Source organism: Argiope bruennichi, chromosome X1 (genome assembly GCF_947563725.1).
Source record: "Argiope bruennichi chromosome X1, qqArgBrue1.1, whole genome shotgun sequence".
In the NCBI taxonomy this organism is placed as follows: domain Eukaryota; kingdom Metazoa; phylum Arthropoda; class Arachnida; order Araneae; family Araneidae; genus Argiope; species Argiope bruennichi.
This window is the reverse complement of record NC_079162.1, coordinates 49946130-50018218: the sequence shown is the minus strand read 5'-3', so window position 1 is coordinate 50018218 and position 72089 is coordinate 49946130. Positions and strand designations below refer to the sequence as shown.

The 72089-nt window shown below is 28.4% G+C and overlaps 1 protein-coding gene and 1 long non-coding RNA gene across 2 annotated transcripts in view; one reads left to right on the top strand and one right to left on the bottom strand.

Annotated features, from left to right (window-relative positions):
• Positions 1-17724: 17724 nt before the first annotated feature.
• Positions 17725-68363, bottom strand: LOC129959458 (uncharacterized). The gene is made up of 4 exons (XR_008783434.1): positions 68086-68363; positions 57614-57677; positions 21410-21602; positions 17725-20006 (listed from the first exon to the last, which is right to left on the bottom strand). It is a non-coding gene; the product is annotated as an uncharacterized LOC129959458 (long non-coding RNA).
• A 3708-nt stretch (positions 68364-72071) lies between these two features.
• LOC129958659 (uncharacterized) overlaps positions 72072-72089 on the top strand; it is a 17951-nt gene continuing 17933 nt past the window's right edge. Inside the window, exon 1 of the mRNA XM_056071279.1 lies at positions 72072-72089. This exon is cut by the window's right edge and continues 63 nt beyond it. The gene's annotated coding sequence lies outside the window, so the exon portion shown is untranslated.

Genomic DNA, 72089 nt, shown 5'->3' with positions numbered 1-72089 from the left:
TTTACCTTGAAGTTATTCAAACAAGATGCATTAAATTCAATTTTTCTACAAAATAATAAACATTATTTTTAAAATTAGACAGTATTCATATTAATAATATTAAAAATAGGAGAGCTGTTTGATTCTTAAATATATATATATATATATATATATATATATATATATATATATATATATATATATATATATATATATATATATAAAATGTATTTTTAATGAGAAAATAGTAAAAATCACTGAAGTTCGTTCCAATCTTTATAGTAGAAAAAAAATGAATTTCTTTTTATTCTAAGTAGAAAAATAGTCCTGAAACTATCATTCCAAGTAGTTACCTTCTTATCATAAGCCAAAACATTATGATTTTTTTTTACTTCAATTGATTATAATAATTTTATTCAAGTACAAACACTTTAAAAATAAGGTTAGATGAATAATTTGGATTTTTTGAAAAGTTGCTGAAATTAGACCTCAGATATTATGAATTTGATAACTAAATCAAATATATTATATAATATTATGCTGCTTGAAAAGTAGCTATAAAAACAAAAATTCCTTAAAAATTTGAATTGAAACAAGTTAGAGCAAAAAGAAATAATAAAGAAATATTAAAGGCATCAAAATAATGATTCAAATAGAATAAAAATTAAGACTGTGCGTTTTTGTATCTTATGTAAGGAACAAGCGAATAAATTTTAATAAATAACATTTTTAAAAGGTCAAACTTGAATTTAAATGTTATATGAACTTGAAAAACCAGAGAATATTTTACTTTATTGAGCTTAAAAAAATTGGTGATGTAATTTGAGGAACCATTTTCTTTTATTGAACTGATCACATAATTTTAATAAGCTGTGTTTCCTTCTACATTTTCAGTATTTTTCAAAATATGTATTCAGTTTTTAAAAATAAATGAACTATAAAAAATTGTACTGCTACTTTATTACTAAAGTTGTTATTATTATTACTCTACTTCACTACAAATTATTATTCTATTTCATTAAAGAATGTTTAGGCGATTTAAATGGGCAAATTTTCCTTATTTCTGCTGTTTGAAAAACATACTTTTTAAATCCCGCATTTCTAAAACAATAAATTATTTTTCCAGAAGAATCTAGAATGCTTCTTAAGGTACAAAATTGTGAAAGAAACGATGCCTTATTGAATGACAATTGTGAGTAAAGCGGTAATCATTCTATTTAGTGACAGTTAAGATTTTTTTATTCCAGGATTTAAGGCCAGAACACATGTGCTGCCATGTCGCAAAAACTCAGTATTTTTCTTAAAATTCTGTATTCTATCTTACACATATTCAAATTTCATACGTGAAAAGGTGCTCTTTATACATCTTTTCTTTAATTCTCTGCGATTTTTTTTTTCATAAAATATAGATTATGAATAAAAAAAAAGATATTTTTTGGTGTAACAGCACTATTGATTATTTGTTTAGAATTCGTAAGATTTAAAGTATTTGTTTTAAAAAATATTCTGCATAAAAATATGATAAAATAGACAGTATTTTTTTAGGTCAAAGTCATGCATGACATAAAAAAGTGTAGAATCTTAAAAATCTATTATTAAGCTGTTACATATATATATATAACATCAATCATACATGATTCTTCATAACATAAAAAAATTATATTTTGAAAAAAAATAATTGAGTTTATTTTGTCTCTTACTATTATTACTACTATTAATTTAAATATCAAAATGTTTAACTTTCTATATAATTGAGTTTCTGGCTGTTTTTCTTTGAAGTAACGAGAAAAAAATTTAATTTTTAATAATTTAAAAGTAATGTTCAGCAGAGTCCCTTTTCGAAGAAATTTACTTCGGCATAATTTTTTTAATTCAATCTTTTTTACATTATCAGATAAATATTAATTTAGGTAAATGTTAAGGCAATTTTACTCTGTTAAAATGACGAATTAGAAGCGATTAAGATTTTGGTCTTTTTATATCACAATTATAAATATTTGTTTTTCCAAAATTTGATATATCCACAATTTTTAGTGCCTATATTTCCAATATTGTTTTACATACTTTTTTGATTGTATTTCAATCAGGAAAGTAATAAAATGATATTTTTCAGCATATTTTGTAACTTACAATCTTGCATGCTATAAAGTCCAAACAGACCAAGTAGTACTGAAGGAAAAAGTATATTTACATCAAAGACAATACATCGATAAAAATCTTGATAAAAGAATATTTACTTCAAAATGAAAATCCATTTTTTTTAATATAATGACTAATTAAAAAAAGTAGATATGCATATAATAATAAGATATTTGAAGCAATATAATTAAAACTTCGCATTTAGCATATTTTTGAAATGTTGTCTATCATATATTTGTAATATATGGATGATAAGAGGAAAAACAATTTAGTCATTTTATTTTATTAGAAATTACTTCCTTTAAAAATAAGTGTGCATTTAAAGCAAATACTCACAAACCAGTAGGAGTTAAATAATTTTATGTTATTTTCTTAGCAGATAACCATCTACTCTTCTTTTTCTTTGAATGTAAATTTTTAATTATCTATATAAATTTTCCTTTTGCATGAAATATCTGATTTTAAATTATATCTATGCAATATTAAATCAGATTTCTTTCTTCCAATGTGCAATACATTTGGTACTGTTAGTATAAACTATCAATAATATTTATTTATTTATTTTACTAAAAAATTCTCAATATTGATGATAATTTAACATTGCTTGTCTTACATTTAGAAATATAAAAGTTGTTCCATTTTCAGTTGAAGACAGTATTTTTGAAATTATATATACAAAAAAATTATACAATTATTCAATCTATATTATGATTTCTATATTGGAAGCATTTTCTACAATCGAAATATTTATTGATATCTTAAGATAGGTATTAAAAAAGATGAATGGTGTTTGAATTTATAATGTGCGAGGATTCATATCTGTCAAAAATTCATATTCACCTTGAAAAAGCGGAGACATTTCCTCTTGATAAATTTTTGAGACGGATTCATTAGACTCACAAATTCTCCTTGAAATTTTTGCTATATTTTTCTTTGCTATATGTCAATCTTAGCTTCATCCGTTTTACAAAAATGAGGTATTTTGAACAGAATACTGTTGTATCTTGTTTTCAAATGTTCTTTACACTTTTAAGATTTTTCTTTAAAGCAGCGGCATTTAATAAAATTCTTAAAACTATTAAGATAATGTCGATATTGATATCTATTATTCGCAGATAATGGCTTTATTTTTGATATTTCGAAAATTTCAACGGTATTGCTAAAATTTAAGGTCATGTCAAAGCAATGCAGAGAGAAAAAGCAGACACACACAGAACACCAAATCAAGAGGGAAAATTTCTAAGATGTTTTGCGCGTTCTTAAATGGGTTTCATCTGTTTTACCGTGGGAAAAAAGTGTTTATTCCATGAGAAATAACCCTCAACCATCAATCAACTCTTATGAGAACGAGAAATAGGCGTTTTCTATAATTTATTTAAATTCACGCCAAGTTTTCCTGCCAAAGGTAATTAAGTTCTAGTAAACCTACAAAGTGAGCGCAAATAGCACTAGCTAATGAGTAAGCTCAAATAACACTAGTTAATGAGTGAGTGCAAATTACACTAGTTAATGAGTGAGTGCAAATAACACTAGTTAATGAGTGAGCGTAAACGGGACTGAATGCAAGTTCCATTTTCCCAACAGGAGGACACCGCTTAACTGATGGCTATTAAAGAGGGCTTCCCAGTAAAACTGAAAATTGCTTGAAAGGTTCTTTTTTACAATCTGGTTTTTGAATTTATTTCATTAAGAGGAGTGCACATCCCTTTATGATGTTTTTTCCGGAACTTACGGTGAGATATTGCAAGTTCCAAGCATGTTACTGAAAATCGGTAATAATGAATATAGTATTTCTATATTTGCGAAATTAATAAAGTCCAAATAGAACAGAAAATTCAAGAACATAAGTTACCATTCCTAAAAATATATCATTGTATTTTACGCAAAATTATTGCAAAGTTACGTTTTATTTAATTCTCCTTCAAAGCTACAGAATTTCCATAAATTAATATAGTCGTTAGATCTTTTAACAATGAAATTTTAAGTACAAAAAAATTAGAAGGATTTGAATGGAATTGACTATTATGTGTAGTCTATCATAATGACAGAAAAAATTGATGTGCTTAAATGTAGAATATAAATTGTTCCTGCAATGCGCAGTGTTTTAGAAAACAGTTTTTCCATGGTAATTAAAACATTTAAAAGTGGGAGATTTTTTTAAATTCTTACATTTATTTATTTTAAAAACTGACAAGTGGAAAAAATAAATGTTTTGAAAAAAATATAAATTTAATTTGTAAGAAAAAAAATTGAAGAAAAAAAAAATGTTTTCAAAAAGCTATTCATATAGCGTATTTTCAAAGTTCGAATTAATGAATCTGAAACTAAAAATTTCCTTTTCTTTTTCTTATTGATTTTAAATAAATATTAATTTCATGACAACCATATTTCTTTCTGTTTCTTAAAATATATTTGTGTATTTAATTGAATTTTGTTTTTTAATATAAGAATACAGAAATATAAGAGTACAGAATGTATTCATGTGAATCAATTTTTTCCCCCCAAAATGTTGCTTTAATTGAGACAGTAGTCTTAATTTCAGAATAGAACATTTAATTTGTTTAATATAAAATAACTAGTGCCATCTAAAATATTAATTATTTTTTAACATTGTGGAAAGTTTATATTTTATTCTGTTTTACTACTCCACTGTAAAGAGAGAATCAGCTAGAGGCCGAGATCAGTTAATTTTAAATTAATCTCTGAAAATGGCACAAGAATATATCAGTAATATATGTTTAGATATTTAGGGTTACTCTATGTCTAATCGGGTAAAGACTGTTTTAGCTTACAGGGGTGGCAGCTGTTTCTATTAATTTCGGACCCCTGTAACCCCCCAATCTGCTTACAAATTTAATCATTTTATCTACATGCCATACTGTTTACGAACAATAAATATCTTTTTGTATTTGCTTTTCTTCATGGGGTTGCAATTTTAATGGCCAGCAGTGTATAAAGTTAAGCTTCTGTCTATAATATAAAATATAAGGCGAAGAAAAATGCATTTAACTTCATAGACAGAAGGTATAATGTTAAACGCGTAGATTGGGAATGAAAAGTGAAATTTGAAAGTGACTCAGGGTCTGAACAATAAGATGGACCACATTTCCCCCCCCCCCATATTTCTATATCTCTGTTTACCATAAATTTATAAAAATTAACTATTTATGTACATGTTTATTGTACATCATGTTTTTTATCTGCATGTTCTTTAATTTCTTAAGAGTAATATTTTATTTTATCAAAATTTGTATGTAACTTCATATTGCATATTCTTTCCAATGGAAGAAAAAAAATAAGTGAATACTTCAATATTCAGTTTTAGTCCTCATCATTACCTTCTAGCATCATTTTGTCGATGAATTACAATTAGCAAGATCTTAATAAATATTAACTCAATCAATTTTCTTTATTTAAGGTAACAAATTGCGAAAATACGTTCCAAAACTAACACAATAAAACTTTTATTTAATGTGCGATTGGGTAGACTTAAGCTTCTATGTGCCGTCGAATGGATGGTTTCAGTAAAATTTTTATTTCCTCCTTAAAACAACAACGATCTTAAATAGGATGAGTGAGTATGGGTTTTATATCTCTATATACAGATTTATTCCATCGAAATATATATTTTAAGTGTTAAAACAAAATTCTTTTAGAATATTTCATATACACTTAGAAACTTTGGAATAGTTTTTAATTCTACTATGTGTATAAAATATATCTTAAAGCACAATGATCGATAATATGAAAATATCGATACCTATAAATATATAAAGGTCAATGTAAAAAATCTCCATTTTTGTAAAAATTCTAAATCTTTCCTTAAATTTTGTTTCGCATTAGCATCGCATATCTACATATGATATGTTGACATAAGAGTGTAATGAGGTAAATTTCTACTTAACCTGAATGTCGCTGACAAAAACAACATATTGAAGAATTCTATGAATATCTTATCTATAAATATATATAAATAGAACATCTTCAAGTATATGAAATATGTCTTAAGACATAAATATATAAAGTGAATAAGTTCTATATCTCTAAATATACATAAGCGATAAATCTTAATTTATAAATGTCTATTTCAATTGAGAAATGAAACCTATCAATAAATTTTTAATCTATCTTTACAATCCATTTCACCTTAAGATTTCCTTTCTGGGTTACTTAATTGCTGCCATGATGTATTGTGGAGTTTTCTTCACAATCTTGAGTTGTCACTGACAATAGCACCTTTTTGAAGAATTATATTGTCATAGAAGAAAACGCTGTAAAGCTAGTCTAACTCACAAGTTCATATCTATTTCTGAAAATAAGAATTTTTATTTATGATTTTGTAAAATTATTCGTAACATTTTCAATTGACTTTAGCTGTGAGTTTTGTTTTTGATACTATGATGCATGCCTTCATATGTAAGAAGAAAGAATATATATTTGAAGAATATATAATAATTTATGTCCCTAAAAATGATTGAAGTTTTCGAAACGAATCTAATTATCATATTTCATTTGCTATCCACAAAAATAAAAAACCTGCTAGGGGAGTATCGCGGTAAAACTAAGCAGAACTTCTGTTATAAAACATATGGGAAAGAAGTTTCAAATTTAGAATAACAGTTAGAGGCTAAATTAACGACAACAGTAAAAACAAATCCTTTGGAGATTTATAATTGATTACTAAGTAAACATTGAAGATTCAAATAACTACTAAATTTAAAGCTCAGTATTAAAAATATCGTAAATTGAGCAAACTTACCTGTGGAAGCAAGCTCTGAAACACTATGGCGCGGAAGGAATTCCTCACAGCAGGAAAATGAATAAGAATGGAACTTGAAGCAATTATATAGATCATTTAATACGGAAATTACCAAATCATATGTCAAATAAAAAATAATTCGAGAAAAATAATTGTTTACTTTCCATTAGTGAGTTTTTAAATCTATAATGACATTAAAAAATTCATTGAACAATGCAAGGATTGAAAGAACAAAAGTGCGAAAGTCTCAGATGCGGGTTTTCCCATGAAACAATGGAACAAACGCTAAGAAATTCGAAATTCACAAGATTACTCTAATTTACAGCTTTTCAAACAATAGCAAATGTGAAACGTTTGTAGCATGTTTCATTAAAAATGTAATATAAATTTTCATGCATGAATATCTTTATTGAATTTTATTGAATACGTTGTGTCGTAAAATTAAACTGAAACAGTAGACATATGATGACATGAAATTTATCTAACTAGAACGATTCATAAATAAAAATATTTGTTTATAATTTTTTACTTTATGTCCAATGAACAAAAATAAATTCGAATTATGTAGCTTTGATATAACGAATTATACTTGGAAATTAATTACGCCACTGAGAAAGTTTGAAATAAAAAGTCCGAATAAGCTGAATTTTGGATATTATAATTTTCTTTATTTTAAATTCTTTACTATTTATAATTATTTATAATCAATTTTTATTATTCTTTAATATTTATAAGCAAACACAGTTTAGAAACTTTCTTGGTCTCAAAAAATTTCATTGACACTTTTTTTGTCTTTATTATGTTTTATGTTTACCTCATTTGAACTGAGCTACCTCTTAAAAGTTCCAGTGATTTATAGTTATTATAATCAATTTAATAAAAACGCTTACGATCCTATTTATAATATTTTCTTTTCAAACATTTTGATGTAATTTGGTTTGCTTCATGTTTGTTAAGACGGAGTTTACAAATAGCGTTTTCACGAACTTTCTAATTTGATAGTTAGATATTTAATAATATTCATATTTATGTGTTCTCGATGACAATATAGAGCTTTTTTTTATGTTTTGTAATAATCGTGTCAATTTGTCGTCAGACAGACAGAGCTCCTTTGAAGGCATTTCTCATAAAATAAATCTATAAATTTGGTGTAAAAAACATACCTAATTTCATCCGTCTAGCTCAAGAAGTGTTTGAGCTAACGCGTTTACAGATATAATTCCAAAAATTGGTTTTAGTGAAGTTTGAAACATCAAAACCTGGAGGTGTAATTTTTAGAAACTGGGAAAAAATGCTGTCATGCATTACATTTGATTTCATAAAATTAAGAAATGAAAATTCAGTCGTAAAATGAGAGGTTTTACTGTTTTTTCGGACCAATTCACGACAATTAAAAATGAACTATATTACTATATACTTCTATGTTTTCATATTAAAAATGCTTTTTTACTGCTTACAATGTATTTTGTTGTTCATGTGAGATTTTCTTTTTGCCTCATCTATTTAAACAGTTTCCCAAAATTTATTCCGCAGTTCTTTCTAATGTCTTGAAAAGTGTAAAAGAGAGTTAATTGTATATTCTCTTTCAAATTTATAAACACAGCGATAACATATAAAGATTTCTCATGCGTTTGTGGATTTCAAATAAAAAAAAATCAGAGAAATTTAATCTAAACAATCAATCTTCGATTTCAAGAAAAGAAATCAAATTGTTAGGATGAAAATCCTGATTATCCTTCGAATAACTGCTCACGTGAACTTTCATGATCCAGTCCATTCACTTCATTTTTATTGTTAACCTATTTTATTTAGCTTATCTCTTAAAGTGTGCTCTAAGGTAAGATGAACTGATGATTTCTTTTTCGGAAACTGAAAAAGAAAACGGATGAGATCACATTTTTAACACTGAGCTATTGTTTCGAGCTATTTATATATTTTATCTCCTTTTATATTTTCCTGAGTGTATTTATTGAACTTTCAACAAAATTATCTCATAAGCACCAAACCTCATAAAACCAAAGTAGGTCAAATCGGAATTAAAACGACCATTCCTAATGTCCAGTCATGCACAATAAGATTTACAGAAATTAATACTCACTAGGAATAAGTGCAGTTTTCTAACTTTGTGAGACGTCAATCAGTTTGAAATATTACTTCATTACGAACTGGCTATTAAGGTAAACTAACTTATTTCATATAAACAGGGTGGTTAGAATTAAAGTTCCACTTTGAAATGGTCATAAGAGGAAAACTACTGCATCAAATGTTATCAAATTTGGCAATAGTTTAAAGAAGGTCATGGCAATTTCTTTTCTGTCAAAAAAAAGTTCAAAAACTCACCACCAGAGGGAAAGTAGCGCTGTAAGCAATATTGTTAAGCAAAATACGACATGAAGACATCGGTTTCAAATGTGTTTAATCGTTTCTGAAATGTGTTACAAAGCATATTCAGTGTGTGTTATCTCAAAAGCACTGTTTATGGTGATAATCCAAACAATTTGACGAAGTTGAAGGATGCGGTACACCGACATGTGCTTAACAATTCTCCTGATATGCTAAGAGATACTGTTGAGAATGCTGTAATGCGATTTAACTTGATTTCAAAAAATGTTGGACGCCACATTGAATATGCTTTGTAACACGTTTCAGAAGCGGTTAAGCACATTTTTATGTCCTGTTTTGCTTAACAATATTGCATACAGTGCCATTTCTCCCCTGGTAATGAGTTTTCTAACTTTTTTTTTGGCGGAAAAGAAATTCCCATGACCTTCTTTAAACCATTACTATGCTTGCTAACATTTGGTCCAATAGTTTTTTTAGTTTTTTTTTAAATTATATATATTTTTATTGAGACTTCTATCAGCTTGTAAAGTTATTTCAATACGAACAAACTATTCGTGTGAACTAACATTTCATATTGACATAAGATTTTGTATAATTAAAAGTTGAATCAAACTATCTTCTCTTATATCTTTAATTGTGGTTATGTATTGTATTTTTTTTATTATTAAATTGATACATTTTAACCTCGTATACGAAGAATAGGAAGAAAAAATATTAGAAATGTCAAAGAAAAAAAAATGCGAACTTCAGATTTAGACAACTTCCAAATTTCAGATCTCCTACAGCACAGATACCACATTTTTGAAATTATGCATGTTTGTCTGCATGTCTCTAAACACGATAATAAAGAAATTCTTTAAAACATAGATGAAATTTGTTGTCTAGCATTTACACCAAATTTATAGATATTATTAAATTTTGAATGTAAATTATTTTTAGGAAGTTAGTCTATGAAATGTTCGTGCAGTTGTATGCTATAACTACAAAATTTAAAGATCAGGTAAATAAAATGTGATATACAATTTTTAGCCTCTAAAGTGCATATCGCACACAAATTTTGAATGAAATCAGTCAAAAATTTGACCATCTGTCGGTTTATACATTCACATGCACGGGATGAAACATGAACGCAATAATTTACAGAAATGAAATTTAGTACTTGATTTTGTTACTGACATTGCAGTTTAATATCCACATATCGGATTCATAGATCGAAAAAGGGGTTCCAAGCACAAACTCCATTTTTTACTTTATTCTCTGTAATACATAGTGCTCACATTTTGGAAAATTGAGCACTAATAGCATTTCACTGCCCATAAATTTTAAGATGAGGGGGGAGGGGAGGATAGCATCTTATGGAATATGAGAGGCAGCTTCAGGAAGACGACTCCTTCTAGTGAATAATATGTAACATATTTTGATTGAAGTAGAATGCAGGTTCGAAACAATGAAGAGACTTGATATTTTTAATTACGTTTTATTCTATTCCGAGTGGCAGGCATGATTATATACAAGAAAACGCAGCGTCGCACAAAACACAAATAAGAAGAGCGAAAAAAAGGGACGAACAGATGATGACTTGCCTTATATAACATAGGATTTCCGGCCACGCGCCGAGGGAATGACCTTTGACACCTGTTCAAGGGTACCGATGTATCACTCTCATTTGAAACGCAGTTCTTGATGGCGCATTATTTTTACAAATGGATTAATTAAACCGAAAGTGGAATTGGATCACGAAACAAGAGAACATTTTAGAATGAAGCCAGAAAGGGCTAAACTAAGGTAAAGTTTTGGAAATTAATTTGGATTAAATCAAGAGTTTACAATATCATTACATATATATATATATATTTATATATACACACAGATATCAAAATTTAAAGTTTAAGATCGATTTGCTGTGGAAATAATTGAAATTTTCATCAACCATTAATTGAACTAAAAAGTATCTAATGGGGGCAATCCAAGGTAAAAGGGAATACCGGAAATGCGTTCATCGTTCCGTGTCTCACCCCTTAATGAGATGGAATCTTTGAAATGTGGTCGTCTCAGAATCCGTTGACGAATAGTATTTCGTTTTTTAAATGCATTCCCCTTCTTTTACAATTCTTTCATGTATGTTATACTTAAAACTTGATCTTTTACTGTTCTACATTCTTGCTACTGGTCAGTGTAAACGCAGCTTTCCTCATTTTTCGATAGTAAAATATTTCAGTCAACATTGTTTTGCTGGTTCCACACCAGTTAAGACGCATTTCTCTATTTCAAAAAATAAATAAATAAAAAATTTATTGCTATTAAATATTTATTATTTGATCGATAGGTCTTGGATCTTATAAAGACTTCAAAGAATAAGGATTCTGCTATATTCGATGGTTATCAGTACCAATTACATCGAACCAACACACAAAACATTAATAGTTGGTTGTGAATAAAAGAAAGATCGTCAAATTGTCAAGGCACTCTGAAATCAAAAGATGGAAAAGTTCTGCATGTTTCTACTCAAAACTGCAAACCAGATATAGCAGCGACAGAAATAGCGAAAAAATTATGCACAGTCAAAAAACGCGTTCGGGAGGAAAGAAGTTCTATTTCGAAAATTTACATATAAGAAATGGGTCATTTATTTAAACGAGGTCACGATTATAGAGGAACTATACCAACCATGTCTGCAATTAGGAGACAACAGAATCGCATCAGGCAAAAAGAACAGGGAAGCAGCACTAGAACCAAAAAATTTACAAGACATTATTTTGGATGATGATATCATCATGGACGAAGTGTCGAGTTTTTTGCTAGCCGATGTCAATTCAGACAACAGAATTTTAATTTTTACCAGCTCAAAAGGAAGAAATACGCTGAAAAATAGTAAAAATTTCTTCATGGATGGTACCTTCAAAAGTTGTTGCATGCAATTTTAACAAGAAGTAATCAGGAAGATCGAACAATTGTACTAATAATTTTTTCTCTGCTTTCCAGAAAGAATAGTGAAACTTATTTAAAGCTCTTTACTATTTTAAAAGATGCAGGATGGAATCCTCATTCCATTACTATGGATTTTGAAGTAGCTGTTATAAAAGAACTAAAAAGGCTTTTTCCGTCAGTTAAAATATCTGGATGTAACTTTAACTTCAACCAATGTTTATGGAGACAAATTCAGAGTCTTTGATTAGTTCAAGAATATAAAGAAAATGACGAGATTCGCCTTCATGTGCGCAGCTTTAGCACATCTACCAGAAAATGATATTGAACACAGTTGGCTGTACATTCAAGAAACATCTCCATTGCATCCAAAATTGCAACGTGATTATTTTGTTAAGAATGGTTGGACAACTCAGTAATATCTACAAGTATGTGGAATTGCTATAAACAGCAATATCGAACAAATAATGCAATTGAAGACTGGCACAATAAGTTCCAGACTATCCTTAATAAACCACATCCAAAGTTTAAAATTCTTGCTTTGGCTTTAAAAGATGAGTCAAGATATAGTGATTTTTTAATTAGCCGAACAGAAATGAATTTGAGGCAAAAAAATGAAATAAAAAGTATATCCAATTAGATCAAAGAATTTCCAGAATCATTAATGAATATGATGAAACAAAAGATATCACAAAGTGTCTGACTTCTTTAGCTTACATATCAAAAGTGGAATGATAACAATATTAATGGATTTTATACAATATAAAGAAAGAATCTGATGAAAAAAATATGTAATTTTGTAATTATAGCAATACTAATTTGAAAACTAACTTAACAATACTAATTAAAATATATAGCTATAATAGTTTTCATTTCATTAATAAATTGATAAAAAAAGTTGATATGATTTATTAAGTTGAATTATTTAATGTGTAATAAAAATATTTAAATTTTAAATTAATAAATAAATTATAAAAATATGCAACAAATCACAAGTTGTTATTTGTAATATTGATAGATTTCTTATGCATTATACATATTAACAATCAATATTTATATTTCTAATATTTATGTAAATATTTTGTTACAACTATTTATAGAAATATGTATTATTCGTATACAAAAATGCGATAATTCTTTCAATTCTGTTTCGGTTCCAATGGAATGTCTCAATTTTGTTTTTAGGTGGCACCGTTTCAATGTTGCCAGCATTTGTATTTTTAATTGTATTTATTTATAAAGTTGAAAAACTAATGTTATGCAATAAACATCTGAAAACTGAAAAGGAAAATTTCATTTAATTCTTTCTCTGTCTTTTAATTTAACCTCATTAGCAATCACAGCTCAATGTCAAAAATTGTTTTTTTTTTTCAAATTCAAAGAACTGTTGATTAACGTTTTATTTGAGAACAAAATAGCTGTATTTTTATTTGCACAAAAGTTGTTTTTAGGTTAAGAAATATATATATATATTTCTTATGAAAGAAAGAAAGAAAAAAGTTAATTTTCTAGAAAAACGTATTTTAGAGTTAACAGCTCCATCTGAAATTTTATTTGTAAACTCTTCCAGTACGAACAAATTAGATTCATGTAATTTTCTAGAGTAATTTAGTATAACAACTAAACGTGAGTTTTCTGTATGCAATAAAATTGTCTCTGCATTGTAGAAAGCCTATAAAATCAATAAAAGGTTATTCAAAAGCGATGAAGTTTTTGTGAAATATTGTGAAAGCAGAATTAGTTAAGACTTTTTTTCTTTTTTTTTTTTTTTTCCGAATATGTTAATAGATCTGCGATTGTTATGAACAAACTTTTAAAAGTCTTAAATGTATATCTTAGTGAAAATAATATACACTTACATACAAATTAAAATGATTTCTCAAGTATATATTATGCAAATTAAAATTCGCTGATATACCATATGTTTCATGAACTATCAACATTGAATAAAAGATTATTCGATATTAAAAGAAATACATTAAATACTAAATAATCTTTATGCATAATTGCTACTACATATGCTACAAACTGGGTTTATTTTGCTTTTCTTCATTAATATCCCTTCAAATTGTATTTTGTTGTTTGCATTAGGAGAAAAAGGAAAGCATTTCTTTGCGTAAATGATATTTAATATTAGTCATATATAAATTTCATAATAAATGAATGCTGAACAATGGTAAGAATGTTTTTATACTTTAAGTATTTAGAACATTTCTTTTAAGACGCTATTTTAATAGTAATTTTAAAATATAAATGTGATCTAAGAAATAATTTTTTTTTTGGATAGTAGCATTAAAGAATTAATGTTCTGTTAAATATTACTTCAAATCTAATACAAAATCATCGAACCTTAAGTCTATGTTGAGAAAAAAATTATAGCTGTTACATAAGTATTATAATGCAATTTTTTTTATTTAACAATATATTAATAGGAAATGATTAATTTTATTTTAATAACACGATTGCACATTTCTATAACGGAAGTATACAGGAGATTTAATCAAGGTTTCATGTTTTATGATTGAAAGTAAATTACAGAAATAGAAGTGAATGTTCTCTTATATAATTATGAAGAAATAAAACATCTCTTTAAAAACTGCTTTAATGTTACAGCAAGAATTTCTCCTGCAATGCAATAACAGAAGTCTGACTTTATTTCTTTTAATAAAGAAACTAATGTTCTAAATTCATGTACTCTTGAAATCTTATATTGATCTCGACAGGACTTTTGCAAACTATGGGTTCATTGCGAAATAACCATACTTTTTCCATAGCAAAATATCTGCAGCATGCGCATTGTTTTCACGGGAAAAAAAATTGCGTTAGGACGTCCGAATCAATGTGTACATCGAAACGAGCCCTTAAAGTCATTTCTAATGCATATAATTAAATTCCCAAGATATTTGAATCTATAATAAGGGAGCAGTAATGTTAACAGTCCAAAGAGATTATTTAAATAATTCTAATAAAGGGGGAGAAAAAGGACAGGATTATTCAATAAGCAAAGTTGGCTACTACCAAGAAACTCCTCAGCTCTTGAAAAATTTTAGCAATTTTAGAAAGTTGTTTAGTTTTATACTTTCATTTAATGGCAGAGAGCCATGCAATCAAATTTATTCAAGTCAAAATTAAGTATTGATTACATTAATTTTGAAACTTTATTCTAGTAATATTCCTAATTACCATTTACAAGTTATTCTTTGTGCTATTTTATAATTATAAAATATTTGGATCTAATCAGGTTTAAAAAATTGTCCCCTCCTTTTACAATATTATTTAGAATGTTTTAAAGAAAGTTGTCTTTTGTTTTTAATATTTTACTTAAAGTTAATTTTACATTTTAACTGTGCACTTTTTTTATATGTGAAATATTGAAATGGATTTTTTAGAAATGGACTTGCGATTGCAGTTTTTCAAAATTTGCTACTTAAAACTGCGAATAAGAATTAAATTAAAATTGATAAAGAATTTGGAGGGAAAAAGGGTTTTCGAGATTTGCATTACCTCAGGGCCCCTGGAAAGTTTAAAATGGTTCTGAATTCTTCTGAAATAGGAGAATGTAAATTGAAGTAAAAATTTTAATAAGTATGTAGATGTATATTGTTGAACAGTGTGTTTCCAGAACTTCATTCATCACTTTTTTTCATCATCTGAAAATATTGAAACTCTCAATCTCACGCCAACAGGGCGGTAATTGACCCCTTGCTTTTGTCGGCCCTCAACATCAGATAAGTCAAATCACTTCGTTCTGCAATTTCAGCCTCTAAACCACTCCTTCAAGCTTCATTTTGTCGATTAATTACAACAGTTAGATTTAAATAAATATCAACTTCATCAGCTCCAAAGCTGATGAAACTTCCAGCTTCAGCAGGAGAATAGCTTCAAAATTAGAATATCATTTGGTGTCAGAGAACTAATGACTAAGTATGCATAATCAGAAAAATCAAGACTTTTAAAAAAATCAATTCAAGCTTTTAAAACATTCACATGTGTATTAAAATTTTTATATGGCAATTTTCTCTTTTTACCGCATGGTATTTAGAGGTCTGAATTATGGAAGAATTTGAACATCGCAGATTTAACTCCTATATTGACAAAAACACTCAATAAGGATCAAGAATATATTCTCAGTATTTCAGTTGCTTTAAAATCTGTGAATTGTATCGACGAATTGACTGTCCGTAAACTTTGGAAATTGTTACATTTAAGGTGGTTAACAGCAGCAAATGATGTTCTGAAATAAAGTAAAAAATCTTTTGAAAGTACCATTTCTCAATTCTTAAATATATAAACAAAGAGATACACTCAAGAGTCTGAAAAATGAGTTTATAATAGTTGAAACAAATTGTTAGTTTTTTGAACACTTGTTTCAAATAGTCTCACATATGAACGAAATAAAATGCATTGTCTTTATGTATGCTGAAAATATGATGCTATTTAACATACTGAATAATAAAAAACGTTTCAGAGAATTTTGTAATAGACAAATTTTAAATGTTAATAAATTCATTGAAAAGAAAAACTATCAGAAATTTCAAACTATTAACTATCTGGAGATTTTCCAATTGTGAATAATGTTGAATCCTATCCATTATTTTTTTTTTCTTTTAACAAGAGTTTTAATGACTTAAAGTAAGTTTAATATGTAGTCATCTCAAACTGGAAGCCAGGTTCATATCGTTAGTTTGAAGATACGCTGAAATTTATTTTGACTATATATAGGCATGTTGATTATATCTGTCTTTTCCAAATCAGGGACAGACGAATAAATTACAAGAATTGATAGATTTCATGTGTATATCACAAATAAAAGCTATTACAAGATTTTTTTAGGAACGATCCTTGCAATTCCTATAGCAAATGACTATGGTATCACCTGAATCGCCACTCCCTTTCAAAACTTCCAAACAAAACCAGAGGGAGGGAGAAGACTTGCGTCGAAGTTAGTTTTGTGAATTCATGTGACGATGAAATGGGTCAATGGATTTTCGGTAGGACAGATAAATTTAAATCTTACCGATTAATTGATTTGATAAGTGTTCCTAATTGAAGCTACTACAGTACCTTTTGGATGTCGCAATTTCTATGATCAAGTAACTATGACATCACCTGAGTCATGACTCCCTCTTAAAGCTTCCATGCCAAAGCAGCAAGAAAAAATTTGCATCTGATTAGACATCGCTGATTAATATTACCAGTTCGGAGTATAAGTCGAATTTTCTGCAGAATCGGTTCATATCCAACACCACCACTCCCCGATCTCGAAGCAAAGATGGCCATCAGGATATCATGGCACAACTAAATTTTAAAGCAATATATTTAATAGTACACCATTGAAACAGATACCTAGATTAAATAAAGATTTAGTAGTCCCGACGCTTAAAAAGATCTCATGTCGTAAAATTACAGTTCGGTTCATGTAAATTTAATTACTACTCCACATAAATGATTTTTTTCCCTGATAACTTACAAGTAACTTACATTTTACAATTGTCTTTATATTTTTAGTATATTTGTGAAGATAAAGGAAAATATCGGATAAAGAGAGCAATGAATATCATGCATTTTGATAGTGAAGACAATTTATTTAATGCGTGAAAATACATATGCAAGTACTGAACAAACATTCAAAAAGTTCTGAGTGCTAAGATACATATATTCAAATGGATACTTATTTCTATTCATTTTCCTAAAGAATAAAGCAAGATACTGCCGAATCAATGCATTAAAAGCTAAAAAATTAAACTATTTTTAAAATTATCAAATGATAGTAAAATTAAAAGTACTAGAATCGAAGAAAAATCTTCGAAGTTTTTATGGTATCATAAAATTATGTTGAATTACAAAACAATAAAATTATTCGAAATATTAAGTATCTTTAAAATATAAACAAATAATAGCAATTAAATTTGCACAAAAATTATACATTTCCAATGGGATAGTTTTATAAAATTCGATGAATTACACAATCTTGATAATATTTAAATTTTAAATATTTCAAATAATTACGTTCGTTTAACGAGATTTACTTTAAATTTCCTTAGATTATAGAAAAGAATTACGTTAATAAAGAAGAAAAATAGAGGAACGAAAGCTCAAAGAGTTATTAAAAAAACAAAATGAATAATCACAATGAATTAAAGAGTTCTCTTAACATGAGAACTATGTATGTATATTAGCTGTGACAGCTGAGTATATTAGCTGTGACATAAGTGAACAACACACAAGCTAGCAAGTACTTTCTTCTCAAATGTATATATAAAACAGCAAATAAAAAATATAACACCCACAAATATATAAAATACTTAAAAGCATGGATGAAAATATTGATCAAATTAAATCGCATTTTTCCAAACTGAAAGAAATAACTTACAAAATATAGAAGCAGAATTTTTAAATCACGAACATGCAATAATATTTAAATTTTCACAGAATTTAAACACACAATTACATTAATACAATACTAGAGTACTACACGAAATGTTCTATTAATTTTCACCAACCGTGAAAAAAGAGACAACTAGAAAGTTTCCAGTTTCATCACTTTTTCTTTCATCCTTTAATGCAGGATGTTTGCATTCAAAAAAATGTAATCAAGTCATATACTGAATGTCATGTTAAACAGTATTCTACTACTTGAGAATTTTCCATTTAATCAAAAGAATTTGACAGTTACTGAGTGATGAATAAAGCAAGAAAGTTCACTGCGTCATTACATTTGAACAGATGTATAATTTCTTATTTAATTATGGAAATAATCCGCAGCATATACATCGGAATAGTCTATTCCAGTATCCTGACGTGCATGCTGTTTTAAAAATGTAATTAAGTCATTTACCGAATGTCTTGTTAAGTAGCAGTCCGCTGCTTTGAGATGATCTTTTATTCGTGTTTCACATTCGATGAGTAGTGAGACAAGCAAGAAAGTTTTCAGCCCCATTATATTTGTGCTATCATATAATTTCTTGCTTAATTATAGAAAATATCCACAACATCTACTCAAATTTCTCTATAATTTCGATAGTTTCGTCAAGAGTCTATGTGTTGGTGGAATGGCAACGTTATTCTATTATAAAAATGTTATTAAGTCTTTCGATGAATATCATTTTTATAATTTTTAGTTGCGAATATATTAGTTTACAATTTTTAGTTGTGGAATCAAAAATGAAACTCAATTTATTACTGGACTGCTTAAACTAGCAGTAAAAAACGAAACTGACAAGAGTGTGCCCATCTTTATCTTTTGCTTTTCAGAGAACATGATTCCCACAGCAATACTTCTAACAGCCATAACAAAAACTAAATCCTCCCAAAAATCGCAGGTGCAACCACTTCATTCCATATCGCTATAAGTTCCTCTACGGAATAATATTGGCAGGCGCTGGCAAATCTTATTCTGGTACTCAGATTAGTTTCCCTTATGATACGTTGGTGACTCCTATAATGATTTATCGATCCATCGGAGTTAAAGACAATGAAATCCTTCAGGCTCGCAGCTTCCTGCATAAGGTCAAAGTTTATGATATAGAAGTTGAAGATTTCGGAAGAAATTTTGTAAACACATTCGGCAAGTTCTTTTTTAAGTGTTTCGGGGATGCAGATATCCCTTAGTGCATCTTCCGCCTCGTATTTAAATGCTTCTGTAACAGTTGGATAAGTTATCCTTCTCGAATGAGTTCCAGGATTTGCAATTTCGAAATTCATGTGTCTGTGTAAGTCTTCAACCATATGCTTAATTTTATCCCAGTCTGTTAATAAAATTGCCCCAGAAACAAGTGTGATTTCTCTCAGTGATGCAACATTCCTGATTGAGCAAACTGGAGGGATATTCATTTTTTTTTTTTTTTTACTTTTTTGGAATCTGCAATAAAAAATAAATAAATAAATAAAACATATTTTTAACTTATTTCGCACATACTAGACATAATATTAGTTATCTTTTATAATTAATATGTAAAGGAACAGAATAGTAGAATAATAAAGAGTAGCATAAGTTTGAACAGAAATCTAGCGAAGCAAGTAGAGATAAACAGAAAGAATTAAGAAATAACGGATTGAGTAATAAAAAAAAAATATTCAGTTTTCTATCAATATTTTCTAATCAAAACAGAGCTGTTATGAAATATTTTATGCCAAATCAGACTGAATCCATTGAGTTGTAATATTTTATTACATTGTACGACTTTTCAATCAATATTTTATCTCATACGTATGTTTCAATTAAGCATCAGTTAACTTTATTTTCAAGATTAGATTTTTCATGCCGTATGTATTAAGCTTGGTAAATTATTTAAGAATTTTCATAACTTGAAAAGCTATATATATTCTAACTATGCCTACACTCTATTTGTCATATACGATTAATCAAACAACTTATGTATAATCATGTAATATTCTTTAACTCCATAATTAATATGAATATAAAAAAATTAACATGTTTTGAATTAATCAAGTTTAGTGTCGAATACTTGGGGTAGTTATTCGTGCAATATATTAACTCCTTGTCTGTATTTAATTTCAAAATGATATCTTTGAATTTAAAAAAAATGAAATCAGGTAATTATTTTTATAGTAAATTTTTAATCAGTATTCTGTTCTTATATATTTTATAATTTCAATGATTATGATATCGAATACCGAGTTATTTTCTTAAATTTAACTCGATGAAAAACAATATTAAGAAAATTTGAAGTGTTTTTCTTTGAAAACAATGACCCTTTTAAAAGAAAGGGAGCGAAACATCCTCATTTTTGCCAATTGAGCATTTTATTAGAGTTTAGGAAAAGAGAAAATTATGTCTTCCTTGCAAATATTTGTACTTTTATTTTTGAGTTAAAGTAGACATACTCTTGTTTGAAAAATATATGGCAAAAGAAAGACATAGATATTAAGGATATAATTTCACACATATATATTTTACCTTTCACTCATCTAAAAGTAGAACTGAAACTAGTTTTCACTTTGTGCTTCTACACACTACTCCTAACCTTATAGAATTGTTTCCTAATACCCATAATGTAAGGACAGTGTGTCGAAAATCTATCGATCAAATTTCTTTTATCAACAAAGTAATTCATACTGCCGAAACAATTTTTCTTGCACATAAAAATGAAATCAAACATAGCATGAAAAAGAGAAAAGGAGTAATAATAATAAATAGCAAAAAAAAAAGTCTTATTCAATTCATAAAATCAATGCGAATAATGTTAATGCAGAAACTTATATAATAAAAAAATTACTGGATGTCTCATCAAAAAATATTACCTGCGTGAAAGAGTTCCTTTAGAAGGTGAAATGTCTTTGAGTGAAGCTGGAGTGAGGATGAACACTTGAAAAACTTCTATTCAGTTGGAGAAATTTGCTTCGGATTTTATTACCCTAGGTGCTACCAAACTTTTACAGCAAAAGAGAGAGTTTGATTTTTCAGGGAAAGCTGCATCTTGTCCTGGTCTGTTACCTGAAAATGTAGGGTTGCATTTAAAATGCTTGGAAATTGTGAGAGAGTTTGAATCGTTGTTCAAGATGAGTATTATAATTTGGGCATAGAAAAATAAATACTAATATTTGTAAAATATATTTTGAAAAAAATTATCCAAAATTGAAAATATAGACACATAGCGTGTTTAAATCTTCTAGCATATACTTGAATAAGAATTTACTGTCCAGATAAAATTTAAAAAAATTTAAAGTGAATTCTGAACAATTTTATATAAAAAAATAATAGTAGCAATAGAATTATAACAAGCTAAAATTCACCAGAAAGCCTCAAGAAAAGGAAAATTCATTGAAATGTACATTCCAGATTTAGACCAACCTACGCCCTGTGAGCAAGATGTCATTTACTTAGAGGTTCTTTACTGCATTTTGCAAATTATCAAATAATAATATAATAATTTAAAATAACAGTATAATCAGTACACTTCCGTTTCGAACTGGATTTTGAAGAGATTCTAAAAGTGCAGTTGTAGCTTCGTACTGTACACTACATGGATATCTACAAATAATTTAAAATATAGAGAGAAATTGAGTCTTTATTGTTTTAATAATAAAGCAGCTCTTTTGTCGACCATCTGGTTCATCGAAAAAATTAAGTGAAATTAATTTCAATTAAATGTTTTATGCATAGTCTCATGATTATGATACCCTCAACAACCTATTTCCAGGAATAAAAAAATAAACATAAAAGTCGTGTTATATTAATAATTAAATTCCTCTTCTGTTTTTAATGTGCATTAACTTTTCCAATGAAAAAGAGCTCTAAAACATTATAGTAGTTTCAGTAGCAACTTAAATGCCTGGATAATTTATATTCAATTCCACGTTGTGTTTCGTGGTACTGTGAATTCATATTTTAATTCCTGTTGCTAACTGCACAGATAATAAGTAGAATATTTTCTCTGTAGTTTTCAACAATGGAAATAAATTATTCGATGAAATATTTGATGGAAACTTCTGCATTTCTTCTCAACAATTATATATATCGTGCAAAATCTGGGAAAAAAAAACCCTGTAAAAATTCAGGAAAAATGTTCACGGCAAAGAAAATGATACCATAAGAAGGCCAATTTATTACATTTTGAAATGAGGCAAAACCAATTTTTGTGCAATATTATTTTCTGAATAAGCCAAGGAAAAATGCAAAAATCTCACTTCAATTCTTATTAAAATTTCAGGGGAAAAAAACAGATATAAGGTGCACATCTCAGCCCCCCCCCGAAATATATTTCTGCAAAATATGTTAGCTCTTGATCAAATAATCTGTAATATAGATTACAAGCATATGCACACTCATTTTTATTTTTAATAAAAGTAGCATGAAGTCTGAAGTAGAAAGATTCTGAAAAAACCATTTATGTGCGAATATTTAACACGAGTAACAAGATAATAGTTTCAAGTATCGAATACTAGACTTTCATATTTATTGCATCAGGTTCAGGAAAGGGGATATTCTAATTGTTGGTTTCTAGAAAAGAAATGAAATCACACGAAAATTTATAGTGTAAATAGATGATTATAAAACGTACATTTAATATAAATAATCCTTGATTATTTTCCAGAAAGGGTTTTTTTAAAACCCATTATGACTAAAAAATAAGTTCACTTACTAAGCAATGTCATGATAGCAACAAGAAGAGATATAATAAGAAATGAAAGTATTCCCTTGAAACAGAAAGCAATTATTTTCTGTCATTATTATTATTATTTTGCAATCTGACAAAATTATATCGAATGATTTAGAACTAGAAATGATAATTCAATGATGAAATATATATATATGATTACAAACAAACCTTATAGCAAATTTCTGGGGTTCAACATTCATTCAGAAGTTTAATTTTATTATAAGTTTGAATTCTGTTATTTTTTGTTTGTTAAAACAGACTTGAAACCTAGCTATAAATTCTAAAACGGACGTAGCATATTGGTAACATTCAATCCGAGCAAATTATTTTTGCATAAATTTATTTTATTCCGCTATATAAAATATATGCATAAAACATAAATTTTAAAATAACAGAAATTAAGTCTTTAGATTGTTACACAAATGTTAAAAACAGAGATCTATAAAAAGGAAAGACTATGTAAATATCTTAACGCTGTAGAGCTAAGAGGTATCAATTTCAATATACGAATCCATGAAACTAAGAATCTTGAACTGAGGCTGCTGCAGAGATAATTGTCTGGAAAGTGAAAAACTTTGATTCTTAAAAAAGAGTAGTCAACTTTTTTTTTTTTTTTTTTTTTTAAATATTTGTAAGGCCGATGACCGAATTTCATCATCGCAATATATCGTCAAAGATAAATCGATATTTCTGGATATATTACGATTTTATTTATATATAATAATAAATAGCCTCTCTTATCATATTAACACATCAGAACTTCTCGAAATAAGAGAAATTATATGATACTTTGCCAAATTTAATTAGCATAATAAAATATATTTTTTCCTTCTAATAAAAAAATTAAAATATAGCATTATTAAAATAATTTCAATAGAAATTGTTTCAATAACATTTTGCATTTTATTATGTTTGTATCTCTCAATATATCATGCTATTTTATTCAACAATAAAGAAATTTATAATGTTGCCTTCTTTAATGCTTATTTAAAAAATTTCAGTTCCTCATATATTTCACACGCACACACAAACACAAAACTTTTAATTTTTTTACACTCTAAACTAAGTAATCGTGACAGATCGCGAATTCGAGATATAAAGTCTAATTTCATGAAAAATTAATTCAGTATGCGAAAGATAAATATTTATTTAAAGAGTATTAGTAAAGATTTATTTTAAATATGCAATTAAAATTTGATATCAGTTTGTAGATAAAATGATTACAACTAAAGAAGCTTGAGCATAAAATTTCAGAAATTAAAAATAATAGTTCCGAAATGCGTTATTATGGTCTTTAAAGGCATTTATGACTATGAACAAATTATAAATATTGCAATATGTTATAAGTTTTAGAAAGGGCATTCAATTCCGAGGCAATTAAAATGGTCAAATAAAAGAAAATGCTCAGATTTATATCAACATCAATATAAATTTATCAAAACATAACCACCATCAAGCAAAACGCGTGTTTATGAATATTAATAGCATTTCCCGTTAATCTATCAAAATTTAGGTATATTGTGACAATTGAAATATAAAACTGAAAATTATAATATTAAAAAGTGTTACATATATGAAAAATTAACCTTAAAAGTAATCTGCATTATAAAAATAAAATACGATATGCAACGAAAACTCGATCAAGTCCGATCGAGCAATCAAACTAGTTTTGAAAGGCGTTCAGCAAGCAATTCAGCTGCCAGGCGAAAGCGGAGGTATAACGGCACTTTTTTATGCGAGTAGGCTTGAATGTGAAAAAGCGAGCTGCGAATAAAATTGTGGATTTAATATGAATTAATCCCTTTTGCTTTTATTTCTGAAGATGAATATTTAGCAATTAAGCAAAAGGACAGTCAACAACCTTCTGATAACCACAATTATTTTTCCATGATGATATCATTCAATTAGGGAACAGAAAACAGTTTATTGAATAATGACATGCTTAAAACAATTATTTTTATACATTAGAATAAGACAGTATTTATAGAAACATTAACAAAAATTATGTATGAAAGTCAATAAGAATGAAGAGTAACAAAAATAAACGATAGTCAAAGCGAAATCGAAAACTCACATTAATTGTAAATATCGATTTATTGTATCGCGATTCATTCTGAATCATTATTAATGGTAATGATTTCGATTCATCGATATTTTTCGAAAACTGGCACCAAAAAATCGATTTTTCAAAAATATCGATTTTTTTCGATAAATCGAAAATTAGCACAGACCTATTTGTAAGTAAGAACAGCTAAAGTAAAGCTGTTTGACAAAATATTCATAATTATTAGTATTTTCTAATTTTGAGATTATAGATAGACATATACAAATGGAAAAATGAATTAAATTAGTTAAAGAATAAAATTTTATGGCAATTGAGTCAATAAGTGTACTTTAGAACAATTACGGTGTCTATATAATTATAAATCCCCGCGGTCCTAATAGTTATCTTCAGAAATCTCAATTTTTAAATTGAAAAATATTCCAGAATGTTGCGGCTAAAACTGATCTAATTTTGAATCTTCGAAAATCTTTACTTTAGAAAATTTTAGATCGTTCCAACTGTCACCTCGAGAAAAACAGCCTACCAAACATGGCTTTCCGTCATTGATTTATTTAGCATAATAAAATGAAAAGTGCTATAACATGGTATTGTTTGGTCTTCTTGGTAAGTATAATTTTTGTGTGAAAAGTTTGTAAGTTTATATTATTTTACTACATATGACTCATCTGATTGGAAGATTACAAAAGAAAAGAAAAGAAAGAGAGGAGAAAAAAAAATCAGACATTTTAAATCTCTAGCAACATAAAAAAAATTATTTAAATGAATTAATCTATTTTTTTTTTTTTTCAACTACAAGTAAAAGCATAGGAGTTACTATTATTGGGTCAAGATAAAAGTGGATATCCTATATAATCAAGCTTTGGGCCGCATCAAAAATTATCACATTTTGCTTTCTCAATGCGGCCACTAATTGTTCTAAGCTATTGAAATTCAAAGCTTCATAATTCGGTCATTTTCGGTAGCAAAACGATATAGCGGTTTTTTGTTTTTTTTCTTTTGAAAATGTTAGGATTTTAGATTATTTTACCAAATATATCTGGCACGTTTTTGGTTATTGTATAATGATTTAGAATTCCCAATTTTTCCATCATTCAGTACATTTCCAGCCCCAAGAAATATAAAAAACAATTTTTTTCTTAAATTTGTCTTATTTTTTAATTGTAAGTAAGAGTTTAGATATTATAATTGGGTCATGATTAAAATTGACATCCTGTACATATCAAGTTTTGATCAATGTAAAGGATGTTAGTTGAAAATATATCAAACGTTGTTCTCCACTCAAATAAGGGGGTTGATCTGTATTATACTTGGTGATACATCAAGAATCTCATCAGTAATCTAAAAATAAATACATATGGAGAGTGGAAGCATCTGAAGAGGCCTTACTTTACAGAATAACAAAGACATCGAAATATTTTTCATTTGTCTTTTTGTAGAAAATCTGAATTTTAATTCCTAAAGTAAATGAATATTTTTCTTTCACAGCAATTAATTGATTTACCGAAGTTTAAAATATGAACAAAATTTTATTTCCATGAAACTGAAATTGAGGAAAAAATTATGCCGGCATTTTACTTATGTTACAATTTTATTAAAAGTTGTAAATCCTGATAATTTCGTCTTAAATTTTGTAACAGATAAAACTGAGAGTAAGTAGAAAGCTATTAGCGACCGTACCACAGGTTTGTGGTTAATACATATTCCTACCCATTTTAATCACGAAGGAAAAAACAAGTGAAATAAAAAAAAACTTTTAATTTAAATATACTTTCTCATTCCTCAAGGTATCGTTTATTAATGTTTAAAATTTAATTCTCTTTTAATCCTCTTTCTATATATATTCACATACAAATTCTTTACCCATTTATAAAAAATTAATTGTAACTTCAGCAGACTCTAACTGCAAAAAATATTATTACTTTTTGGCTCTAAAGATATAAAATTTAAATATGCATAAATATACAAACTGCAAAATTTTCTTATGTATAAATATTTACATTCATAAATATATCTAATTTTTTTAATTTACTGATGTTTATCTATAAACAATAAATCCATCTATTAATTCCTCTTCGAAATAGGATAATATTTTTAGATTATTTAACATGCCACTCGGTCACATTGTGTAACTTTCCTTACAGTGAGATAATTTATTTCTAAAATTAGTGTTTCGAAATGAAAAGAGTCAGAACTCTCTTTGAGGAAAGAAAATGCAAACTCATCTTAGACATGTATTCATTTTTTTTTTAATTCCGAATTTTTACCTTATGATTTCATAAAAAAATATATGTATCTTTTTCAAGTAATACACATCATAATTTTTGCTTAAAATATCATAATATCACTCATCAAAACCAGTCGTTCTTTGAATATATAACAGTTCCTTGGTCGCTAATAAAATAACAAATTTGATAAAGAACGGAAAATCTTTCGTACTATCCTTTCAATTCAGCAAAGGACAAAAAAATAATTTAAAATCTTTTCTACGGTTACTCTAATTATCTGTTCCGCTGTCATATTTACTCATTCGAAAGCACAGCAGAGAAGCAAATAACTCTAAACGAACCGTTTCCGCCAAATAAATAAAATTGGGAAGAGCGAAAGTCTCTAAGAAAAGCTTAGGATTAAAACAAATTCTATTAAGTAAAAACTAAAGTTTCGAACAAACGTCTAGTTTATAAGGCAATAACCACAAGTACAGAAAACAAAACGTACTCACCTGTGGAATGAAGATTGGTAAATGGAACGGACAGCCGGTCCCTAGAAAATTTAGATCCCGCAGAAACTATTTATAAATTGATGCGCAGATTGAGAAAGCATTGAAATGATTTGAGCAATTCCAGTCTCTTCGTTGCCATGGGTTACTCCCTCCGAAAAAAATATTTTTAAAAACGCCGTGATTGAGAATAGAAGTGATTTTGTAATTCTATGGATCAATAAATACCAGTGCGATCGTGTAAAATGAAAAGGTTGCGAGAATAGGTGAATTATTATTTTCGGTTAATAAAAAGATTTTTTAGAGAAAATCTGATGAAATTGAATAGAAGGATTTATCATTAACATATTACAGTAGAAAAAAAGAGATGAAATCCACGAAAGTAGGGTACGATATATTCATAAAAAAATTAAATTCACAAATGGTAGGAATTTTTCGACATTTTTCTTGGGTATTAAAAACTTTGTTAAATCTGTTTGGAAAAATAAAAATGAACAGAAAAAAAAAATGTCGACATTCAGTCTTAATGAAAATAATGATTGTATATATATCGTCGGCAGACAGCAAAAAATTGTCCAATCAAAAGAAAGTTAAATATGAGTTAATGAATTCTTGTTACTTTATAACATCTTCTCAGCCGCATAATAAAAACAGTGCATATTATAACATTAATATGCTACGATATATGGCGCATAAACTGAAATACACGATTTTTCTGTTACAGTGATAGCATTTTAAAAAACAAAGAAAATATTGATTCATTTTCCTTTTGACTTGGTCACTTAAATGTATATTGACGTTAGAAGAATTTTCGCAGATTTCTTTTCTTTTTTCTTTCTTCTTTGAAAAGAGTTAGCCGAATACTCAAAAGCAATCGACAAAATTTTAAATGAAATCCTTTTATAGGAAACCTGTTTGTCATTAAAAATCGTTTGCGTAAGGCATGATAACAGAAAAACGAAAAGAGCTAGATTTATTAAATTATTCATATGGGTTTGTTACAACAGTTGTTAATCTGTATCATATTTTGAAATTATAACTAAAAAATGCAAAACCTTAGATAAATGTAATTTGCTATGCGTTTAATTTACACTGAAATTTTTTTATATAACCGTTAAGTTTCTTAATCTCTCTTTTTATATAACCTTCATTTCTTTCTACCTACTTCACAACTTTAGTTTACAACAAAACCTTAGATAGAAAGAGGATTTTCCGATCTAACCCATTTCCTCCGTCGGCCCAATTAAACATGGGACTTCAGCAGAAAGATTAAAAACTTTTTTTTAAAGAAAAGTATAAATTTCCAAGATATTATTTGAGGGTTTTTTTTAAATAATTTAATCTTAAATTAAATAAATAATATGCCTTTTTTCAGTTTTTCGTAGGTTATTGAAATTAAGCTCCGAAAACAATTTTTAAAATAATTTATAGCCGAGAAAAATATTTCTTCTCTGATACTACTTTTATATCAATTAAAAATTTATTAAAATTGAGGACCAATTTTTAAAGAAATTTATTTTTGTTAAAATAATTTGCAACCATGCATTCTAATACTACAGGATGCAATATTTTCATTATTTCAGCGACTTCTCTCGTCAATGCAGTTCCTTCCGAGCGAGTTTCACCCTTACAGTTTAGGGCTCCCATTTCATCAATCATTTTCATACAAATTTCAGTTTTAACAACATTTGCAGTGATATTTCATGTAAGACATCTTATTCCTTATTACAATTAATTTTTGATTTTTTTTTCAATTTCGATTACACGAATGTAAATAAAACGTCTATAGATTTTGGTAAATCTACTCGATTTGAAGAACAAAAATTGCATAAAGTATGAATTAAACAACATACAGAAACCACAGAAACTGATAATTTATTAATACCAAGCAAGCCTTTCATAGAGACAGTTATAGTGGTAAAAGTGGACCGAAGTAAAGTATAGGGTTTATGTTCTACGCAGTCACATTTCCTACGACATAATCTAACGCAAAATGCAGAGTTAGTGCTCCTAAAAGAATTTAGTTACAAAATTTTAGAACATCATCGATTTAGTTAGGAGCGGTCTTCTGCAGAGGTGGAAACGGTTGCCTCGTGCCCATAAATCTATAGGAGTCCCAAAATCAATTTTGAAGCATATTGTTGTGCTAAGCCGATGGAAAATTTTCTTGTTCACAGTTATCCATTTGGTCTGGTACACAGAATTTTCTCCCTTTTAGTTTGTAAAACAAAGGAAGAAAAAAAAATGAATAAAAAGAGCTAAAAGAAACATTTTGAAGGAGATAAGCACTGACGGAAAAAAAAGATCTCTAAATGATTTTGAAAGCCATAGTATTCAGGGAGTATATAAAGTATAAATATTTTAGAAACTTCCTAACTAAAATTATTTTAAATATATGGAGAATTGAGACAATAAAATCAATCATCTATGTACTTAAAATAATAGGGAAAAATTAACCTGTCACCCAGCCTCGTTCGATTTCGCCTATTTTTATTTGACATAAAAACTCACGATCCCTTGATAAGTCATCAATGATCGCCTGTACACCCTACTACCACATTTTTGGATTTTTCGCAAAATAAAACTACAATGCCCGGGACTGATTGAGGAATTTTGAGTGGCAATCATTTATATCAGTCCTTGTATTCTAGTGCTATAGTGCAATTTTTCTTTTTCGCTAAAATCAGAGTTACCAGTAATGAGAGGATTTTATTTTTTCAAAAATGGCATTGTCGCTCAAACCAGAAACTTCCATTTTCAATAATGTAAGTTAACTTAAATTAGTGAGAATAATATCGCAACAGTCTTTTCTGAATTAGTAGAAACATTCTAAATACAGTAAGTTACAACTGATAATTAAATATTTAAGAAAAAAATTCTTGGATTCCTTTGTGTTTAGTTTTCTTCAAAATGAAATCCAGCAGAAATCCATGTCGAATTTGTATTGCAAGTTGAGAGAGATCGTTTTTTGTTCTAAAATAGTCAAGAGTCACAAGTTCAAGTCAGTTATCTCGCTTATTTATTAAAAATTTTGTTATCAAAAAATTAAAGACAAGCTCTCCCAATTAAAAACAAGAAAAGTGATATGGTGCTTTGATGCCTTTCGGTATCAGTTTCTATGTTTGTAAAATTTTACTCACATTTTTTTTTTTTATTACCATATTAAGAGTATAAATATAATGCCACTCAATATGCACTTTTATAACTCCTTCTAATTTTTTTTTTTTTTTTTTTTTTTACTATTTGGCATTAACATTTTGATCATTTTTTTTTCCTACAAAAATGTTTATTTAACTTCAGTTTCTTTATCAGAAAATATGCTAGAATATACTATTCAGTCTTCGGGTATTGGAAAGTTGGCAATGTTTATTTCAGCTCGAAGTTCAGAAAGAATGTACAATTTTCTCATAATAATCCAACGTTTATAATGTATTTTAATTCATAAAAATGTTAGTGATTTATAAATTCAAGTACATTTTTACTTACTCGTATAACGAAATATATAAAGGGAAAGTACAGTAATCCTCAAGACATTCGAACTCGAGACTTTTACAAATCTCAACATTTGAAACTTTCTTGAGTCCGTGAAGCACAGTTTAAGAATTATGCTTGTTTGTATGCTTTTAAAGACGATAGCTCAAGAATGTCATGAATTAGACAAATTAAATTTGGTTCAAATTTTAAACGGAATCCATTGATATGAAATTTGTCTTTTTGGCTTAGATAAATTAAATTTAAGTGATCTTCATATTTAAATTGTGGTTCTGCGTTAAATTATGATTTGAGTCTCTTGAAAAAAGGCATTTGCAGTCCATGTTTAGTTTCTTTCATTATGCTGTGAAGTACAAAACATTCATGGTGGGTGTCTGAAAATAAAAATCTGAGCACTTATGGCATTAACAACCTTGCCCAAAGTCCACAATTTTATGGCAGGAGGGTGAAAAAAAATTTCATTAGAGTGTACTAAAAAGTTTTGAAGAGACTACTCACGCTGATTACATTGAATAAGTTTCCATTAAAAAAAACTTAAATAAAGCACAAATATGATATATTTGCTACGATTTTTTTTAAATTTTTTTTCTTCCTGTTTAATATAAAATTCTAATGCATGAATATTGTTATGACTTACATATTTAAAAAGACGCAGAGAATAACAGATTTATAGTCACTTCATTCTTTTATAGTGCGTTTAAAAAAGTAAAAAATAAAAATGAAGGATGGCAAAATATTTTATCTTTTTTTTTTTTTTTTTATCTCATTCGGTTATACACATAAAGAAACTTGTTCAATCAGATACTATATATATATATTATTATTATGCAATAATTTCTAATTAATCTATGCTATAAATTTCCTGATCGCTCATGTTTTGACTTCGATGTATCTTGAGTTTCTGCGTTACGCGTACTATTTTTCCCCATGGTATTACAAAGATGCTTCAGAAAATCCTTTACTAAAAACTATATAAGTTAAAAATACGTTCTCACAACCTCTCTTTCCTGCTTTCTGCCTTCCTATTTGTACACTACAGCGTTCTCACCAGGGTTTGGGCGAAGGAACCTTGATAAAAGTTAAAAATTAGATTATATTTATTAAATTCCGAAAAAATAAAAAGCGTTAAAAAATTCAACAACTGTTTCTTCAATCCATGTTGTATGTGTGTAACATAATTTTGCAGATGGCTAGAAGAAAAAAAGACACGTTGGGATTAAACTTCAGCTAATTTTTCTAGAGGAGGCATGATTTTTACACAGGGACAAAGGGCGTCCATTCGCACCAAAGTACAAAAATAAAAAGCCAGAAAAATTTTTTCCTTAGTGATTTTACAAAGAGAGATTCTTCTAGGGCAGGGATGGCGAACCTTTATGGATCAACGTGCCATTTTTTTCTAAAGAAACGTTTCATGAGGTATAGACGTGCCGACAAATAATTTTGACTCGTGATTATTGTTATAATAATAAAACTAAATAATAACAACTCAAAACTCTTTATTTACTACGTAAAAATATATTTTGCAATGTATAGAAGTAAAGGTTTTAGTTATACGAGTAATTCAAATTAAAGTAACGTTAGTGTGATTTCTGTGCTTGCAGATTAGATGACAAATAACCTATATTAGGATTGTAAGATGTTACTTTTAGCAGAATGCATGTTGAATTGGTGTCATCGTCAAAAGGTTTCTAAGAGAGTCTTTAATGCTTCTTACCTCTGACAATAATGACTCGCAGGCAAAGGTGGATGAAAATCTAGTTAAAATAGCATGAGCCAGCTTCTCAAAACAGTTAAATGTGTCTGGAACCGAATTTCATATTTCCAAAATTTCGTTACTGGCATTTTTACTTATATTGCTTTTTAATCTTTTTGTTTCAATCAATTCCAACTTTTTCCTTGTTTCAATAAATTTTTGAATCTATATGGACTGGAAATCAATCAGTTGCATTTCAAATTCTTTAATTTCCAACTAATAGAATTAGGACTAATTCAATTTATCAAATCAAGTCACATCAAGGTACATAATAAACTTGAGCGTTTCCGATAATTCTTTGAACTGAGAACATCTCGCTGAAAATTCCTTGATTGAAGAATCAATTACGAAAATAAATTCTTCAATAACTTTTCCTTCGTCTAGTTTCACATGTACATCTAAATCTTTGATATATATATATATATATATTCAAATTTAGGAAGTACTTGTAGTTTTTTGTAATAATATCGTTCCTGAAAACATGCAGTCTAGCGCCAAAAACGCGAATGAGATCCATCATGAAGATAATTGTTTTATATGTGCCTTGAAGCTTTACTTTCAATTCATTGAAATGTTGGCATGTATCTGTAAAAACATCAATTTTGAAAGCCACATAATATCCAACAACTGTGAGTATTGTTCAATTTCCCCCTCATTTTGCAGAAATAGTCTGATTTCTTCCAAGCAGTCAACAAATCTTTGAAGTACGTTCCCGCGGCTCAACAAGTGAACATTATTATACATTAGTAAGACATTATACACCGAGTTGACTTCATCCACAAAGCCTCAATTAAAGTCTTTTCGCTTACTTCAAACCTATTCCATTATTATTACTTTCGCTTATTTAAAGCCTACGACGATATGAGGTTGACTATTTTTGTGACTAACGCCTTTATATTATCAAGAAATGTGAAACCACTCTTAGAACACAAGGCTTGTTGGTGAATAATGCAGGGGAATTCAAGAATCGAATGCCCTACGTCTGTTTGAAATAAACTAATGAAAACAATTTTTTTTCCTCGCCATATTTAAAGCCCCATCAGTTACTGAAACAATTCTTTTCAAATCAATTTCTTTCTCAGCAAGCGAATTTTTAACAGCCGTACAAATACATGAGTTTTTTTAAATAATGGAATGGAAACACTCGCGTTTGTTCGTAATACTTTATAGTGAACTTTGTTATTTTGAACTAAAATGAATCGATCGGCGGCGTGCCCAAAATATTGTGTCACGTGCCACTGGTTCGCCATCCCTGCTCTAGGGACACGTGTAGACTTAGCACGTGTACACGTGTAGATTTTGACACGTGTAGACTTAGGAAAAGGTGAGAGAATTTTATCCCTTCGCTCGGAGATGAGAAACTGCAATAATCAGCCATATTTTGGAGCGCTTGTTTGAAATAATGAAATAAAAAAAGAGAGAAAAGAAGAGAAAATCCTAGAATAAAGTAATATGGGTTAATTTAAGATAAAAAAGAAATTAATTAGCATTTTATTCAAATTAAGGAATATCATAGGTGCATTTTTCTGTTGGTTATTGAATATTAATAAAAATATATTTAAAACAGGAAAAAACGGAAGATTTAAAACTGTGCGTTAAACTTTGTTAAAGAGCAGTTTTTAATTATAGAGAAAATTCATACCATCAATTAATACTTTTGCGATATGACTAGTCTTCGTAATAGCCATAATACGAATGTAATTGTGCATGGCATTTAAAATCTAACGTAGATATAGTTTTAACTAAAGTAGATTATTAATTCTATACTAATTTAGTGTAGATGAGACGTAGCACCCTTTTTTTTTTTTTTTTTTTTTCATTTAAAAGGCCGAATGGACTTCAAAATTAAATCAACACAGAGCATTTGAGATATAACACTTGAACAGTAATTAAATGCATTTCCTTATTGATTTTATTTTGTTTTACATATTGAAATATAAAATTTAAACAGAAAAAGTATTTTGCATAAAAAGAAGATTTAAAGAATCCTAGATTGTGGGTGAAAGAAGTTACTGGCTGCCCTGTTTTAAGGCAAGATATGGTAAAGACGAACATTTCGAAAACAATATTTACGATATTTAGCAGTGATTCATTTGAAGAATAATTTCTTCGGATTACAGACCTGTTTCAATATTTTTTTTCCTCCCTTGAAAGAAAATTATAATATTTTAAACATCTTTTATTAATTAGTGAAAAAATACTTTTTAAAAATAACTTCATAAAAGTGCATTTTTCTCACCATGTTTTTTCAATACAAAAAATTTAACACCTCAAAAAAAATTATGAGATAATATTTAATGTAACTTTTTAACTTTTCAAACATATTTAACAGAATCAGAAAAATCAGTTTTAATTGACTGGCTCTTCCAAAGCTAGAATGAATATAGACAATTAAAATAATTAAATAAGAACTTTCAATAGTATGGTAGAGCTAGCCTTAAATTTATTTGAACACCTGTACAGTGGCACCTCTTCCATTAGGACTGCAGAGCTGCAGCAGCTACTGAAAATATTTTTAAAATTGCATCTGCGTTTATATATAAGTTTTCAACTCAGAGAGTTCGATGTTTTGTGTTGACTTTTTCACTTTTCCATACTGTGCATAAAAACAATAATAAAAACGTGAGGGAAAAAACAGAAAATGAGTCAGTAAATAAGAGTTTCCAGAGAGCAAGCAGTAAGGGAAAATGAAAATCCGATTTGTCTGCAGCTGATTGGCTGTGTGCGTATTTGCGTGTACCTTTGAATTTATAGGCATCTGAGCTGTAATGCAATAAACTCAGTTTCAAGCGCGGGTAACAGAATTTTTTTTCTTATCATTTTTTTTCTTCTACTTTCTCTCATTGGCTGTTTATAAATTCGGTTTAAATTTTTGATTCCTAAGTATAAACATATGGGTTCTTTTTATAATTCATTTTCTTTAAACATCCCTTTCACATAATAATAATAATAATAAAGAAATAAAAAAAATACAGAAAACGGTATGGAGATGATTTCTAAGATGTTATTCAGATGAAAAATTTTATAAAGGAGGACCAAATGTTATAAATCGTTTTACTAAAATACGATAAACGTTACTAATTAAAAAAAAATAAAATCGAAAGCTTTTCGACATTTTCCTTATTTCCTTTCAACTCACCTAAAAGTCATAAAAAATGGATACAGTCTACTATTTCTAGCCTTTTAACAATGCAACCTTATTTCTAACCTATATCATTGTAAGGTTTGACGTTTTTTTTCATATTAATAATATATTTTAAATACAAATTTAAACCTTTTACACGTTCTTCTCAGAATTAAGTAAATATGTCGTTCGCTTTCCTGAAATTTACTTCACTTACAATGATTTGTATTAAAGACAAAAGTATAATTTCACTCTTTTGCAGTATTTTTGTATTGATAAAAGCAGTAATTCGAATTGTATATAAAAAAAAATGAAACTTTAATAGTGAATTTTATCAACAACTTTTGTGTTCCTTCAGAAGATATTGACATAATTGAGAAAATTAGTTTCTGAATTTTAATATAATGTAAAAATTCTTTTGAAATCTAATGTTTTCGGAAGTCATCAAGAACAAACAGCGAAATAGTTTTAAATTTTTAATTAGAATTTTATGTGTGGGTATCAATGTATCATTACCCTCTATGCAATCTGGCCGGTCCTATAAGTGTTTCATTGTGTTCATAAGTGTTTTAGAAGTGTTCATTCCCACTTTCAAAAGTATATATGTGCCAAGTTTGGCAGCTCTAAATCAAACGGTTTGGCCTGCGTAGCGCCAACACTTACACACACGTACACATTCATCTGTATTATAAGTGAAGACCTGGCTGATTAGGTGGCTGCAATGCAATCCAAGTATTATTTTATTTCCCATGCTTTTCTTATTCTGTAGATGATGCATGAACTGTTGTTGGAAAATAAGAGCACATGTATTCTGTAAAATGTAATAGATATAATGATGCTTGGTAACAACAATTTTCAGATCTACTTCTGAAATTCAAAAATTTAGGCTATTTATGTTTAAATTGCCATTTCTAAAAAATGCAATTTCTTGTTAAATAATTTTTGCGTCACTGCTAATTTCTGAGTTGACACCACTACAGTTATACTCAGTAGTTCATTTCTGCAAATTTCTGTTAATTTTAGAAACAGAATTTTAAATATAGTCTCTTTATACAGTATGTTTCAAATAATAAAACATTTTTTAAACCTTATTTAATTGGAGAGCTCAGTTAAATAATTAATATTTTTCTTATGAACAGTGGAATCGGCGATTTATTTTTGGAGTCAATTCATTTGTTACCATAAAAGTAATTTGCATAACGCAATACGGTAATCTCAAAAATAATTTGAAATATGCCAAGAAAAAATATGAAATGCTAGTAATATATGTTTGAAAATTTATTGCTAATATTTTTGCAGTTTAAATTTTTGATAGTTCTCTTAATAAAAAATAAATAAATAAATAAAATTATTTTCATCTTTAAAGGCAAGATTCATTTCTAAAGCAGATCAAGAAACATATTTAAAACAAACAAAACTGTAGATAGTATTTTATGCACATAATTATCTTCATTTAAACAGCTGAAAGCTTTAAAAATTAATACTGCTGTTCTCTTAATTTACGAAAATTATTGTGAAGTTAACCTCAATAATTCGATTTACTCTGCGCTAATGTTTGATATTATGCAGATATTAAGATGTAGATGATAAAACAATGCAGATAATAAAAATTGTTTTCAACTTCTTATTTGGATAAACTAATCTTATAATACTGTTGATGAAAAAGAACTCTTCTTTAAAAAGCTCACGAGTGCTTATGCAACACAAAATATGTTTTCCCTTTCTGATTATTCAATTTAGTATGCATTCATCGCCATAGCAATACGGTACGTTAGAAAGATATTAAACACAAGTAAATAATTCTAAAACAAAAATGCTCCATAAGAGAAACATAGTATAAGTTAATATAATCCTAAAAATTTTCTTTAACAGTCTCTGACAAGACAAAATAACAACAATAATGAAATCACGAGCGACCACTTAACGAGTAAATACATTTTTATTCTTTAAGAGTCTTGATACTGCAGAAAATAATTAATCGAAATTTTAAAAAAAAGCTTTGACTTTAATGAGCGATTGAACAGAATTCCACTTCTATCTCTCGCAGAAAACAAGAGATAATGAAGTTTTTTTATTATAAAACAAAACTGATCTTTCTGAGAACTTACATTCTTAAAGAAAGCGCTCTTAAGATCGTCTAATTTTTTTTTTTTTTTTTCAGAATATAAGAATTTTTACTTTAAGGTTTTTTTTTTTTTTTTTTAAATTATTCGCAACATTTTCAAGTAACATTAGAAATGAATTTTGTTCTTGATACTTTAAAGCATATCATCGCATACAAGAACAAGTCACTCCCAGAATCTCTGTTAATTTCAGTTTTACTAAGAGACGATTAAATTTTTTAAAAATTCATTCACTTTTAATTTTCGTGCTACATTTGCTATCAAGAAAACACCGAAAACCAGAGAAGGAATTTCTAAAAAACTATTCATCTGTTTCGCCTTAAAACTGAATCGTATAAAAATATGTGAAGGAATTTGCAAATTTAGACAACTGCAGCCAAATGAATGACAGCAGTAAAAATCAATACATTTAAAAATTTATAAACATTGAGATTTCGAATTATCAGTTAACTTAATAATTACAAGTATCGTGAACTGAGCAAACTCGCCTATGGAATCAGGATTTGGAAGGTATAGAGAGGAAGTGTTTCCTTACAACTGGAAAGATGACAAAAATCAAATTTGCATGAAAATTTATAGCTAATTTAAAGTGGAAATTAGCAAATCGCACGTTTAACAAAAATAATTCGAAATCCTTATTTACTTTCCATTAGTGAATTTCTATATCCATAATGAATTTCGAAAATTCGTTAAACAATGCAAAGATTAGAAAGAAAAAAAACTAAGATACGAATGTCTGAAGTGATGGGTTTTCCCATGGCACGATGAACAATTGTTTTCAACCATTAAAACGCTATTTTGCAAATCTTAAGAAATTCCATCGAAAGATTCAGAATAATATTAATAAGCTAATATTAAGAAATATAGACAAATGCTATCAAAATTAAAGCAAATATGGAAATGCAAATTTATTCGGAAGGTTAATATCACAGTTTGTTTGATCTTTTTGGTAAATTGAAAACAAGTATGAAACCTTTTGAAAAATACGAAAACGGATGGAATTTCCAACGCTCAAAGACGTAAAGCAAATTATGTTTACATAAATTTAATTTCCTCTAAAAGGCAAAAGAATTTCTAAGAGAAAGACACCTAAGCATTAAACAATTGAAAGAAGTAAATGAACATGTGTTTGGAATGGCAAAGAGAAATGTTTACAGTTTTTTCTTGTAGAACAAAACTAAAATTTTCGAAAGAAAGCTAAGAAGTTATTCTAGATTACAATTTCTCAAACAATAGCTTAAAAGTACTGAGGAAGTTTCTAATTAGAAACTGAAGGAACTGCAACAAAACGTCACTTTCTCCAATAATTAAAATTAATGAAAACTAGGTTTAAATGCAATTAATCTAGAGACAACTGGAGTTAAGTTTGATTTGTAATATTTATCTCTTCAATAAATAAATACTAAAAAATCAAAACCACGAAATTTTAATAAAGAATAAGATAACAATTATAATTTTTAAAAAATTAAGAATAATAAATTTAATCAATAGATAATTCTAATAACAAACAATATACAGAATTCTTAATAGAATATTTCTGCATCGAAATAAACTTTACAATTCCCATCTAAAGTTTTCAAAACATTTTTGAAAAGTGAAAATTCTTATGGCATTTTTAATAAATATATTGTCACGTAAAATAAAACAAATAGAATTGAAAAATGATGTCATGAAAATTAACTAATAAGAACAAATCAGAAATAAAAATATTTTCTAAATAATTTTTAGATTTTATTGCTAGGTAATCACAACAAATAAAAAAAAATATTTTTAACCTTATTTTAATTGGAAATTCAAAAAACCATTGAAAAATTCGAAATAAAAATGTTCGAATAAGCCATGAGTTTCTTAACTTGGATCACTATAAATTTCTTTATCAGCAGTTTTTTAATATCCATTATATTAATCATAATTAAATTTTATTATTCTTTAATATTTTTAAGCAAAGAGAATCGAGAAAATCTTCTTGGTCTCAAAAGATTTCATTATAACTTTCTTTACAATCATATTTCTTCTAGCTAACGTTAATTATTATTTGATTTTCTTAATCTTTTTGGGATAATTACAAAATTGAGACAAAAACGGAACTGGAAATTTTTTTCCCACCCTACTAAGGGAGTGGAGAACAAAGTCTTAAGAAGCTTCGTTCTGAATGGTAACAAAATGATCGAAAAATATTTCCTTAAAATTTTTAATTCTTAAATCTTTTATCTGAAATTAAAAGATATTTCGGAATATTTCACAGTTTTCCGTCAATTTATCAAAATTAAGACAAAAAACGATTTTTACAAAGGTTTAAAATAAAGAAATATATTCTTTATAATACAATTCAAATTTCCATTGCAAGTTTTTTTCTATTTTTAGAAAATTGTTACTATTTCTTCCAATTTTGTAATTATGAAAATATTTTCATTCTTAGGTCAGATGTTTTTATATCATAGATCAAACTCGCGATTTTGTACTTTTTGTATTGACCGATTGTACCGACTTTTTCCTTTAATTTTAAATGAAATCTCTTTTTATTTATTTTTGATGAATTTTGTTTTTATTCAATCTAGAATTTAAAATATTTAATGTCAAATATTATTTTGTGTCAGCCACATCTATTTAACTGTTTTTATATCGCTTTATTATTAATGAAACATATTTGTGCTTTTGTTTCTATAATAAGGGTGTAAAAAACATTTTTTTTGTTGTCTATTTTTATTATGCTCTTTGGTTCCTTGACATACACTGAGCTACCTTATAAACATTTCGACAATATTTTGCTCTTAGGTAACAATTTGGAAAAAATGTTTATCTTCTTCTTTATAATATTTTCTTTCTAAACGTTTTGATGTAATTCAGATTGCTTCATTTTTATGGTGATGGAATTTACATACAACGCTTTCACACACTTTCTGATGTGGTAGTTAGATACTTGAAAATTTTCAATTTTATATGTTATTGATGATAATATTGAACTTTTCTTACTTTGTAATGTTAGTAACATTTTTTACTTTGTAATGTAACCCTTTCGTACTCGCAGCGTTTTCAATAATATTCGCTCATTGAGCCAGGTTCCTTATTTTAAATTGTGTCATGTTTCATCACAGAAATGATACATATTCACTTTGAAAAATAAACAACCAACTTTTTTTCGTTTAGGTACTAATAAAAGACCAGTTTTTTAGCGATGTCTATTAAAAAAGGATGGAATCTTCTTTTTACATCCAACGAATACAACTGATTCATGCATGATTCAAACATGAGATAGTTGAAGTGATAAAAAGGATTTCATAGTTTGTACCTTTGTTTTAGTTAAAAAAACTTACTATAAAAACCGCTTTCATTTTAATACATGCTCTATTCTGTGGTAGAGTAAGTTTTACTGTCCACCACAAAAATATCAGAAAGATTTAATTCTTGGTCATACTTCGGCGTAATAAATATCTAGCACGGATATCCTCGAAGGATATTAAACTCAAATGGGGTTAAGAAGTAGGCCCTTTATAATAAAGCCCTTTATTAAGAGGCATATTCTTATGGTTGCGAAATTCATCCGGTAAGTGCACGATGAAAGTAGTTCTGTTAGATGTGTAAAAGAAAATGACACTTATTTCCAAGAATATTCATAGACATAATATAACGCCATCCTGAGCCCTTGTATATGTAACACTGAGCTATCTAAGCTGATGAATGGGCACAAGCACAACCACCGATAGACAATGCCAGAATACTTAAGTCACAGAAAGTCATGACGTCGCAGCGAGAAGTTACAAGAGTGGGTGTGAATTGGGGGACCGAGGGAAGAATTTCTATCTCTATTTCTCTATCGGTGGTTGTGGAACAAGACGGAAGGATAAGAAGAGGAAGGGGGGAAAGAAAGAAAGAATGATACGAGCAACCGCCCAAGGGATCTCCACATAGAACCCCATCGAAGTCGCATTCTTGACAGCTGTATTTGACATTTTAATAAAGTAAAGGAAAAATAAAGGAAGAAAAGTATCTAAAAACAAATGGTGATAGCTAGTTGAACTTACAAAGAAACGTCGATGTTTACAGATGTAGCCAGCCTCTCTATATTTTTGAAGCCGTTATTTGTGAGAAAACTAATTAAAAATTCCTAATCGAAGAAAAAAACTTTATGATAAAAATTTTAGATAAGTATTCAAAGACGCATGAAGCACAGTAACAAAGACAGGGCCAAGATTTTTCCAAAGACGAGCTTTTGCAGAATCTTGTAACGTAAGCAAACAGCAAATCGCTAATCAACAGCAGTGATAGTTGCCAGTGTTCACAGATTAGCAACTCTCTCTGCAAACACAGCTCAACAGAGAGATTGATTCAAGGAATTATATAGCTTTACTACAAGGCATGACTTCACACTAAATTCTCCAAAAGAATCTCCAAATACGGATTTTCAATAGAAATAGAGCAACATTTTTTTCATTTTCAAGAGTCTTCATTTTTGTCACTTTTAATTCGCCAAATTTGATACCAACTCCTCATATGATCAAAAAACTGTTGTCAAAATTGGAAATCGTTGATCTGGCATCCGTTTCGAATCTATGTAAACTTCTTTCCAAATATAAAACTGATATGGCAGTATGAATCTCTAACGACATTATAGACTCCTAAAACTTCTTCCCTCTACAAAGACTACTCGTTACAGTTGCCCCATTACTTAGAATTATGATTACGTCGGGTATGGAGAAATCCGAATAATGTCAATGACTTTTGGTTTGGCGTCAGCTGACATCTGAGCTCTGTAGACAATAACGTTCAATTTACTGGCAATTTCCGTCCTAAATCTATTGCAATTTCAAACTCAGGGTTGGCTTCGAATTACGTATTAAGATCATTCTCCTTAAAATGGTGGTATGTTGCTCTGATATTGCTATCCCGTCTACATTCGGTTACTGGAAAGTTTTGATCGCAATCTGGCAAACAACTCTAAATTTTTCATATATTCATTCTGAGATGAAAGCGTATTACTCGTCGTCTAAAGAGGATATTACACAGTAATCGTGGTGTTAGAATAAAATGCACCTCTGAAAATATCTTTTCAGTCACTTCAAGAATAGCTTTCCTGTAAGGCAGAAGGAAACGGGATAAATCTATATTCCAATTAGCCTGATTCTTTGAAACAAATACAGGCAAATATTTTAAAATTATTCGAATAGGTTTCTCAACCAAACCATTGGATTCAGTATGTAACGCTGTTCTCCGAATCTTCAGAATTTACAAAGGTAAAAGAATCAATAAAGTACATTAACGGTGTAAATTCCCAAAAGTACACGAAGGAAATACTAGAGTGCCTAAATTGGTGGTAACAGATATGCAAATTCTATGTTTGAATTTTTCAGATCCACATTTAATTTATAAATCCAATTTCTAATGCATTTTTCGCTTTTTCATGATATCTGTCTATAGAGAAATGTTAAGTGCTCTATAAATTCTTTCCATTTCTGGGTGACGTTTGTTCTTGAAAGAATTACATTTGCATCAATGACCACCAACATGAAACACGGCATACTACACATAGATGTTTCAAAGAAAAGTTGATTTTTTTCAGCTTTACTTTGCAAAGAGCGGAAACTCTGACTTCCTTCACGGGTTTTATCCACAAAGGGCAGACTTCACCCCGCAAGATGTCCGTAATCAAGTAGTAGTTTTCTTATAACCAAGTAGACATTCTTTCTAGAAAAATTCCTTTTTAACGCATTTCCAACAAATACCATTTAGATTTTGCTGAGGAGTGTTTATCTTCCTGACAGCAAGTATTTAGCGTTCAACATCAGTGGCCTTTTCAGAAAGTCTTAATCCTGATTTCCATCGTTTTATCTTCAGTTTAGTTCTGTAATATAAAGTAACATGGCTGTCTTCAATTCGAAATTTTAGAGCTTTTTTTGACGGATATTAGATTTATTAACTTAACAGCTGGCATTATGCAATAAATCTCCGCTCCTTATCCTTGGACAAAGGCAATCTTTCATAAAATCAGTACATTCGTTGGTAGAATTCACAACTTAAAACAACGTCAAGCTCGTTATCGATGTAATCTATGTTTATTCATTCATACAGAATGAAAATACTTCGATTTAGGACGAAAATTTAGACTGCGACAAGTTGTAAATTTTTAAAACAAGTTGTAATTTTTAAAACAAGTTGTAAATTTTTAAAATTTCTTTATTTAATGTCACGATACTTATTCAATCCTACCTTCTGTTTCTCACTCATTTATTAGGGATAAAAATTTGCAACAAGCAAAAATTCCTTCTTTAAAGACGATAGCCATTCAGTTAAAATACAAAGGATTTTCAATTTTAATAAATGATAAAAATAAAAAATTAGCAAGCAGAATTTGCAAATCCACATCAAAATTTACTTTTACCTATTTATTTGTTTGTTTATTAATTACATGAATTTCAGGTTCAGGAAAAACAAATTTATTACTTAATTTAATTTGTGTGTGTGTGTGTATGTGTGGGTGTGATGATTTATTTATTTGTGCGTATAATTGGTATGAATCTAAATATTCCAAATTACAAAAAGATAATACAATATTTCAAGATATATTAAGAAAAGGATATTGTACAATGCAAGATAATTTAAAACAGAAAAATGTCATCATGTTTATATGACAAAGTACAAAAAACATGTCTTATTTTCATTTTAATTTAATGAGTTTTTTACAGCTGAGGATTTAAATGCATCTATGAAAAAATATAGTTGTTTTCAATGATTGTGTTACAGAAAAGGATAAAAAAAAATGAAATTTTATTAGAGGAAGGAAAAACAATGCTTATATATTCATCACAATCTCATTATTCAACACCTATCAATATTCACAAGAACTGTAATTATTTTATTTTCTTTAATTCTTCAACCAAAAGAAATGAAATCAAATATTTGAGAAATAGATGGTAATTAAGAATGATAGAATTTAAATATTTACATAATAAATGCATTCAAAAACCTTAAGAATTTCTCATGTTTGATTTAGTGAATCCAAAATGAGACACAGAAATAAATTTTGTGGTTATATAAAGGATGGAAAAATATTTAGAAAATTGAATCTTTATTTTCAGAAAGTTATAATTGCTTTCATAAGATAAACATTTCTTTATCTGTGAATAAGTTTATTTTAAGCAGAAGTGGTTTATCCGTTATTGGATTTATGCATTCAATAAGTTTGAATTTAAGTGTAGGAATTGAGATTATTGAAAAATCATTAAATATTTTAGAATGAAAAAAGAAGACAAACAATGTTATAGATTTTATAAACATCTTTTAAATTTATAGAAAACAAGATCAATTTCTGAGGAAGAAGACTATCCATAAGAAAAAGATTTCATAAATATTTTAAATTATTTTTCTATTGAAAAATATGCAAAAAAGACACAATTAAATGGATATAAATACATTCCTAAACCGGAGGATTATAATCTTATACGAATGATGTGTAAAAATATATTTTTAAAGAAATGAAGGATTTATGTATCATAGGAATTGATAAAGGTGGTGATAATATTAGTTCGTTGCAAGATCCAATCAATTCTCCAAAAGTAAATATTCCAGGATATAAATACTGTGAACCATTTACAAAATTAGATAAGTGTTTAAAAAGAGGTGATCAAGGTGTAAATAGAGTAGATAAAAGCACATAAAAAACATGATATTAAATATAGTCAAACAAAAGATACAGAGCTGAGACATATTGCAGATAAAGAATTATTAGATGATTTAGATGCTATTAAAAATCCTACAAATAAAGTTCTTTTCATTCATGAAGTCTTTTTTTCAATTAGATTCTAGCATCATTGTTCAAAAATATTTAATGATATTTTTACATTTATCTGTACAAATAAGGGAAGAAGAATATCCAAGTAAAAATTTTGGACTAATTATGAGCAAAGCACAAAAAATAAACCAGGAAAAGAGAACTGAATGTTAAGGTAAAAGAAAAACAATTTTTTAATGTACATAACAATGCACAGTTTATTGCAGATAGTATAGTACAGCATTCTTAGATACATAAACATTTAATGAGAGAAGAATTAGAGCCCCTCCTCCTTTTTTTATACAATTATTCTGAATCACTGTCTGCTGCCTTAACTGCAAGGTAATTCCTCAAAGTGTCCAAGATCAGAATGATTCGTAGTTTTTACCAGTGGCTACAAGTTCTTAAAGAATTTTCACAGTCTTTATAAAGGCTTTTAAAAACTAGCCACATTCATTATCAATGTTATAGTTTGCCAAAGAAGCTAAAAGGCCATATAGGCACAAACTTATACAGTTTTTCATAACAAGCATGTAGAACCAGTCAGGAAGGTAGAGAGCACTATTGTTACCATATCCTCCTTAAGAAGCATGTCTATGCTTAATAAGGGATCTTTTCGCTAAGTTAGCCATATTTTACACTTCTTCTGTCAGTTATTCATAAATATCACAGCATATCTGAAAGCCAAGACATATGGACTTTAAAACATGAATAGAAAATTTGGAAAGTTCCACAAACTGGACAAAATAGAAGCGGCAAGTAGAATTATTGATTCTGTTCTGGATCCTATTACCGGCGATCATGTTACGCATAACGATCTGGGAATCACTATTTCAAACTTAACAGCCAGAACGCTTCAAGAGCAAGTCAAAAGCCTTCAAAAACAGCTCGCACAGTTATATTAGTTGGTAGTAAAAATAATGTATATGCGATTCAGCTAAAAGTACTAGTGACAAGTTAATTTCAATTTATGAGCTGAGTGAATCGACTAATGCAGCAGTTTTTCAATTTCGACAAAGAACACTCGGAAGGTGTTGTCACCACAGAGCTGAGATGCTGATAGAGGGAGTGCAACCCTACTTTGGTGTAGGACAAGATAAAATGACGTGACGTGTGTTCACTGTAACCGCATTCTCCGTTCCGCATTATATTTCAATGGCAGATTTTTTCTCGCTTTTAACTGTTGGATTTTAAAACTTATTTAAGCCATGGTTAACTATTGCTGTGCAATTGGATGCAAAGAAAAAGCTTCTAAGGATAGTCCTGTATCATTTCACAGATATGTTCAATAAACATATTCTGTTTATATCCATTTTAAATCAATTTAAAATTTCGTAACCTCCATCACTCAGTGATTTTGGTGTTAAAACTGAATAATATTTCTTAGTTTGGTTTAGTTAGGTATTGTATTAAATTTATTTAATTTGTTATTAAGCTTCATTTAAACTGATGTAACTGCATTATATTTTGTTACTTGCTTTATTTTAATCTCGAATGTGTTGCAAGTACTTGGCTGCAAGCTTGGCGTGATTTTTTCTCGACAATACAAATGTTTACATAAATATTATTGACTTATTAATAATTGTGTATTTATTTTAGTGCAAATAAAGTTCCTTATTATTTCCAATATGTTGTTTCTTTTTTACCATAAATATTCGAATCGTATTATACCGTAAAAGATATTAAATCATCATTGTGAATGAAATAGCGAAACTAAAACGTATATTTCATTGAAAATGTTATACAGTAAAATTCCATACATGTGCTAGCAGTAATTGCATGTTTTTTTTTATAAATTTTAATTAAGATCTAAAAAGAAACTAGTGGATATTCTAAAGATAAACTATTAAAGAAAGAAATGCTATTTAACAGATAAAAATTTTGTCTGAATGTTAACATTTATTAATAACATGCAGTATGCACATACCCTAAAATCTCCATTTTTGTAAAAATTTCGAATTTTCTTATTATTTTGTATTAAATCAACACATTTAAGATTCCAAAAATGATTTAATTTTGTTTCTGCGGTAGTTAGAAGCAAAGTTACCACCAACACTATAAACCAGAAGCAAAATATTTAAAACTGATATTAACAAGGAGAAGGCACGAGGTTTAAAACTGAGTTCGGAATGAGATTTTGTATAAGGATAGTCTACATTTAGAATGTTTATTAATGAAAATATTAAAACTCAACAGTCAACCTTAAAACTTTCAAATTAGCTTATATACTAATTATGTGTTACCCTAACGAGCGCTCGAGTAGTGTAGTGGTTAGGGCACTGGCGTAGCATTCAGAATACCTGGATTCGATTCTGAGCTAGTGTTTTTTTTTCTTTCTAAATTATTTCAAAATAATTTAACAGTTTTAATTAATATCTTTTTCATTTTTTATGCAAAAATAAATATTATTCAGAATATTCAAGAAAGAAAAAAAAAGACTTGGGTCACTTTTATAATCTGCTTTTATTATAATAAGTTTTTTTTTTTTTTTTTCTGTATGAGATAATGATAAAAGTATTTGAACATGTAATGTAAAATTAAAAGATGTTTTTTGGTAAAGAAAAGAAATAAAATGTTTACTTAAAGAAGAAAAATACTCACTTTTAATTAATACACAAAAACAAAGTAAAAAAGTAAACATAATTTAAATCAACAAACTCGGCTACTGATGTAAAAAAGAAAACATTATTTTCGAAACCAGTTTGCATAGTTTTCAAAGAATATATATATATATATATATATATATATATATATATATATACACACTACTACTACTACTACTACTTACTACAAGCGACTAGCTTCCTCCATTTATATATCAGCTCTATGGTTGTCACGCACATTGAAGTGAATTCAATGATAAGTTAAGAGAGATTAGTTGAAACTAAACAATCCGATCTTTTACTCACGAATAGGATTATGTCAACTCTTCCTACTGATTAGTTTTTGTTCAAAAGTGTATGGGAAAGTGTTCCAAGTGCACGAAAGGTCAATTAACAAATAAACTAGGCGTATACGTCTCACTGAAATGAGACTGCCAGGAAAACAAGGTGAACATTCTGCTTTGGTAGCTAAATCCTCGTCACTAATAGAACCGTGAAACGAAAACAAGAAGAAGCAAAGAACTGTTTCAATTGCCATAAGCCTGAGCATATTGCAAAGCAGTGTAATAAGAAAAATAGATACAACAAACAACCTGAAGGTGATGCATTTATATGCCCGCTCCGAAAAACTGCAAGATAAAAATGCATAGCTTGCAGATTCTGGGGCATCTGCACACATAACTCACCATAAAGAATATTTTTTGTATTAACTTTTCTAATCATCAAAGGAGGTTAAGATAAGAAATAATGAGGCTATATTTGCCATTGGTCAAGGAACTGACAATGTTAAAATGCTTGTGTCTGGCAAGCGGGAAAATAATCATCTGAATGATGCATAGTTCGTTCCCAAACTGAATAGAAATTTATTCTATTGTCAGTAAAGCTGTTGATAAAGGCTATGATTTCAAAATAAATAAAAATGGTTGCTACGTATATGAAGATCGCCATGCTCGCTTAGGAGGAAAAAGAACTTCATGCGAACTTTAGGCTCTAAAGTTAAAAGTTGTATTTCCTGTTAAATCAGCTGATGTTTTAATGGCAGATGAAGATACTATGCAGGTATGGCATGAGAGACTACGTCATCAAAATAAACATCATATTAAAAATGTTATGAAGCAACAAGGTGTTGATGTCTTGACAATAAATGATCTCTTGAAGGTTGCATGCTTGGCAAGAAACATATGAAGATTCTCTGAACCAAAAGAAACTGAGCAAAAGTAACGTGTGAACTAATGCTGATGTCTATGGCCTCGTGTAAAGTATATCTCTTGGTGATGCTCGATACTCTGTATGCTTTATAGTATGATTTTACAAAGTTTCGCAAAATATTTTTTTATCAGTAAAAAGACAGAGGTTGTGAATTGTTTGAAAATATTTATCAGTGAATCGGAAACAGTAGGACACAAAATTAAAAAGAATTTCATAATTCTCAGGTAAAAGCTCTCCTTGCATTTAAAGCAATAAGTATAGAAATTTAAATGCTTTCACATCACAGCAAAACAGTGTTACTGAAAGGGAAAATTGTACATTAGTATAATGTGCCCGATTTCTTATCCATACTAAGGAACTTCCAATCAAGCTATGGACTGAGGCAATTAACCCTGTGGTTTATGGGTTGAGGCCATCTGGTTGGATACTGTGGTAACAAGGATGACTATTGAACATGGACCAAAAATAATAGGGTAAAGACGGGATATGGTTTTTAAAGAAGAACAACTGCTTGAAACTATGGTTCACAGTGTGACTGATGCAATTACAGATAACATCAACAAGATAATATTAAGAATTTTGTTTAGCTAATGAGGAATCTTCAGATTCAGCAACTCTAAAAGAAAATTCAAAACAAATGAACACTGCAAACAGTGGCTTATTGCAAGATTGCGTGTAAAAGGAAATTAATAAGCCCTTACATTTGCATGTTTACTTATTAATAGAAGAATATTCCATTTCAGATTCTTATGCCTCAATAAGGTCCTCTCAGATGTCGATAAATGGAAACAGCAATGGATGATGAAATGTATTGTTTGCAGGAAAACATAGCTTGGAATCTGGTTAAATGGTTATTCTCAGAAACAAGGTATTCATTATGATAAGACATTTATTCCTGTAGCTAGATTTGATGCAGTCAGAATGCTTTTAAGCATTGCAGCAAATGAAAATTTCCACTTCTTTCAGTTTAATGTGAAAACTCCATTCTTATATGAAGAAGTACAGGAGGAGATTTTCATGAGACAGCCAGAGGGCTACAATGATGAATCTAGCAAAGTATGCAAGTTTAAAAGTAGTCAGTATGGCTTAAAACAAGCTCCTTGCTACTGGAACAAACTATCTGTGAATTTTATCCAAAGTCAAGGTAAGAAATCTATTTCTAACCCATGTTTGTTTATGTGAATAAACAAGACAAGCAAATTTCTTGTAGTAATTTATATAGATAATGTCGCTGGAAACAATGATGAAGAAACATCAGAATGTTTCATAAACTCAGGGATGAATTTTAAGTAACAGTTGGCTCACCTGACTGCTTTCTTGGAATGAATATGAAAAGAGGAGGCTCCATATTTGTTGAGCAGTCAGCTTATTTGAAAAAAATTCTCAGTCTGTTCTATATGGATGACTCCAACGTTGTAGATAAAAGACATGGCTGATGAGAAAATGATGCAGATGTAAGAAAGTGCAGTATTGAGAAGCATTTGGAAGCCTAATCTGTTTAGCCACAGCAACTTGACCAGATATTGCTTACTCAGTAAACATTGTGTCGAAACATTAGATTGTTCAAAAGTCTCAAATCGGAATTCTGTAAAATAAATTTTCAAATGTTTGAAAGGGACTTTAAACCATAGTTATTAAATCCAAGTGATTATTCAACTAATTAGCTACAAATCTACAGTGAGGCTGACTATGCAGGAACACCAGGCTGACAGCAAAACCAGGCGTTCAAGAACTGGTGTAACTAGTAAATTTACTTTCAGTGTTATATCTTGGACAAGCCAAAAAAAAAAAAAGTGCTGTCCTTCCAACTACTGAAACTTAATATAATGCTCATATGAAGATATAAAAGAAGGTATTTGGCTCAGTAGATTACTCAGTGAAACTGATACATCAAATGAAGTACTTGGGTTTTATGTTAATAATGCTAGTGCTTTAAAATTAATTTTAAAAACACACAAATACCATAATAGATTAAAACATATTGATCTGAAGTTTTGCTTCATTGAAGAAAAATTTCAGGAATCTGGAAAAATCTCAGTATTGAACATTTGGAAAGTAAGAATCTTAATTACTGACATCCTAACTAAACCTTTGGCACGTTCACAATTTCAGAGATTGCAACAGGAATTAGGATTAAAGGGTGGAACAATATCGTCCGAGAGAGAATATTAAATTGTACAAAAACAAAATTAAACAAAAATCCAATTGTAACTATCTATTACAACAGTTAAATATGAAAATATAACATTTTTTTTTTTTTTTTTTTTTTTTGTATATTTCGAATAAATATGTTCATTTGGCATTAAACTGTTCTGGTCTGTGAATCCTGTGAGTTGATTATTCATTTCAATGGTTTCAAAATAAATTCCTTTCATAATTAAATAAAATTAGTTATTACAATTTCCCCGTTCAACAAGCCTCATATAACAGCAAGTTCATCTGTTGTGATATGATTCTGCGATCATGGAACAGCTTACTAAATATATTTAAATTTTTGAAATATTTAATTAGCTACTGATCGTACTTTGAAATATGCATTCAACATACAAACATACAACAAAATAATTTCAAAAGCAATATAGAAAAAAATAATTATAATAAAGAGTAATGGTACAAAAAGGAAAAACAAATCATTTAAAAATATTTTGAATTAAATAACATTTATACAATGCAGTAAAATTATATTTTACAAGATGTATATCTGATTATGATTTTATTTTGAAAAATTAGTCGTGATCACATTAACTTCTAAAACAGTTTCCAATGCCATTCTTTACAGTTTTTACTTGAAAATAATTGTTATGGAAAGAAAACTAATTGGAAATAAATAATAATCATGTACTATCAGCTATCAAAATAAAGGGTATCAAAATATATAAAAAACTGACACAATATGTTTTTAAAAAAAGAAAAACGGTTTTTGACACAAATAATTTGTGTCACTGACAGCTTTCCAAAGAGCAATTTTCCAACATATCTAGGTAAAAGGGGCATTGACGTTGTGTTGTTCCTTGCATTCTCCTGAAGACAGACAATTTATGAGGCAAATCATAATTAGTGTATTCTACAGAAGCAGCAATACATGAAAATCTTATATTTCATGTTTTATCCCTTTGGATAACATCAAAGAAGAAAACCACATAAAAATGAACTCCTCATGGGAATTTTTTTTAAAAAAAGGGGAGAAAAAATCTGATAGAATTTCATGAAGTAATTTGATAGCTCATTCATGACTCGATTTCAGGTCTCTAGAGAATGGTGAAATCTAAATTTGAAAACATTTAAAATTTTGGTAGTTTTTTTTGGCAGAGAATTTCATTTATTGACTTCAGAAGTTACTTCAGAACTTTGTTTATTGATGGCAGGCAATTAATTTTTCCTCAAAAAAGAAGAGTTAATTTTCTAATATTAGGATACTTAAATTCATGATAAATGGCTGGATTAAATTTTTTCTCAATACGACAGCATATCTTCTTTTACTTTTTTTAAAGAAAATCTATTGTTCTTAGTAAAGTTAAAATTTGAATTTTCTTAAAAGATTTATAAAATTTATTTTAACATCTTGATAAAGTCATAATTGGTAAAATTAAAATACAAAACAACAAGTATGCTGATAGATACTTAATTATTGAATGAAGGATAAATATATTCAATGACCAAACTTTTTGATAGCGCTGCTCATGGAATTTTATTTGAATTACTTCGTATCTTAGTCTATTTCTTAAAGACGGATTAATACATTTAACTTGATTATTAATTTGGATCAGAATAATTGAAGAGTTTAAGACAAATCTGACTTTGAAAAGATTTTGAATCTAGAAGTAAATACAACATTTCCATTTGTAAAGAGTTTTTCAGGAAATAATTCTTTTTGAACATAGAAAAATTGTTTTAACATATTAATGTAAGTTTCAGTATTTTCATATTTGAATGGAAATCTCAAATGTGCCTTGTTGCATGATCCTTTACAATATGCGGAATATCTTTTTTGTATGTTTATACTTAAAGCCTCCAAAAGTCTTAACAAAAATGCATTCAAAAGATATTCTTATGGGAGTAACTTATTGTGACAAATCAAATCTTTCTTGTCTTCTGTTATTAAGTAGGCATACAGTACAATGCTTATTAAATTCAGTTATATAAAAAGCAAAATTCAGCCAATAAAATTAAGAAGCAATTAAATTAATTCTTTTTTGGATACCACATAACCAAGTTATTCATTGATTTCATTAATAATTTAAACCTTTAAGAAAAAATAACTACTTTAGAATTCTAGTTCTCTGACAGAATTTAATTTTTTACAAAAATAACCAGCAGCATATTTTTCCTTTGTCACAATTTTAAATGAGAAAACTTTTAAGTTTAAGATTAATAATGCAAGATATGTTTTTGTTATGAAGCAAGTGAATTCATCCCAATTTTTGATTCAGTCATAAGCATTTGCTATTTCTACATAACTGGGTGTATTTAAAAATTTTATCATCAAAATTAATTTGTTGGCATTCATCATTAAAGTATTTTAAAAGAAAAAAAAAACCCTTACATCTATGCTAAAATTAAGGACACTAGGGATTAAATTAATGTAATGATTGAAGTTTTGGCCTTGTCAGGTTACTATTTTGACTTTTATCCATGTTGATTTCTTTTATTCTCTTAGTTTCATGAATAGAAAATATTTCCATAGGCCTATCAATATTAAAACATATAGAAAATTTACAAAAATTATATGAATAATTTTAAAATATGAAAAAGTTTTATTTATCCAAATTTCAAAATACAAACCTGTATCATTAAGCGACTTTAAATTTTCAATCTGAATGTCTTAAATCTCAAAATTAATAATAAACGATGAAATCACAATATTTCTTTAAGACTCAAATAAAACTATCAAGTATAAAAATTTAAAATCATTTAATTTCAAAAATTAATACACTGAATGAAAATTAATAAAAATGTTCAGAAACACAATCAATCCTAATACTACAAATTTAAAAAAAAAAGTAATTATCCTATACAAATCATGTTTTCAGTCTTCCTACAATTATAGCAATTCCGTGTGAATTTATAGACAATGCAAAATTTAATAATATTTATTAAAATGAAGACAAAACTTCTGTTTGGGTGAAAATCCAAGCATGGAAAAATGAAGAATAAAACTTACTGTCAGTTAAAAATTTCAATTTCGATCAAAAAAAAATATTTAAAAAATAAATGTCCCAAAATTAATGCAAGATTTGAATTTGCCACCATTCGTGCAGTAAAGTGTTGGCAATCCAATTTAAAAAACATTTAACAGCTGATAGTTTAGAGTTAGTAAAAATGGAGCATTATACGATAGAATGTGTTTTCATTGTTGAGCAATATTTCAAAAATAATGAAAGTCTGACAACCACAGTTCAAAAATTTCAGAATTGGCCCCCAAGATCCTGTAACTTAACACCATTGAAATTTTTATGGGGTTATTTGAAGTCAAAGGTCTATGCCAACAAGCCCACAAGCATGCATGCATTTAGGCAGGAAATTCATCATTGAAATTAAGCAACATTTATGCAAAAAGGTCATGGAAAATTTCGACAACAGATTGTATATGCATAAGCAAAGCCGTGGAGGCCATCTGTCCTGTCTATTATTCCGTACATAACCCTATACTGTGTACTTTATGTCTCAATAAAAATATAACAATTCAAAAGAAAAAACTAAGTTTTTTATTTAATTAAAATATTGTGTTAACAAGTTGTACCATCATGTATTGCACCATTTTTAATAACTCTAAATTATCAGCTGCCAAATGGTTTTTTTAATAGGGTTGCCAACACTTTACTGCATGAATGGTGGCAAATTCAAATCTTGCATTACTTTTGGGAAACCTTTTATAAACAAATAACGGAAATGCTTTTCAAAAATATTCTTCAAATAGAAAGTCAAAATAATTTTATTTTGAAAAAGCTTCTCAATTAAAATATATACTGAATAATCTATACTACTATTATAAATGTGAAAGTTTGGATGGATAGATGGATATTAGTTAATCAATCACGTCAGAACGGCTGAACAGAATTAGATGAAATTTAGCACAGAGGTAGATTATAGTCTGGAATAGGACATAGGCTACCATTTGTTAAGGTTAATTGAGTGGTTAATTGTTTATTAATTAAGAACTAACTTTCTCGCCAAAAATCTGAGGCCAAATCCCGCAAAAAATGAATAAGGCTGCCGTTTTTTTGCCCACTCTAATCAGGTTAGGCTTAACGTGTTTTCGACCGAATAATTCAAACGATTCTATTTATATTCTTAGTGTTTGATGCATTTAAAATTACACATTGCTAATTAATCGATCTTTCGGATTCATTCTAAAGTACTTTTAAATTAAAGCATGAATTAAAGAAATTGAAAATATCTAATTTGTATTGCGTTACCCCAACTGGCGTAGAAAATTCACGCATTTGCGTTAAGCCAACTGGCGTTGAAAATTCACGCATGCGCAGTGTGTTCTGATTGTTGACAACTGTGTTTTCATTTTAATTGAAAGTTTAAAAATTATATGTATTATACTGTTGTAGCTATCTCAATCTTGATCGATAAATAAAATAGGCTTGACTTGATTTTAAAGAAACACGGACTTGATTTGCTGATTTATTTTATTTCAGGTATACTATGTAAATAATTTGTTTTGAGGTTAGTTAAATGCTTTTGTAATTAAATTGTATTTATATCTATGCTACTATTATAAATGTGAAAGTTTGGATGGATGCATGGATATTTGTTAGTCAATCACGCCAGAACGGCTGAACAGAATTGGATGAAATTCAGCTGAGAGATAGATTATAGTCTGGAATAGGACATAGGCTACTATTTATTCCGTTTAATTGAGTGGTTAATTGTTTATTAATTAAAAACTAACTTTCCCGCCAAATGAGTAAAGCTTTAGGGTTTTTTTTTCCCTCATACTAATGAGATTAGGCTTAACATGATTTTGACTATTATTTCAAACGATTCTGTTTATTTTCTTAGTGTTCGATACATTTAAAATTAAACATTGTTCATTAATCGATCTTTTGGATTCTGAAGTACTTTTGAATTAAAATAAAACAGAATAAATGAAATTAAAAATTTATAATCTATATTGCGTTACCCCAACTGGCGTAAAAATTCATACATTTGTGTTGCCCCAATTGGCGTTGAAAATTCACGCATGCGCAGGAGTAAAAAAGATAAAGCCATTGATGCTATAGATTCCAATCTATCTCCACGCGTACGAAGTCGCGGGTAAAAGCTAGTAATTCATATAGCAGAAAAGGTTACAAAAAAGAAAACTGTTGCACTTCACAATAAAGAATATGCAATATGAGGAACATATGTATGACAGGCTGAGCAAGGAAATGGAATTGGAAATTCATGAAAATTATTTCTTATTTTTGTATGGAATAAAATAAAACAAATAGTCAAGTACCTATGAAAAGATAACTTTCTAGGAGAAAAACAAATATAAACAAACCTTTATAATATCTCAAGAATCTTCTTTCTGCAAGACAGAGTTAAGACCAGAAGGATTGTTCAGGCTACAAATAAAAAGAAATAATCATTTACAAATCAAGTTTTCAGTATTCCAACAATTATAACAATTTTGTGAAAATTTATAGACAATACAAAATTTATTCAATGATAGGAAAAAGAACATATGATATTAATGTCAATTATAAAGTGAAATTACTCCTTATTCAGATAAACCAAATGTATGCTATATATAGACAATAACTTATATTCCAAGAAAGTAAAGTTAAAAATAAATTGAAATAAAAACAAAGTATGATTAGACACCAAATTTACAACAAATACCACAAATTCATGCAAAAGAATATTAGATTTAAAATTATGTAAAAGTATAAATTTGCACATTTTTTTTTTTAATCTGATAGAGCAATTTGCAAAACTGCAAATTAGGAAAATTTGTTGGAAATCTAGTCTTTATGTCACTTTAAATATAATACAGGAATGAAGAAAATTGTAAGTGTTTAGTATAGATGTAAATTTTTGTTTCTAATAAAATATTTCGTTCAAAGGAAAATAAAGAATTATTAATAAAGCTTCTGTTTGATTTTCAAAATATGAAAAAATATAGAATAAAGCTTACTGTATTGTTAAAAATTTCAAATCAGATTGGAAAAACACTGAAAAAAATTACCAGAAAAACCGTTGTAAAATATCTTTCATTTGTCAGTGAGTCAAATTCATTTTATCACATTTTTTTTTATGCGTCTGACAGAGCAATTTGCAGAATCACAAATTAAGAAAGCATGTAACACATGTAATTTTAATGTCACATAAAACACAACAGGGGCTTGAAAAAAATTCAATGTTTTATATAGTAAAATTTTCATTACTCATCAAAAAATAGCATATTACAACATTAATAATATTTATAATTATTAAGATAAAACAGACCATTCTGTTTGGAGACACACTACAAATAAATAAATAAATAAAAATTTTAAAAAAAGCTGGGTATCAGATAAAAATTTCAATTTACAATTTTTTTTAAAAATGGCGGTGACATTTTTCCAGAATATCCTTCATTTGACAGCCTCAAAATCATTTTATTTTCAAACAACTCTCTAATTAAAAACAATAATTTAAAAGAAAGCTATATAGTAAAAAAAAAAAAAAAAATCATACAACAATTTTGCAAATGAAAAGAAAACTGCCCTATTTGAAAGTAAAAAATAGGAAAACTCAACACATATATGACTCAATGAGTAAATTGTATTGAAAATTGCTGTAAATTATTCAGGTTGGCAAGCATTTCTGCTGTTTCAATTTCTCTGACTTTTCCAGGTTTTTTTATAAATTTCCCTGACATTTTTCGGATGTTTCTAATATCATCAGAAATATGGCGCTTTATTTTATTCTCTTTAATAATTGGCCAATATGTTCTTACCTTTATCTGAACAATTGTTCTACTAATTTGTAGTAATTACTACAAACCACTAAATTCTTCTAATTGTTTTAAATAAGATAAAAGCAAAATAAAATTTAATTCTCAGAAAAAAAACATCGTTTTCACTAACTGAATTTCAGATAAGCTTCAATTATGTAAAAACCCTCCCTTTTTTTGCAAATATATTAGCCAACATTAAAAGATGATGCCCATCTAGATACATTTTAGCCAACAAGTCACATCTCAGCAGAATTTGTCAAAATTACTCGCGAAAAATGCAGTATAAAAATATATGCACATTAGCAGAGTGCTTAAGAATGAAATCATCATTTGTTTCCTCACAGTGGGGTCTCCCCGATCCGTAATGTTTACCAACACGCCAGTCAGAATTGAATAATAATTTTACTAATAGGAAAAAAAAAAGAAGAAAAAAACATTTACAAATAGAAAAGGAAATTTCTGCATCAAAAAAAGAAAAATTCTTCAATGAAATCAACATTACTTTTAGCTCACCAACTACAATTATATATATATATATATAAGCATTATTTTAAAAGAAGCAGAATGCAGGTGTGACAAGACTTTGTATTTTTAAGTTCGTTTTATTCTCTCTCGGGAGGCAGGCATGATTATTTACTAGAAGGCGCGGACAAGGCACATCCGCCACAGCACGTTACAAAAGCAGATGCTATTTAAACCTAAAACTAAAAACACTCTTAGTCTTAACGCGAAGTACCACATTGAACCATTGAATTTAAAATGCAATCTGACAAAATGCTAAGGCAAAATTTATATTAGAATGCTCTCTACAACTATCTTAAGCATCTATCTATAAGAGAAACTCCTAAATCTCATCAATATTAGTACATTTTTAAATGAAAAATATGCAAATTTCTCAACAGTTATTTTCATATGTAGGAGTATTTAATTACTTCTTGCATTTATTGCATACAAATCAAATAAACTTCATTATTTCAGAAAGGTAATTATTTTATCAGTCTCCTTTTATTATGATGGATATTGGGACATTAAAGGTCGAATATTTATTCTAACAGAATGAAAAATATAAAAATATCCAGACCGATTAGTTATTCAAATTCCAGTAAAATGATAATTTTAATGTACATGCATTAAAGATAAATTTTACATCCCAGGCGGTACATATTTAAATGAAATAAACTTTCTATTCAATTTGCCCCCCCCCCCTCTGATGTGGGGAACCGGAGCAACAGCCCCGTATGCCCCTGATTTAGTCAGGCTCTGGCCTTGCATTCTCTTTTTGTAGCTGTCTAGCGCTCTAGTGGCAACACTGTGACGCAATAGCTCATTTCGCATAAAACAGTCAGGTGGTCGTAATAATCTGGCCACTCAGTGTGTGTGTGTGTATAAACCGAGAGATTTACATTCGATAAAAATTACAGATTTATAAAAAAAATCCCAGTTTTATATGAATTTCCCGGATTTTTCCCGACTTCCTGGAATTCCCTGACAATTCTCAGTTACCTGGTCAGTTGGCCACCCTGTTATTTCTGATATTTTGTAACAAATAAAATACATCAAATAGTCAAGTATATTACTGAAGGAAAAAAAATTTTCAAGGTGTAAAACAAATAAAACTTTATAAAGTTATAAGAATATTCTGAATCGAAAGAAAACATATATGATTATTCACGATGTACATAAAATGAAATAATCACTACTTACAAATCGTTTTTACGTATTACAATAATTCAAGCAATTTTGAGCTAATTTTTTTTATGGATAAAACACAATTTAATTCAATGACAGCAAATAGAACATGTGTTTTATGTCAAATATAAAATCAAATTACTTCTTGATAAGACAAATAAAGGTAAAAAAGAGTTAAAATAAAAACTAAATATCACTAGTCATCAAATATATTGCAAATACTAGATTGATATAAAAACATATTCGATTTGAAAATATGTAGGGAAACAAATTTAGACATTTTTTTTTCCTTGTATCTTATGGAGCAACTTGCAGCTAACTAATAATGAAAATTTGTAACACATCTAACCTTCATGCCACTTTAACATAATTAATGCATGAAGAACATAGTGAATGTTTTGCAGTTGTAAATATTACATTTCTGAACAAATTTTGGCTTATTGGAACATTAAGGATATATGGAATCATTAAAAGAATGATGGAAATTATGTTTGATTGCATTTCAAAATATCTATACATAGTATAAAATGAAGACTCCTAAAAGCGTCTGCATGTTTGAACTCGAAAAATATTTAACTGATATTGGAGATATTTGTACCATTTTGTAGAGCATTTATTAAGGGAGGTTTTAGTACATTAAAGACATATCAAATTAAAAAAGGAGTTTTATAATTGCGATTTTAATTATTTTTCTACTATGATTCGCGCATGCATAAAACACTTATCCGCGCATGTGCGAAAACTTCAAATTGCGATTGCGCAAATAGCAAGAGTTCTGGTATGCATATGCGATACATTTCTTTGTTTATGTCTGATTTTAAACAGCGATTCAAAACTCATTATGCCCCCCACCCCACCCCACCCCCAAAAAAAAGAAATCCGGCCTTGGCCGGAGTATATTAAATGCCACAACGCTTCGTTTCTTGCGCGGTAATAAAAATGTAGAGGAAAGAAACGTTCGGTTAGCGGATATCAAATTAATAATGTCCACACTTAGGGAAAGAGTCTTTTTTGTGCGAAGTAACCGTCTCTCTTTAAATCGCACTGCAAATAAATTACAGAGACAGAATGAATCTCATGAGGAGTAAAGTGATCGCTTGTCTGCTGACAGAGAAAGACATTTAAATTTGAGTCAGAGGAGAAGAAGTAAAAGAATAAACGTTTCTGAAATTTGGTCAGAAAAGGAGTACTCTGCCCTGAATTATGATCCATGTGTGGATTACAAAAATTATGCTTTGGTTTCAATATGGATAATGTCTATAGTCTGACCATATTGTTCAGCTTTAAAATGGAAAGATGAATCAAAAGGCATGTGTTGTTTACAAAGGAAAATTAAATTAGAAGAAATCCTCCCACCGCCTGAATCATTAAATTCACTTCTTATTAATGAATATCATCTTTACGCGATATCCCAGACCAAATTTATTATTCAATGGATACAGTTTTGGATAGTGAAGAAGCTGCTCACTATCCAATTGAATTTTTAAATTATCTTAATCCATCTGGTCTTCTTCCACACAAATTAAATTTAAAAGTTGATGCTCCTATTGGCTAAACTTTGATATACAGTCATTTGGTACCTTGTGAGGTTGGCAATTTTTCGGTGGCGTTTTGTTTGGGGTTACATGATCACCATTTTTTTTTTTTTTTTTTTTTTTTTTTTTTTGGAAATCACCATTTGGAGGGGGGTCATCAGAATCTTATGACTGGAAACGCTATTGCTGCCGTTCGCGCCACATTCGGCCATCTCGCTAGAATTTGGTGATTTTTTTTTTTTTTTCGAAAATTATTGTATATCAAAGTTGTTCCGTTGTCCATGAGGAAAACATTCTTCGCTTAAGTCAATTCCAGCAGTGTGAACGTTTGTCCTTGGGGTTTATTTATTGCCATGGCGAAACAGAGCCTTACTGGGAACTGAACACGTTTAAAGGAAAAGGGTAAATCTATTGAAATGAGAGAAATCTTTGATATTAAAACTGATTCTCCTGCACCAGAGGCAGTTAAAAGTACTGCCTTAAGGAAAAACTTTGATATACAATCATTTTCGCTTAAAAAAGTAGTTCATCGCCAAATTCTAGCGAAATGGTCGAATGTGGCGCGAACAACAGCAACATCGTTTCCAATCGTAAGGTCCCGATGAACGCTGCAGCATATTAACATAAAAATAGAAAAAAAAAATCAATAAATGCTATAAAATGGAATGCACGAAAAAAAGTTTAATCGAAAATAATGAAAGTAAGTAGAAGTATAAACAGCAAAAAAAATAAAATAAAATAAATCAAGGGAAATGAACAGGAAAGATAGAAATACAGTAAACAAACAGTAGTAAAAAAAAAAAAAAATGGTCGCAATGTAACCTCAAACAAAGCGCCACCGAAAAATTGCTAACCTCGCAATTCGTCCAATGACTGGATATCAAAGTTTAGCCTGGACAACTTTATGTGGCACTTTCTAGAATTACATCCAAACAAAATCTTTTTGCCTTGGCACCAGGAGGAAAAACAGCCATTATAGTTTACAAAGAAATATTATGAAGCAAACTGAATTTCATTTCCATATCAGATTATAGAGTTTATAAACAAGTGTGGAACAGTGGGTACAACGACTTATTTGAATATTTTTAAATTTTAAAACGGCTTTTCTACTGTATATTTTTAATGAATTGTTTTGTCTATGAACATAACTTATTTTTACCTTTTTAACATTGTCTTACGCATTTCTGAATGTGTGCTATAAAAAAATTGTTTTTTAAATATTTTTGATGATTTCTAAATATATTTTTTTGTTTGTTTGATGTTGCTTGCCATGCCCATGTCATATCGGGTTTACACCCGACCAGTAGACAGTGCCTGCCCAGAAAGGGACTGATTTATGTTTGCTACAATTTCATAAGATAGATTCAGGCATTCCACGCTTGGCTATAATTGCAGTTTTGGCGCCCCTGAATTTTCCTTTTTCATTGTACATCGTATTAAAATGATGGATAATTACACAAATAAACATAGTAAAATAATAATAAAAAAAGGTCAACATAGCTCAATTTGGAAAACTATAGAAAAAAATTGGCAAATAAAATGAAAAACACACACATACACACACAACTTCGCATCAGAAAATACAGAGAACAAAAAATGTCAGAATTAATCTATGATAAGTGATTAATTTTTTCAAGCCAAATTCTACAAACGCATGTAGAGAAAAAAAAAATACAATACAGTGACATGTTGTCCCGTCGGGACTTGCTGGCCGAGTGTAAACCCGGCATTAAGTTTAAAGCTAATTTTTCCTCTTGGATCTATGGTACGGGTAACGCTGTGCGAGTACTGCTAGTAGAAAAATATAGAGTAAAATCAATTAAAAATTGCAATTTAGAATTGGAAAAAAAAAATGAAAAAAAAAATAGCAGAAATGTATTTGCTGCATATTTTTCAATGACAGAACAGAATAATTCGAAAAGAAGATGCACACTAAACAGCAATTAATATCACAAATATGCAACTGAGAAGAAAATTACTCATTTTAGAGTAAAAAATAGGAGAAACGGAGACATATACGAGAGGTTAAATGAGGAAATTGAATTAAAAATTAATGGAAATTTTTTTTTGATATTTGGTATCAAAATGCATCAAATATACTAAGAAAAGACATCTTTGAAGGTGAACAAGAAATACAAATGGAACATTATAATGCTACAAGAATAGTCTGAATCACAAGAAAACCAATAAGATTGTTCATGCTATACATGAAAAGAATTAATCATTAGTTACAAACCATATTTTATATATTCTAACAATTACAACAATTTTGGGCTAATTTATAAATAATACACAACTTAATTCAATGACAGGAAAAAGAAAGTGTGCGCTTAATATCAATTATAAAATCAAATGACTCTCTATTCTGACAAAACATATGTATATAGATAGACAGATAATGAGAGAGAAAATAAACTAAATAAGAAAATAAATGCAAATATATATTGAAATAAAAAATAAATATTACTAGTCACAAAATATACAAAAATATTATAGATTGATGAAAAAACATAATAGATTTGAAATTTTATAAAAATATTAGTGTACACATTTTTTATGGGTCTGATAAAGCAACCTCCATAACTACAAATTACAAAAATTATTGATATATCACATAAAATATAAAGACCTGAAGAGAATTCTAAGAGTTTTGTACAGTTGTAAACATTGCATTTCGATTCTAAAATTTGGCTTATTGGAACATTGGAAATACTAAAATTGAGATAAAAATAATGTTTGAATGAGAGTCGAAGCATAAGAAAATATAGAGTAAAGAATGCTGCAAATTTAAAATTTCAATTTAGAAAAAAAAAAAAAAAAACTTTTAAAAAAATAATAATAATTTTGCAGAATATTCCTCATTGATAAGAGAGTTAAAATCATTTTTTTTTTCAAACAGCTCTTCAATTAAATTGAATAATTTGATAGGAAGCTATATATTAAACAATAATTCATAACATATCTATACAAATGAAAAGGAAATGGCACCATTTCAGAGTAAAAACTAGAAGAATCCAAGACATATAGAGTTGTTCAATCAGGAAGTTGAATTAAAAATTCATGGAAATGATTTCTGATATTTGCTTTGAATGAAATGGGTCAAACAGCCAAGTATATATTGCCCAGGGAATTAAATCTTTCAATAGTGAAAAATAAAAATTTAAAATATTTTTACTAAAATTTATAATGCTATGAAAATATTCTGCATTGTAAGAAAACCTATGATAGTTCACACTATAAATAAAATGAAATAATCATTATTTATAAATCGTATTTAATGTATTTCAACAATTACAGAAACTTTGTGTGAATTTATATAAAATGCAGAATTAAATTCAATGACAGGAAAAAGAACACATGTGTTTAATATAACTTATAAAATCAAAATACTGTTTATTCAGATGAACAATATATATATATATTAAAGAGAATGTAATTTACATTGCAAGAAATTAAAGGTAAATATTAAATGTAAAAAAATTAAATATGTCAAGTCATGAAATATGGAAAAAAATATAACAAATTGATGCAAAAAAAAAAAAATACATGTAAATGATGTAAAAGAAATTTGCACAACATTTTTCTCTTGGGTCTGATAAAGCAATGTGCAGAACTATAAAAATTTATGGCAATTCTAATATCTTTATCACATTAAACATAATTTAAGGCATGAAGAGAATAGTGAGAGCTTTGTATTGCTATAAATTTTTCAATTCAGATCAAATATTTGGTCAAAATGAACATTAAGAATATATGAAACATTTAAAACAAAACTAAAAATTCTGATGAAATTTAACACATAAAAACCATAGAATAAAGTTTACTTAGATAAAATTATAAAAATCTCTGACAAATCTAACCTATAATAACATAATATACAATAATAACATAATATACAATACAAAGCCTGAAGAAAATTCTGAAAGTTTTGTACTGTTGTAAACTTTTTATTATTTTTATAAAATTTAGAATAATGAATTTTTGGAATGAAGAATATATGGCATTATTAAAATAAGGTTAATAATTCTGTTTGAATGAAAGTTGACAAATGTAAAAATAAAAAAAAGCTTACTGCCCATTATAAATATCATTCTAAATTGGAAAAAAACAGGAGAAAATATAGCAGGAATGCTTCTCCAGAATATCTTTCATACAACGGAGAAACAAAATCATTTTCTTTTAAAATATTCAGATTAACCATATGAATGTTATATAGTAAGAACAATTTATATTATAATAATGAAGGTGAATATAAGGTGAAATAAAAGTCAAATATGACCAGATACTAAATATACAACAAATGCCACAAAATTTTATCAAGATATACTAGATTGGAAATTATGTAGAAGTGTCATTTGTATAAAAAAAAAAAAAAATTTACCAGGTCTCATAAGACCATCTGTAGAAATGATATTATGAAAATTTGTTTCAAATCCATCTTAATGTCATATGAAAAATAATTAAGGCACAAAACAAAATTCAAAATGTTTCACATTGTCACATTTTTTTTTTTTTTTTAATTTTAATAAAATAAATTGTCAAAAAGAACAGACAGAGCAAAATAATGCTAAACATTCTATTTAGAAGAGATTTCAGGTGAACAAAAATCTAGGGGAAAAAAATCTGTCATTCTTCTTATTTCATTTTTTTCTTTCAAATAATTGAAATTATAAAGAAATTGATAAATTGACAACAAAAATGTCATTTGAAGATATTCTACATTTGACAGAATCAAATGCTTTTCTCTTATAAAAAGCTCTTAAATTATACAAAATACATAAAAATATCTATAAAACAATAGTAAATTTTGACAGAAAAAAAAGCCAATTGAAAGAAAATTATGGAAGTTAACTTCAATAAAGAATATGACTAATCAATATAATAAATGACAGGACAAAACACGGAATATAATTTAAAAATTCTGTAAATTATTTTTCATCTTTAACAGAAGAAGAAATTTAAAAATTAACTGTCTTATTAAAAGAGAAAAGAAATATTTAAGAAAGACTTTAAAAAATAAAAATGAACCCATCTTATTCATGTGGCGAGATGATTGTTATTACTCTTCATTTGAGTAATAGACATGTTTTGACAAGAGGCAACGAAGAGTTATAGATGCCAATGATACCTCTTTTACAGAACACGATCAGAAAAAAAGTAATATACTTATATCATTCTTGAAATTAAGTATCATGAAGGGGCGAAATAGTAATGCAATTGCCTGAGCACCTCCTGTACTTACTGAAACACTAATCACACTTTGATGATGAAAAAATTATATTATCCTTATTATAAATTATTATTTTATCTGTCATTCTCACTATGTCATTGCTGGGTAAGGCAACACAAATAATTTCCAATGCCTATAAATGAAAACAGCAACAATATGTAAACAGTTTTTACAATATTTTTGCAGAAAGAAAATTTTTTTTTTTTTTTTTTTTTTATAATTAACAGTTAAAATATTAATTTTTCAAAATATATATACATCTTCAATCCCATTCTGAAGTAAACTTTTGCCAAATTTAGATTAACCAATCGCATGCTTTCGAGTCAAACAAGATTTATATTATATTAATATAAATATGAATAAGAGACTTTAAATAGCAAATAAAACTCAGGTATAATAATATCTATCATGCGTGTTTTGATTTCACATTGAAATACTTTCGAAAAAATTTTAGGAATGTCACGAAGAAGAAATATGTTTCTAGTATTTATTGAATTAAATTTCACAAAAATAATTTATAAAAAAGGGAAACAAATCTAATTTTCATTTCAAAATCAGTAATCAAAACTTTTACGAACCCTGAATTTATGAAATAATGCTAATTTTTTATTATTGTGGATGGATGGTGAATGTTTGTTCTCCAGCTTATGCTCCAGAGTTTAGAACGGATTGTGGCTTGTGCCGGGTTAACAAGTTGGCGGCCGTATTCACCAACTGTGGTTAAACATCAGCTGATTATTATTATTATTCACTGCTCAGCTTTTAAATAGGTATTCACCCAAACAAACCGGTTGTCACATTGGTAAAAGCGAAGTTTCGTGTGCCCCACTCTGCGCCAAGGATGCCAAATCGCCAATAAAGATGGCGGACAAAATAAACAATCACTTCGGCAAAGCAGTTACGGTCACCACTTTCTACATTAAAATTCTGATTTTTACTGATAAGTGTTGTTTTATTAGAAATTTTTTTAACCTTTGGGATTATTATCGCGGCTTACCTTAACAATTTTGAAATAAAGAAGCTTTTCAAACGGGCTGCACCAGTTCTGTTGTGTAGAAAGTAAAATTTAGAGCATGCGATGCCTTCGGAATCTGAAGAAAACTCCGTGCAGAATTTTTTAACTTAAAATAAAACATCCTACGGCTTCGCTAGCAGGGGGAGTGGGATTCTAGTAACTTCGCTAGCTCATTGAGCATAAGGAATGTGTGGATAATAGAAACAGTAGATAATCAAGAGAAAAGAAAGAAAGAAGCAATCAAATCATTCGCCAAACAAAATTTCAAACAAGCATCCTTTCCTCAACTTCATAAAATCGTAATATATATTTATTTATATATATATTCCCCTCACCCTTCATCCCTTCTACAGGTTCAAAATACTTCCTGCCATCCCATTCACCACACATCCGTTCTTGAATAATTAGTGACATTGCGAATTATCAAGGAAACCTTCAGATTAGAAAAAGAATTATGGAAAGTACAAGGAATTCTATTGCAGACTAGGGATGACGAATATTTTACGCGTGGTTATTATATAACCAATATCATAAAGTCACAAATACCAGTGATCAATACTTTTCAAAGAGGGGTGTGATTCAAATTCTTGATACGATCGTACTGGTGATATTTCGATTACAGGTTTTGGATCACGATAGAAAGTAACAATCGATAATATATCACTGAAACTTACCGGAGCGGTGACTTCACTGGAAAGTAACAATTGATACGATCTGTCCAATGAAAGCTCTTGAACGAAGCAAAAAAGGAGAAATCTGTGAATTGCTTGAAAAATGAACGGACCGGTTATTCTTGGAATTATCGTATCATTGAATTGCATATCACTGAAATTTTTCGGAGCAGTGACTTTACTGGAAAATGTGAAGTCGCCGCTCCACTTCAGGAGAGTGATCTTGACCTTCAGATTCCATACAAATCATTTTGAATTGCTTGTGACTTGACTTTGCATATATTCCTTTTACTGCTGGCGCCATCTGTTGGTAGTATATAAAACTAAAGTAAACAATTTAAAGAAATGGCATATATATTTAATTCAAATTTTTCAGAAAATGGTTTACACCAATAAAGAAATTAAATAAATAGTTTTGAAAAAAAAAATCAAATTTAAGAAGTAAGCTGAAACAGATAAGTTAATTCAATCACAAGTTACTTAAGTACTAAATTAAGTAAATTAAGTATTAAAGTAAATTATTAAGTAATATATTATAGTAATAGTAAGTAATTAAAGTAAATTAAGTATTAATTACAATTAATAAATTTTATATTTATTATTAAGTAATAATTTTTAATTTATAATATGATTGAAATAACAGATATTTGGAACAAATATTTAAAAATAACAATAGCAAAATTATTTGTTATTCAAAAAATCGTGGATTATGCATCTCTACATTGAATTGCATATCACTGAAATTTATCGGAGCGGTGACTTCACTGGATAGTGTGAAGTCGCCGCTCCACTTCTTGAGAGCAACCTGGACTTTCCCATATTCGCATTTGATGATGCACTATCCATACAAATTCTTTTTAATTGCTTGTGACTTGACTTTCCATATATTCCGTTTTCTACTGGCGCCATCTATTGGTAAAATATAAAACAAAAGTAAACATTTTAAAAAAATGACATATATATTTAATTTATATTTTTCAGAAAATGGTTTACTTCAATAAAGGATTTAAATAGTTTTGAAAAAAAAATCAAATTTAAAAAGTTAGCTGAAATAGATAAATTAATTCAATCACTTTAAAAAGTACTTAAATTAATAAATTAAATATTAATTACAATTAATAAATTTTATATTTAATATTAAGTAATAATTTTTAATTAATAATATGATTGAAATAACAGATATTTGGAACAAATATTTAAAAATAACAATAGCAAAATTATTCGTTATTCAAAAAATCGTGGATTATGCATCTCTATTGCAGACGATTTCTTAAATTAATAATTCAAATGATTTCTAATAGGGATGACGAATATTTTCAGAGCGGTTATTACGTAACCAATATCAAAAAGTCACAAATACAAGTGATCAATACTTTTCAAAGAGGGGTGTGATTCAAATCCTTGATACGATCTTACTAATGATATTTCGATTACAGGTTTTGGATCACGATAGAAAGTAACAATCGATACGATATCACTGAATTTTGCCGGAGCGGTGACTTTACTGGAAAGTAAGAATCGATACGGTCTGTCCAATGTAAGATCTCGAAAGAAATCTGTGATTGGATTGTAAAGTGAATGGACTGATTATTGGAATTATCGTATCGTATCATTGAATAGCATATCACTGAAATTTATCGTAGCGATGATTTCACCGGAAAGTGCGAGGCTTCACTGAAAAGTGCTTAGGAATGACGAATATTTTAAGAGTGGTTATTACGTAACCAATATCAAAAAGTCACAAATACAAGTGATCAATACTTTTCAAAGAGGGGTGTGATTCAAATCCTTGATACGATCTTACTAGGGATGACGAATATTTTCAGAGCGGTTATTACTTAACCAATATCAAAAAGTCACAAATACAAGTGATCAATACTTTTCAAAGAGGGGTGTGATTCAAATCCTTGATACGATCTTACTGATGATATTTCGATTACAGGTTTGGATCACGATAGAAAGTAACAATCGATACGATATCACTGAAATTTGCCGGAGCGGTGACTTTACTGGAATGTAAGAATCGATACGATCTGTCCAATGGAAGCTCTCGAAAGAAATCTGTGATTGGATTGAAAAGTGAACGGACCGGTTATTGGAATTATCGTATCGTATCATTGAATTGCATATCACTGAAATTTATCGGAGCGGTGATTTCACCGGAAAGTGCGAGGCTTCACTGGAAAGTGAGAAGTCACCGCTTCACTTTACGGGAGTGACCGATATTCATATTTGATGATGGGCTATTCCATACAGATCATTTTTAATTGCTCGTGACATGATTGACTTTGATTACATGTACTCTGTTTACTGCTGGCGCCATCTATTGGTAGAATATAGGACTAAAGTAAACCTTTTAAAGAAATGACATAAATTTTTAACTCATCTTTTCCAGAAAATGGTTCACTCTAATAAATAAATTAAATAAATAATTTTGAGAAAAAAATAAAATTTAAGAAGTAAGTTGAAACAGATAAATTAATTCAATCACACGTTAATTAAATTAGTAAATTAAGTATTAATTACAATTAATAAATTTTATATTTAATATTAGGTAATAATTTTTAATTAATAATATGATTGAAATAACAGATATTTGGAACGCATATTTAAGAATAACAATAGCAATATTATTTGTTATTCAAAAATCGTGGATTATGCATCTCTAATTTCTAAAACGCATACCGGCATTTAAGTATTGCAAAAGAATAAATATTTTCTGTTCGTATTCACATTAAAAATAATATTACAGTGTCTTATTAGCAATAAAAAAACTTTTAATTATAATAGAAAACTAATCTAAAATCTTTAATTGATATTTTATTTTTATTTAACATTTTTCATAAAATAGCTGTAGTTCATGTACAACTCAACCGCAGGAAAAAGTAGTAAATAA